Source organism: Lepidothrix coronata, unplaced genomic scaffold (genome assembly GCF_001604755.1).
Source record: "Lepidothrix coronata isolate B3197 unplaced genomic scaffold, Lepidothrix_coronata-1.0 Scaffold133, whole genome shotgun sequence".
In the NCBI taxonomy this organism is placed as follows: domain Eukaryota; kingdom Metazoa; phylum Chordata; class Aves; order Passeriformes; family Pipridae; genus Lepidothrix; species Lepidothrix coronata.
Window position 1 is genome coordinate 1039599 of NW_016690313.1, and position 72089 is coordinate 1111687.

General features: G+C 38.7%; 1 protein-coding gene across 1 annotated transcript; it reads left to right on the forward strand.

Moving 5' to 3' along the window:
- The first annotated feature begins 7467 nt into the window (after positions 1-7467).
- LOC108503200 lies at positions 7468-32785 on the forward strand. Its single transcript, XM_017826971.1, has 7 exons — positions 7468-7610; positions 16241-16375; positions 18886-18980; positions 22174-22223; positions 31560-31596; positions 31697-31758; positions 32389-32785. The coding sequence occupies exons 1-7, from the start codon at positions 7601-7603 to the stop codon at positions 32783-32785; spliced, it is 786 nt and encodes a 261-aa protein (XP_017682460.1). The 5' UTR covers positions 7468-7600.
- The last annotated feature ends 39304 nt before the right edge of the window (positions 32786-72089 follow it).

Below are 72089 nucleotides of genomic sequence, written 5' to 3' on the forward strand. Positions count from 1 at the left end.
GTCCAACTGTTGTAGGTCTATTCTCTAAACTAGAATAGTGAAATTTTCCTACCATGGGAGTTTTTTTAATTTTTTTTTTTTTTAAATTTCTTTCTTTTTTTTTTAATTATTATTTTCTTGTTGCCTGTGTGCATGGTTTTTTTTTTTTGGTTTGCATTTACATGTTTTAGCTTGGGTCATTTTCCTCAAACAATTTATTTGGTGTCCACAGCAGCACATGGATGACTTCCCACTTGATGTGACATTACTGACTAGTTACCATGCTAAAACCTTGCAAGATATTGGGAACTGAAAGGTTAAGTCATAAACAGTATCCATATTAAATTAATAAGCAGATAGTGATATTCTTTGTGCCTTGCTTTTGAGACAATAAATCATTACATTCAAGGGTGAAAAAACTGCAAATAAATGATGCAACTTTACTGATGAGCTGAAGAAAAATGTATCTTACATTTTAGCCCAAATGACATGGCCCTTCTTCACTATAGAAAAATAAGTTTTCTGAATAAAGAAATGAATAAGGATAGTCTGCATTTTGTAACATCTAAGCAAGAAAAATAATTACTAAAAGGAATTTTTAATGCTTTTAAACATCAACAGTCTCATATATTCTGAGAAAACCCATTCATATACTGATAAAAGTGGAAAACCAGAAGACTGACTTCTACTCAGCTATGGTACAAATCATAGACTCACAGAATCATAGAATGGCCTGGGTTGGAAGGGACCTTAAGCATCATCTAGTTCCAAACCCTACTATGGACAGAGATACCTTTCACTAGGCCAGGTCGTTCAGGGCTTCATCCAACCTGGTCCTGAACACTTCCAGGGATGGGGCATCCATAACTTTGCTGGGCAACCTGTGCTGCTGCCTCACCACCCTCACAGTCAAGAATTTCTTCATAATACCTAATCTTAACGTACCCTCTTTTAGTTTGAATCCATTCCCCCTTGTCCTGTCACTTCATGCCCTTGTAAAAAGTCCCTCTCCATCTTTCTTGTAGGATCCCTTCAGCTACTGGAAGGCCACAATTAGATCACTCCAAAGCCTTCTCTTCTTCAGGCTGAATAATCCCAGTTCTCTCCGTGTTTCCTCATAGGTTCTCCATCCCTCTAATCATCTTAGTGACCTCCTCTGGACTCTCTCCAATGGATCAGTGTCCTTCCTGTGCTGGGATGCAGCACTGCAGGCTGGATGCAGCACTGCAGGTGGGGTCTCACCAGAGCAGAGCAGAGGGGCAGAATCCCCTCCCTCCCCTGCTGCCCACCCTGCTTTGGATGCAGCCCAGGACAGGATTGGTTTCTGGGCTGTGAGTGCCCATGGCTGGGTCATGTCCAGCCTCTCATCCACCAGCACCCCCAAGTCCCTCTCCCCAGGGCTGTTCCCCATCTGTTCATCCCCCAACCGGGATAGATGCTGGGGGTTGCCCTGACCCAGGTGCAGCACCTTAACCTTGGTCTTATTAAACCTCATGACATTCCCATGGGCCAATTATCAAGCTTGTCCAGGTCCCTCTGGATGGGATCCTGTCCTTCAGGAGTGTCAACAGCACCACTTAGCTTGGTGTCCCCTCCTAGTTTACTGAGCGTGCACTAGATCCCTCTGTGTCATTAATGCAGATATTAAATAATTGTCCCAAAGCAGATCCCTGAGGGGCAGCACTTGTCACTGATCAGGACTCTGATGTGCTATCTTATGTTACATGTCTGCTTCTTCTTTACACTGATGGTAAAATGAGCATTTGTTTCAGAAATGTTCCTCTGCAAGTTGAAAAACAATGTTCAGACCATGGTGGAAAGCTGTGCATAGCATATAAGTCACCTTCTTTGAAACACATGTGTAACTCCCATAACATAAATAAGAGAGAAGGTAGGGATGTCAACAGAGTAGAGGCACAGCAAAAACTTGGGATGAAAGTACTTCAGAGGGTGGGTGAAACAGATACAGATTTCACAATGTACACCTAGAATAATCCTGTCATATTGCTAGAGTATCTGTGTCAGAGTCGGTCTTCAGGTCTGAGGTTTAGGATAGAGGCAAAGTAAAAAAGGTACAGTCATAACCACACCTTAAAAGTTCAGAAAGCATTCTGGAGAATATAAAGTTGGAATAAATGCTCAAAAGTATCCAAGTGCCTTCAACAAGTAAGACTCATACTGATTTTTACACGATAATACAAGTTCATTTTTGCCAAATACTATTTGTAAGTAGTCTGGAACTCCATACTAGCAGCTGTGACCCACGAATTTTAACATAAGAAGAAAAGATATATAAAATGCTTTAATGTTAGATACAAATTGGTTACAAGTTATCATGGTATTCTACAGTGGCTATACTATACACAAAAACTGGCTTTATGCTACTGAGGCCAGTCTACCTGTTGTTACTGCAGTAATTCAGAGCCCAGTGGACAAAGCACAACAGGAAGCCCATTTTTGCTGTTTGTAAATGAGCATCCATAAATTCAGCCTTTGGGAGTCAAAGCCTTGTGGACACAGTGATGAGACTGTGCTGCCTATATTTATAAACAAGGAATTTTGCTCGTGGCTTTTGGAAATGGCACGTTATGGACAAAAAGTAACGAGACCAAGCTGGCATTGCTGTTGGACTATTTGTAATTTCCATAAGTTTTTTCAAGTAGTTATAGATTAAAACTAGAGAGAGTGAAATAAGGTATGATTTGGTATTGGGAACTATCAGAAGACTGAGAAAGAACAGGAAGGGTAAGGATAAGGATGGGGAAGTTAAAGCAGGAGATGTTTATTCAGAAAATCAGAACCGAAAGAAAAGTAAGAAGTGCTTTTGAGAGAACAGGGTAAATTTGCACTGATCACAGATTTTTGCTTTCTTCTTCTAGTGAATATTAGTTTGCTCCATCTCATTCCCATCAGATTCATGTCTGTAAGAATTCAAATTCAAAGTTTCAAATGCAGATGGTTAAGTTTGAAAGACCCACAGTCTTCCTAAATGCAACCAAATTTCTTTAGCCTCCTGTACCACATACTACTTGTGTGTGACTTTTTTTGGTAAAACAAGAACACAACCTGACCTGAAAAATTAGAAATATGCAAGCTAATAGGAATAAATTAGGTGTAGGCACCATACATCTTATTTGGAGTTAAAGGATTTTTGTTTTGCATGAAATTTTTCGTTTTGTTAATGTTTTTTTGGTCACTAAAAGATTAAATTGTGACCCTAAGTATCTGTGTGGGGAAAAAAAAATAGAAGCATAAAAATATAATAGCCTTTCTTAGTATGTATTAGAAATTTAGAAGGAGACTAAGACTGTAATCTTTTCCATGTTCTTCTGTATTGCAAATTCTAAGCTATTTCCACAGCAGTCACCTCAGGCCATTGCATCAAGGTAAGTCAAGGATTTTTTGTTTCTCAGCAGCCACCCCAACTTAATCTCTAACAATTTTAGAGATCATCCTTTGTTCAACGATATAATTCCACAAATCGTTACCAAACCCTATTATTGCAAAAGAAAAGCTTTACTCTTGTTTCAACGTTTTACCACTCAAGTTCATTGAAATTAAGCTTCTCTAGTGTGAGTCCAGCTTTTTCTGAAAAACACTGGAATTCTTGTAACAGCAGAGGTGTGCAGAGGGTGATGGAAATCAGCTGAACAGGGACTGTAGAAAGCAGCTGCACTTACTGCAAGGAGCAAGAGATGGCGATATTTTCTTATGTGTTAGGAGAGTTAGATACTGTATCTCTCTCTAAAAGAATTTTAAATCATATATTGACAGTTATTGAAACCCAGCATAGAAATAGTTTTTCAGAAACTCAGCGCTTGTATCGCTTATGGATAAATGTTAGTTTTAGGAGCAGATTACACCGTAAAAAAACCCTCTTTTACACAACCAGAATTTAAATATAAAAACATCCTAAAGCCTGTCCCTGCTAAGGTCACGATCTGAGTTTAATTACTGCGTGGCCTTTCAGCCCAGAAGATGATATGATGTGAAAGAGTACGAGGGAAAAGATGCTCCCCAAGGAACATTGTTAACATAAGGGATTTTACCTGCTTAAAAAGATGCAGCACACAGGTCTGTGGAAGGTGAAGAGGCTAATTTAGCTACTTGCTGAAAAAGAGGCTTGGGCTCTAGTTTCTAGGAAAGAATATTCATGTGTTAATGTACTACTACTAGAGGGGAAAAAAACGTATACACACACACATGTACCTATAAATATATATTTAAATTAATCCTTAGATTAAGAACTGACTGCAGAACATATATTTCACCACTTTGCAAAAGATATAGTTATACCTATTCTGTTTTATCTTTTAAGCAATTCACATGCCAAGTCAAAACATAAAGCAAATCCTTGCTTTTTAATACAGAAATACTCCTGGCCAGAAAATGTTGATGAAATTGATGATAGCATGGATTCCCAAAGGACAAGAATGGAGAATCATTTGAGATTATGAACTGCTAAAAATCCTAAAACAACAAATCTTTATACTTCCTTTGAAATATTTTTCTATCTAGTTCCCCTTCCTTTGTTTTTTCAGTTTTTCTTTTTAAATACAACTTTCCTATTCCACCTCCTTGTCCACAAGTATACATTAAACCTACTTTTCTAATTTAGTTCTCATAGGAAGTTTGGGTGAAAAGTAGAAACTCTGAAGACTCATGTTTGTATGCAGCAATCAATATTTTAAGTCCACAGAACATTTTATCAGCCTGAAATTCAGCTGCTCGTTCAGACCTCAAAGCTCCCTGCAAGATTTTAAAAAAAGTGCAACCCGGTGGTTTGAGTTCAGAGAGAGCAGCACAAGCCAGGCTCTGTTTTTGGGAGTGTGGGATTCTGACCTGGATGTTACGTTAGTGGAAAAGTCACCAGGCTGTAGCAGCCACACCAGCTGTGCAAGGGGAATGACAATCCAAAGTGTTACTTTGGCTTGTGTTTTAAAGCCTCAGCATTATGAACACAAACTCTTTCTAATGTTGCTTAGAAAATTAATGTGACATTAAGGCTGTCCTTTATATTGTGTTTGGGAAAGAACTGGTTTTAATGCTTTAATAGGTCCTCAATATTCTTCTGTCATTTCCTTACTTTATTAGCCACTATTTCCTGCGAGGAATCTCACAAATGAATTCGAAGAAAGCTAATGTGCTGCTCTGATGACAGATTGCTTTCAAGACTGATCTCAATGAACTTTCTTCCCTTCTTGCAAATGAATCATCGCCATTCGATAGTGGACTGTTGGACAGATATGGGAAGTGCTCTTTGCTTTAAAGCTTTCCCAACATGAGGAATGCTCTTAGGGTCACAGTACCATCAAATAAGAGTAGCATGCTGCCACAGAGGCTAAGATTAGCATTATTATAATGAACCCAGACATTATGTCCTTCAAAAACAGAGAGAAAACATCAGCTTGTGTGCACCATTTGCCTTTAATCAGATACACACTGAACTCATTCAAAATGCCAATAGTTTTATAGATTGCTGTTCAGTTTAGTAGGTTTTTTCTCTACTTTTTTCCCTTAAGAGATGAAATCCACAGCAGCAGCGTGACAGAAGATACATTAAATTAGTCAGTGAACCCGTGAAGAGAAAAACTCCATCTTTCTGCAGTAACAAGAGAAATTCAAAGTAGTTTTTGTGAACGCAGAAAGATGTCCAACTTTAACAGCAGCATTCCCTTTGCATCTCCTGTAAATCAAAACTAATCCACAATATTGAAGATTTATATACCCAGGACTATATTTTCAAGTTCTTTTATGTATTTCTGATGCACCAACTTTTTGTTATATCTCAACTTGTTTAACCACTTTGCAAAAACTAAAATTGAAAGAAAACTTGAGTTCACCTTTTTAATGCTCATTAATTAATTAACTAAAATAATTAAAATGTTTTTACTTTCTTAAGCCCCTTTTGATTCTTATTCTCTCAAAAACATAGCCACGTGCTCTTTCTTTTCTCTTCTGTAGGATTCAACATCCTTTTTTTTTTCATATCAAATCTTTTGTTTTTCAGAGACAATGCTCTGTGGCTGTTATTACCAAAACACTTAATTTTGAGCTGGTCACAACTGTGTGTGTTGCATGAACTGTATCACTGCAGAATTGCTGCTGCAATTACACTGTGGAGACAGTTTGTGTTTAGCAAGGCAAGCTTCCATCATGTTATGGGATCATAGAATCATTTAGGCTGGAAAAGATCATCAAGTCCAACCCCTATACTCACAGTTTTTCTGGTGGCCTCTTTTTGAGAAACAGATTGCTCTTACAGGTAATGTGAGTAAAAATGTGCGTTAAAAGAAACACTGGAACATAGGAACAACATTAATAAAAATGTAAAAATGCTTTCTTGTTCCCAACAGGCAGAAGAGGATGTAATTGGCATGTTAAAAGGGTTTAAGGAATAAGAACTAAGGTGGTAAAAGTAGTCTTTCTCATGAAAGTGACTCAGGCTGTGAAAAGAACAATTGTTCAGGGGACAAGTGTGAAGGAGGAGCTAAAACCTGCGATGCTGCTGAAGGAGTGACTACAGTGGACACTGCAGGTAAAAAAGACAATCTCACAGTTTCAGTTAACTCCTTTTTTTGTGTATTTATTTATGTATTTTAATAGGCTCTTTTTGGGCCAGAATGAGTTGCATTATATAAAAATATTGTTTTGAAATGTTTGTGAAAAGGTGAAGGGAATACACTTACAAGGCCAGAATTCTACATCATCCAGAGCAATGATGTGCCTAATTTGAAAGAATGATTAAGGTAATTGTATGTACAAATTTTACTAGTTGCTGCCTAACTGACCATTACTTTTACAAATTTTTAATCTATGTACACAACTGCCATCATTGCACAGGTTAATTAAATGCCATTGAAAATCAGATTTGATGTAAAGGTTATATTAAATAAATATCAGACTACTTAAAAATTATTAATTGATCAGTATTGAATGCCAGATGATATACATTTCAGAACAGGCTTCTGAAGAATTTTTATGATATTACTGTTAATCATTTTTATTGCTTATTTGATACATCTGTGAGTATGTAAAGATTGATTGCTCCTAATGCCTTTAAAATAATTGGAATAAAAAGAAGGCTGTTGGAATCATGAATCCATTTTATATGCTAGTCAATCGAAAGAGTGAGAAAAAAGAAATAAATCTTTGAGATCAGTTAAAAGATACAACAAATATAAAAATCTAATGGAATTTCATGTTATATTCACAGTTGTATTTTTAGATCATTAATTATTAGATGGATGTCAGTCCTGCAACTCAGGACCAGAAACGAAGTTTTTCCATCGTTGCTAAATACACGACTGCTATGCACAAGAAGAACAGTTCCTTTTGGGGGCTCATCTCTTCCTCCTCATTAGTTTTGAATGTATAATGACCTGTTTTCATAGAGACTGATGATATTTCTGCCCAACTGTGCTGTAGTTTCTATTATAACAGGCTCCCGAGAGTGGCACAACAATAATCAGGCCCCTGTGACTTCGTCAGTGACTTTGAACGGTTAAATGTGAAAACAGGGGGTGAAAACCACCTACCTTGTTGTTGGAACAAAAGGAGCGTGGCTGATTTCTCCTGTGCTCCTGTTTCTCTGCTGCCTGTCCATGTAAAGCCTGCTCAGATGCACACAGGTAGGACCTGGAGATTGGATGCTGCCTCAGGACTGAGGAAAGCTGAAGGGCAAGTTACTTCTATGCACGTGTTGAAACCTAATTATACGGACTTAGGAAATAAAACATCGCCTTAAAAGATACAAACTGTATTATATCAAGGACCTGAAGAGTGAATCAGTGAGAGGGATATCACTTTCTTGTTTTATTGGTGACCTCCTTGGTTTTCAGTGCCTTCCGTCTTCAGTCCATTTTTTATGCCCCAAAACAAGTATCTTGCTGTTGTCTGTGATTTTTTTGCACACCTGAATTCCTCACGAACTTCTGAAAAATCTCCACCAAAAGTTATATTTTTAACCCTATTTCTGCTTCATAGTGATTAGATCCACACCTATCTTGTTGATACTTTCTTTCCCTTCCCTCGTTTCTTCTTCCAGTTCATAACCAATGCTCATTCCTGCTTTGTCCACCCCTAGGTGGCTGTTACCTTGCTGCAGCTGAATTCTCACCGTCCAAAAATCAACACCATTTACCTCACTCATAAAAACGCTGAAGTTCAATAGAAGGTGATAATAAAGGGGCGATTACGTGGTAGTTATCACTCTGTGGGTATAAGCAGTAACAGCAGGGATTCCTGACATATCATCCTTCCTTCAAAAACTGCCAGTGTCACTCCTTTTTTATGCTTTTGCTAGGAAAACTGAATCGATGGGCTAAGAATGTATCCACTTCAGCTGACTTTAATGAGTGGCACAAATGCTGGAGAATTAATAGATGGGGGAAAAGAAGTTAGGCAGATGTATCTCGTGCAAAGCTGTGATGTTGGAAAGAATTGCGATCCACTGTATCAAAAATAAATTCAAAGAAGAGAGAAAAGAAGAAAAGGAAAGCAAAAAAAAAAAAAGAGAAATAGAAACACTTGAAAAACTGGTGGGGAAATATATCTCTTTTTAATTTGAGAACATTGAATGGTTTGTCTGGTATTGATGTGCTATAGAAGAGGAATGTAAACCCTATTTGGGATTACTTCAAACAAACCCAGCACTGCAATTTTCAAACTCTGAATTTAACATCCTGTGTGCTCTGAGTGTTATTCTCTGTCATAATGACAGACTGATAGTGCAGATAATAGAAGCACATGTGCAGTGTATTATTCCACCCCTTTGGTAGCAGAGAAGATGTTTTTGCTTGTGTTTCAAATGCAAATTTTCTCACTCCCCCAAAGAAGTTTTGAGACTCCTTAATATTGTGCAGTATGAAATTATGAATTATAACTAATTCTAAAATTAATTGCTCAATTAGACACAAATTCCTGTATTGATGTTGTTTACAATTTCAGATTATATTCTTTGTATTAGCACTAATAGTGTGAGACTTGGTTACTTGAAGGACTGTTTTGTGTATCTTGTTGTAGAAGAAGGACTGTAAGTTCAAGATAAGGACTTGTTGACTTATCTAGGATTTTCTCTGAAAACGTCCTACCTGAGCTAACTAGGTTATGGTTTAAGAATACAAATTCCAGAATTAACCAGATCCTGGGATTTGTGTGCTAAAGAAAAGATCCAAAATTTTTCTTTTGACTGTATGTAATGCAAATTTGGATGATAATGATGGTTACATCTTAGAATCTACCAATTTGTGTAGTTAAATATTTTATATTTCCTTCATGAAAAGCATAATGATAAAAAAGCAGACTTAGGGAAAATTAATTCCGAGTCTCTCCAACGTATTTTAAATCTTCTGTTTTATTGTTTTTATAACATTATCACTACATGAATTTTTAAAGTAAAAGTATTGTGATTCAGTACGAAATATCAAAAAAGTAGTTTGGGTCAAATGACAGACAAACTACAGAAAGGTCTTGCTGCCCATGAGTGCCCAGGCTGGCCCACCAACTGCCCCTGAAAGCCAAAGGTTCCAGACTTTGTTTCCCTGGGATAAGGACTATTGTTTGATTTTTTTCAGCCCTGCACTGACACTGCCAGTCCCGCTCCCAAAATTCCATACGGACAAAGGTTCCCCCCAGACCAAAGGTGCCACACCAGAAAGCTCTTGCTGCCCGTGGAGTGCCAAGGCTGCCCCACCAACTGCCCCTCAAACCAAAAGATTCCAGACTTTCTTTCCCTGGGATAAGAGCCGTTGTTTGCTTTTTTCAGCCCTGCACTGACACTGCCAGTCTCACTCCCAAAATTCCATACGAACAAAGATTCCTCCCAGAAAGCTCTTGCTGCCCATGGAGTGCCCACTCTTCCCCAACAACTGCCTCTCAAACCAAAAGATTCCAGGCTTTGTTTCCCTGGGATAAGGGCTGTTCTTTGCTTTTCGGAACCCTTTGCTTTTTCTCTGATTTTTTTAAATTGTTATTGACAAAATAATTATGAGATATTATGAATGGTTTTTTTTTCATTTGGACATGCCATTCGGTTTCACACAGTTGTAGCCATAACTTAACTCTTTTACAGTGCTAGAAAAGTTTGTACATTTATAAGCTGCCATCTTAGTACTGCAAATAACTTACTGCTGTCACTGAAAGGGGTAGATGAGTAAATGTGGGTCTTTTAACCTCCCCTCTGATAAAGCCAAGGTTTTAAAGCAACGTTTACTTTGCATTATAATATCAAATATTCTGTTAAGAAAAATCTATTGTTAATTACTGCACAGTATGTTTCCATCTTATGTGTGTTTAACAGCATGGTAAGATGTCAGTCTTAGCAGTTTGTTGTTGCTGTTAACACCCCAAATCCCTGCATTGTGTTTGAATTAAGGTTGCTGTGTACATCACAAATGAAATTTGATCCCATTGAAATGCAAGGTACCTTCAAAACCTAAAGAACACAGAAATTAAAGGATTGGTTGCAGTACAGTTTTCCTGTGCAGTAAGACAGGCACAAATAGCCAATATGGAGCTCAAACAGGTGGCAGAATATACACTACATTCTCCCATTTCCATTTGCTGGCTCTTCTTGCCTTTGTGCTGTATATGGTATAACCAGAATAACCAAAATGGACAGACAAGAAAGTGGTTTGGGGGAGGTAAATGCATAGGTTCTCTTTATAAAAACAGTTTGGGTTCCTGTATATCAGAAAAAGATCTGATCACCCTTAAACCCTTCAGACAGGTGAAGACCAAAATGGCTGAACAGTTTTATGGAGAGTACAAAAGAAAAGGTGACATTTTCTCCTTTGTTAAAGATCCTCACTGTTGTCCCCTCTTCAGCAGCTTCCTAGGCAGGTTTACTAATTTCCGGGGTTTCCTGGTCTTACACAAAGTAATTTCTGATTCGTCAAAGGTCATCTTCATCTAGAAAACTAAGATTCATGACCTAAACAAAATCCATTTTTGAGGCTCCTCGGTTGTTTCAGAAAACATTACTGAAGGCATATATCAAAAGGCAGTCTTATGTTCTAGTCCTGATCTTAAAAAAAATAAATATTTTTTTCTAACTATAAAGTTTTTTTCTACACAAAGAATTACAGTAATTTTTTTCTTCTTTCTGTAATTAACCAAACAACTATAAAACCCTAGTGAGGAAATGAGATTTTCACTGTACTAGATAGAAACATTCACTTTTCTGGAATTTGAGTTGAATAGTTGAATTTACATGGGTTTCAGTAAAAATCTCACAAGGGTTATTTACCCAGATTTTCTTCTATAATTCTGTAAGATGTCAATGGTACACTTCCTTTATCTTACAACAGTAGTGGTTCAGACTTGACAATATTTGCATCCCCAAATACAGCTCAGTTTTAGTACAAAGGCTTTTTTTAAACATCCAGAGAGAAAGTAATTGTGCACATCCTACTGTTTTTTCATCACAGACCATTCAGCAATGTGACCTCCTACTGCTTTGGTATTACTGGTGATTATGATTATTACTTTATTATAATTATTTATTATAATTAATAATTATTATAATTTTCTTCATTGACATCTTATTCTGTGATATAACTGTCATAACCTTTTATTTACATTTAGGCAGTGGTGTACATGTTAATAAGGTGGTGTTATCTTCACTGCCTGATGGAAGTGTGTCATACTAGAAAAGTAAATGTAATACAAGTATTTAAAATAGATATTTTTTTTCTCTTTAAAATATTTTTTTAATTGATGTTATTTCTGGAACTTCTGAGGACACTTGATTATTTTTCACTTTTTGTCTTTTTTAAAAGGTATTTTCCATAATGGCTCCGGTTATACTAACTGATTAGTACAAATCCATATGAATCTTTAATGCAATCATTATATGAAATGGGAGCTATAGATGTACTGTATGAGTTTTATGACACATGGGAAAAAAGGTGAAGACATTAATTTAGAAAATAACACTTTTTTGACGGACCTAAATGCCACAAAACTCAGAAGGAGGAAGCTACAAGGTTGATGTCATTAAGCATTCTGCAGTGCACTCTTCTGAGGGTAGTTAGGAATTTCTGTTGCAAGGTTTTATGAGGTGTAAATATTTTTGCGATTCCAAATCTCTTCGCACAATTTAGCACTCGAGCACGTGTATTTTTTTACCTAGAAAAGCCTTTGTGCCATATGAAGCTCTGCCTGCACAGATTTTTGGCAAAAAGGAATCTCTTTTGAGGCATTGGAAGGATAGCATTGCCTACTTTGAAGAAACAAACTATCAGAAGGCAAGTTAAATTACATATTTTCACAAATGGGGCATGATGTTTGAGTTTTGTAAAAACAAGGGTAGAATTCATTGCAGTCCTTATAAACACATAAACATAACTCAAGGGAACTGTAAGGCACTTCAATAATGAAGTGTAGTAGATAAATCTCAGTGTGGAAAAACCCAGGAGTTCAAAAAATAGAGTTAAATAAAACTGTGTCTATTACTGCATACCTGAACAGTCATCATGAAATAGATGCTCTCCTAGGATAGTATTAGAAAACACAGGCAACATAAAGAAAATAAATTGGGGTTATTTTCAAGCAATCCCTTATCCAAAAATATGTCTTTGAATAGTGGGAAAAGGCTTGTTAAACAGAATATGGAAAGACAATGACATAGGCTGTGTTTGCTTGAACATCTAACAATTTTTTTGTACATATGAACCCTTGGACTGATTCAGATACAAGTTGGATTAGTAGATTATTTGTTCCTTTTACATGTTCTGAAGAGAATGGTATCTCAGCATTTGCTAGAGCTTTATATTCCTGAATACTTCTCTTTAGTTTTGCCTTACAAATCCCCTTTTTAGTATTTCAGGCTCAGTAACCTGAAATACATTATTTCCATCCCAGAGAGGAGAATAAAAGCCTTTAAATGAGTCACACTGGCTCACACAAGAAGCCCTATCCAGTGGTAGTGAAAGCCCATGGCAGATGGACTGAGAAACTCAGGAACAAATCAAACTCATTGCAAATATACAGAAGTATTTCAATACACATTTTACATCATTGAAGATTCACACAGTATTTTTCATGTTATTCAAGAGCTTTTCAAAGACTGATTTTTTAAAGACCCCAGTGAGGTACTGATCAGGCAAATTCAACAGCTGCTAGATTGCATTGTGAAGGCCTTAACAAGAGACTGGAATAGGTGATTTAGGTGTAAATATATTTGGACTGATCAGAATTCAGGAACTATGATCTTTACAGAGATTAAAAACCAGTCACATGGACACGTGAATGAATATTCATTCATACAGGACAGTAAAACAGGCCTGGTGCTTTCACTGCTAATAAATCCTTAGGCTGACTGTCAAAACATGAAAAGAGCAAGGAGTGAGGCACTGTTTGCTTTAGAGGCATTCAGAATTGAAAAACTGATCTTCATCCATATGGATAAGCAGTCAATATTTCAGCACCTGGTCATGCAGAGGGTATGTGATCAGATCTTAACATAGGATACATGCAGTAGAACTGGAGAGGATCTTTTCATTCTGCCTTTGGAAACATTTTCCTCAAAACTGTATTGAAATTACATGGATTATAAAAAACAAACCAACAACTGGTGCTAATAACCTTAATACCGTGTAGCTTGTTGACGTGTTATGCAGTTTGTTGATGGTGTTGACATCATGAAATAAGGCCCCACAGAAGATAACAAGTAATGCTTCAAGATCAGACTGGAGAGATTATCTAAGCATATGTTGTACAACATAAACTGTGGACAATGCATATTTTTATTCTGAACATGGAATGTACAGGAAAAACGGCAATTTTTAAATTGAGCATTAAGGCAGGAGTAGCTGTTTTCTCTGGTATAATATGTGTAAAGATCTAACCATGAAATATAAATGAAAAGTAAAATATCTTCATTTTAAGTAAGCAATATTTGGACCATCTGTTGGCCATAATCAACTCCTTTATCAACTGAATCAAATATCACTCAGGAAGTCAGCCAAAGCCTACATACCTTGGTTTTTATAAAGACACTACTGAAGCATTTAAAATGGGTTGCTTTTTTTATTTACCAAACCTAAAATCCTGAGAGAAATTTGTGATAGTTTCATGCTTTGAATTTTTTGCCACTTTGACATATTGCTCAGCCTTGCAATTCCAAAGAAATTTTTCATTATTACTTAAACTGCCATCACCCAAACAGAGATGTCTGTACGATCAACCAGGGGCAGAGGAATTGTGCTTATCTGAATGCTTACAAAGCCAACCAAGGAACTTATGCCTCAGGAAAAATAATTGCAGAGGTAGGGGTGCTAAAAAAGCCATCTGACTGCCAAAAGATGTGCACTGTATGACAGAGCACCTTGTGCAGCTCAAAGCCCACTGCAAAAAAAGACACAGAGAGGCAAGGATTGATTTCTGTATTAGATTATTTCCACAGATTCCTGTAGTGTTGTCAGGCTGTTGAGGATTTAACTGGAGTTTCTAACTGCGTTGTTTAGAAAGACCTACTCTCTAAATTGCTTATATATTATATTTATCTATTTAATTTTATATATGTTTATCATCTCATTAATGAAGAAATGGTCAGAACTGATTTTCTCATTGTCGTCTGCTTATCTTGGGTTCATCTCGTACATCTTTAATGTGCACAACCTATCAGTGACCCAAAATGAAAAATCATGTCATTTCCAGAACAACAATGAAAAAGAAATAAAAGGAAATATCTTTAGTACTGTCATGGTATGTTGTTTGGCTCTGGTAGAGTTACTTTTTCCACAGTAGCTGGTATAGGGGCTGTGTTTTGGATTTGTGCTGGAAACTGTTGATAAGTCAGGGGTGTTTTCATTACTGCTGAGCAGTGCTTACAGTAACAGTAACTGAAAAAGAATCAAGAGTGATGCACTATATATATTAAATGACACATATGTAGAGTTGTTTTGTAGTAAATGTAATAGTATTTGTTTGCTAAGAGAAATCATGCAGTCCTGTTCCCTGGAATCCAGGGTGAAGTGAACCATAAGGACTATGAGGTACAGACTATGAGGTCGAGTTTGTTTAGATAGTGTTGCAAAACTCTCTTGCCAATATAGTTTCTCAGGGTCATTCTGTCTGTGTTTCTGTGTCTAACACTACCTTGTTTATTTCTAGGTCAGTTTTAGAGCAGCCTTCAAGCTTTCTCTTCTCCCTCATCCTTTTATTAAAGTGTCTTCAGTAGAATTTCTCCTTATAGCTGAAATTCTTCCTCTTTGCAAAGATATGCTTGTCAAGTGAAGGTTTTCTATCACTTATGACATCTAATTCTATAAAGGAGCTTAATGGCTTTTTATATTTACCCTAAATGTATGCCAAGTCTTGTACCTTTCCATCCTGCTTCAGGGAGTTTTAAGTCAAGCTATATTGGTGTATTCATATTCATTTTCATTCTTTAAAACATCTTATTTTATATATTTGGTTAAATATATTATACTAGAAGTTAAAGGAGGCCCTTAAGTGGCAAGATCTTATTTTAAATAGTTAGAAAATTTTAAAATGTTGGGATTATTTTATATTAAGGGCAAGATTGATCCACATGATCCATAAAATAAGGCTTTGATAGATTGAAGTTGCCTGCTACCAGTAAATAAAAAAAAAACAAACCAGTTGCAAGTCTTTTTCCACCTGGTAGATGACATCTAGTTACAGTTCTGAAGTGTTGGTGAGTTGTGCCAGAAAGTAAGTCTGACCTGGCTGGCCAAACCTGCGAGATAAATCTGTCCTGGGCCAGCAGAACGTGCTGTGACCGATGAAGTGGAACAAGAACAAGCATTTGTAGCTCTGGGCCTCCCTTGTAAATCGAGGCAATTCAAAAATGTGTCATCTTTTCTGGTATTTTGACCACCTCTGTCTTTTACACTGCTGCGTTGGTGAACTTCTCACGTTTATTTCTTCGGAGGATTTTTGAGGGAGAATCCTCGCCCCTCTCTTCGTAGTGTGAGTGTTTCAAAATATAACAAAACTGCAGCAGCAAAGGTCGACTGCTCGTGTGTGCGTCAGAATGAAGTATCAGCTTTGATGCTGGCTGAGTTATTACTACATTTAATGCCTAGATCCAAGGCCAGGGCCATCAGGGTCACCCACGTTGTCAAGAGTCACATATATCTGCTCTGGAAATCACTGCTGTGCTCTGTTCTGTCATTATACGCCAGGATTACTTTTTTTTAGTTTATAATACTTAAGAGATTTTAAGTTAAGACTTTATTTTAAGTTGCTACAGCAATGATTAACTCCATGTGTTCTTTATTTCTTCTGCTAGATAACTGCACCTTCCAGCTCAGAATGCAACAACCTGCTAAAGCTGTTTGTGCACCGGACAGTGAAGTGCACAAGCCCTGGGATGAGACAGAGGTTGTGTTTGTTTGTTCAGGAAAACTGTTTATGAGCAGAGAAGGTAATTAATCAAATGTATCCCACAAAAATTGAACAAGTTGCCAATTCTTGCCAGATGGCCAATGCCTGTTATTGAGGAAGAATGGATGTAAATGTACACCACAGGTAAAACCCAAACCTTGTTGAAGCCAGGACTTCAGCTTAATTTAAAATATCAGTAAGAGAAATACAATTCTGTATAATACCCTTTTCTTTTAACAAACTCAGTTTTAAATGACAATTTGACTTAAGTCAATGAACTCCCTGGTTTTAATTTTAGTTTTCTATTCTCTTTTAATGCTGATTTCTGAGATTATTGACATCTGCATGATAAAATGTCCTTACTGCAAGCAATTTATCAGTTTGGCTGCTGGATTATAAACTCCTAAATTTGTGTTGTCCTCAACTGGATTGAACATCTGATTAGATTAAGATTATAGATGAGAAAAGCTGTTCACTCTATGATTCTTTAGCTTTTAAAAGGCAACACCATCATTCATCAATTTGGATATTCTTGAAGTGATCTGACTCAGTGGAGAACTAATGAGTGGGAGGAAAGGATGCGTGCTTACCTTGGAAATGTAAAATAAACAGTAGAGGAATTAAATAGTAAGGGACACAGGAATTACAAGAGATTTCATTGATGACTTTTTCCCCAGTCAAATGAACTCTGTTCCATTCAGCCAACATGCCTGTGGTAATTGGCATCACCGCTCATATTTCAAAGGGGTGCTATGAATGAGATTTACCAGGAAAGAATAGTGAATTAAATGACTGCATGTGAGGAGCACAGACAGACTTTCCCCCTCATTTATTCAAGATTGAACATAATAACCAAGGAAAACTGATATAACTAACCACTTCTGACTTCTGTAAATTGATATGGGATGGAGCTGTCATCTCCTAATCAGATTAAGTCCTTTCTTTAGGCCATTTTTAATCTGAGTTCTACCATGTGGTTTTACTTTAGGGGAAAATAAACTGCTTGGTGTTCAGCTACTAAACATTATTGATTTAATAAGATGACCAAAAGATAACATTCCACTGGTAACTAAACATTTTAGTTGTAATGTGTATACTGTGAATGCCTTTTCACTTGTCCTTTACAGTATTTTGGATACTGTAAGTAAAATGGGAGCAAATCAACTAGATTGCCTTAAACCTATATTTAATATTGTAATGTTTGTTCTTCTGAATTACTGTGATACAGGAAAACTTTCAACATAGTCACTTATGTAAAAAGACACACACATAGACACAGAGGTAATTTTTATTAGGAGCCTTGCAAGGCAGCCTCTGATTGTCTGTGCCACTGAAAGAATACTGGGAAAGGCAGGGAGTGCAGCAGCGACACTTACAAACAATTAAGAAAATAGACCAACCTTTTCTGTGGTCAGAAACTTCACTGGGTTCCACATTGTGCTCCACATTGTGCTTCAGGCCCAATTTTAAAATTTTCATGCATCCTGAATTATCAGTGAGAGTTCTCAATTATCATTTATGCTACAATGAGTTCATTTACATTCCTCATGTGTTACAGATGTCCGCATTTTTCTGGGTTTGCTGCTTCATCCTTCAGCTGGAGGCTTACAGTTTTACATCTCCTTGGGTTTTCAAACCCTATAGCTTATGGTATTACAATCCCCCTTATGCTAACTTAAATCTACCTAATATCCCAATAATGCTTGAATTCTAAAACCTGATTATCCCTTCCACTTCTGCAAGGGATGAAATGATGATCCTCTTTTGAGAGGTGATGAAGGAGCAATAATCTTAGCTTTTTTAGGATTCCACTGGAGCTTTGTGCAGTCAGAGGTCCCCAAGATTTGGGGGGGAAAAAAAAATTAAAACAAAACATGTGGAAGTGAGTTCATGCAGTCTAAACTGTTTGAACAGCAAGTTATTTGCTGTGTGGATCTTATGGTCCTTCTGTTGCAGCTGTTCTGCAGGAAGGATTAGTCTCTGGGTGGGAATGGTGTGAGTGATGGCTTAGGAAAGATGCTCCACTGAGTTGTTAGGGTGTGGCCAAAAGCAGTGAGTGCCTTCCCTCCTAAACTGGAACTACTGTCCAATGGTGTTTGGGACCAAGAGCCATGTCTCTTTTCCCTTCTTTTTCAAGCACCTTGCATGTGAGAATAAAACAACCTAGAAATTCCAAAAGCCAATCTTGTCTGGTTTTGTAATCTTCTTTTCTGCTGTGATTTATTTCCCCTTATCTATCAGCTTTTTTCCTTTTGCGTGAAGCTGTCAAAAAATGCAGAACTGTTTAATAGTAAAATGACCAATAGACACACCACCAGTCTGAAAATCTGATTTATTTCTGTAATTTCTATAGCAGCTTTTAGTCTGCAATCTGTAGGCTGAAGCCACATAGTTTATATTAATATATGTACTTGATATTTTCTTTCGTCTTGTTATATTTTTATTTATATAGTTCTGCAGGGTTTTGGACAGAATGCAAAATAAGTGCATATAATAAATGCAACTGTTTATACCTTTCTATTTATGTACTAATTTTAATTGTTATTCCAGCATCCAAAAGCAGCAAGATCCAGCTGCCACAGATACTGTTCTTTCTCCTCCAGAGGAATGTAACAGCCAGGTATATTACACACAATCTAGAAAAGGTATGTAATACTCTTTTCTTTTTTTTTTAATTAGAAACTATTTATTCCATCACTGGGGGTCATCTGTAGTAGCTTTCTACAGTTCATTTTTATACCTTCTCACTTGTGATTTATGCAAAATTTATCCCTACAAGGATTCAGAAACAGTAATTTAACATATTTCAAGCTTACACTGGGATAAACACAATAGCACTGATAATCAAAGACTTTTATTTCACTTTATTAAAAAATATGTTTTCCATTCTATAAAAGCAACAAATGCTTTAAAAACAGTACATGCATGATAACATCCATTCATTTTTTTCAACAGACTCAAGTGAATCTAAAAGTAATTCCAGTGACACTCTTTTGGAATTAAATTAATTATGCCCATGTCCTTTGTCATCTAATCTGTGGCTGTAACTTCAAGGGGCTGATGTCACCTGTAATATTTTTATTTCTATGTGGTGTAGGCTACTTTCCCTTCAGTAGAAAGTAAGCAATAAAACTGTCAAAACAAATAGAATACAAGAACCAAAGAAGTTCTCCAAATAAGTGAGTAAAGAAATGAGGTATCTAGTGTTTCAGAAACTTAAAATGCATAGGAAACTTGCTTTTAGTGCTCTAGTCCATTTAAAAACATGCAAATAAGAAGTCATATTGAGTTAGGATTAATAATCAAAACCCGACTGTTACTAGTTCTTTACTCTTCCCTCATTTTCCCCTCTCATCTGCAAGTAAATTACAGGCCTGTTGAAGGGGCCTCATTTTGCCAGAATGCTCACTTACAAATCTCATCTGCTTTCTTTCTCTAGACAGATTTTTCCATAATGGTGTTTTCCAGCGTGGGTGAACCAGACTAACATTTGGAGTGTAAATGAAACCCCCAGATTCTCTCTCGCTCCCCATGACATGAGCAGTGGTGATTCCTCCAGAATGACATCCCTTATTTCTATAGCTCTCCTTTCTGAGGTTATAAAAATCATCCCAGCTGTATGAAATAATTCTTCCCTTTCTCACAGTATGGTATAGAAGAAATCACAGCTTTCAAGGAAATTTCCCTTGGCTCTGCTCATTGAGTTCCTCCAGTTTCATTAAATTTCCTATTAATACTCTGAAACGAACAATAGAAAGTGTAGGAATGTTTGTTGTTCCACAGTAACCCCCTGGTTAAGAGTAAGGTAGATGCCTACAATTCTAGTATATCAACTACACAGAAAAACAAGTGTTATCATAGTTCAAGAATTAACCAAAAAGGTGTCTTAAATTAGGTCTGAATAATGAGATTTCCATAATGAAATAAACAAATTTCATTACAGGTTTATTTTCATATTATATATATGACATATAATATGAACCATATTATATTCATTTATAGGTTTGTCTTCACTCTCAAATGAAAAGTTGCCAAGTAAGTTACATATTTTTTTCCCTGAAAAATGCTTCAATTTCGAGGTGTGGAAATATTCCCTGTGGTTAAAGCTTGTAAGGACTCTTTGGTTAAACCTTGAGTTGTGGAGCTGGCTGTCACATACCACAGCTTTTTAACAAACCCAGTAATTTCTGAAAGGCTTTTGAAAAATTGAATGGGCCATTCGAAAGCCACAAATCAGATCCCAGTATTTTTAGATGAGTGAGAAACCGTGTTGTTATTAAACTTGAAAGGTACCAACATCTCTGAGCTTGACAGCATCCCACGGAAGATATATTTCCTGCTGCTACAGAAACATTAAGGTGTTCCAAAGGTAAATCAGCAGTGACAGGTCAGTGACCATAGTGCACACTCAGCATCCTCAGGAGAGCTGGGTTTGTCTGCATATCTCATGCTTTCCTTGTCTGGAGAGTTTTCTTATCCATAATTAACATGAGGATTTGAGAACCATAAAGCATTTATTTGCAAGGTGTTTTCAAGCAAAATAAAGAACAGCTCATGCTGTGACTGCCTCCCTTTCTGTGACTGGACAACAGGTTTGTGCAGAGTGGTACATAAATTGAAGTCTCTGACATTTTAATGTTGCTGTAGCAGCTTCAAATCAATTATAGAAGAGGCTGAGATACACACTGCAAGATTGCAAAATATGCAAATCCAGCTCAGGAGATTGTTGTTTCTCTTATCTCTATAGAATTTATATGCTTATACTTCCACTGACAGAATAACTTCATATTTATACATAGAAATACATATTATACATTATGGATGGCCTTATGCCATGGCCTTCTTTCTTTGGATTGTATTATAAAGAATATGTGATTACTTACGCAGGAACAGAGGCTGTTTAGTTTCCTTAATAGATCACGAGTGTTTTGGGATGGTTTTCTAATAATAAAATGTTGATGTATGCTGAAATAAGTTAGGAAAACAATGTTGTTCCAAACTGCTGATTTTTAATTTTAACAATGTCTAATTTAAGAATTTTAAAAAAATAATATTAGGACACAGCTATGATTTTTGTAATTTTCTATTAATGCCCAAACTCCTGGTTTACTTGTAACTCCTACTAGCAGTGCCCGTCTCTGCTTGAAGAAGGTAAGCAGGAGGTGTGGCTGCTGCTTTGTGACAGATTGCTCAATATGTCATTAGGCAAGCAATCAATAGCTTTCTGAGTCTGTGCATGAAGTCTTCAGGAATTTTACCAAGCTTAGTATCAGGTTTGAAACAATATTTCTTAGAAAAGTTTGGACAGAGGCAGAAATGGTGTGATTATCACATATTTAACATCTGTGACTGTCCACAGCATGTAAGAGATGGCAACATGAAAGATGTTCCTCGAGGACTTGGTTCTCATAAAATTGTTAAAAAAGGACTTTCTCTGTAACCATCAAGCAAGTTCAAACTTGAGGAGAATGGATTTGCTCAGTGCTGAGTGCCTTATCTGGCAAAATTATGTATCTACTGTGCACCACAGCGAAGTTAAGCTTGGCTAAACTGAAGTCTAAGCACCTGAGGAAGAAAAAAAAAAGCATGGCAGAAAGAATGGCATTTATAATGGACATTTTTACACCCGGGAAAAAAAGAAGATACTAAAATCAGTACTGTTAAGTAGCTGTAGGAAAAAAAAAAAGAGGTTCATCTATAGTTTACAGAACAGATCTTTGGAGAAATACTTTGCTGTCCTCAGAACTGCTCATGATTCTACAAGATTTCCTCAGAAAATGTCTTGCATTGAGGGACATGTAAGTGTTTAACCATCTTTTTTTCCCTGTCAATGAGCAGGTACCTGTACATTATCACAGGATGAAAACGCCACGGCACAAGAAAAACTGGTAAGCAATGTGAATGCCACACAAATGCAGAATCCCTTGCAATTTCTGAGGAAATATTCTGTCTTTTCTAGCTAAAACCAATCATCATGCTCAGGGTCAAAGCATGATGCAACAGAACCATTATGAACATCTTTAGCCAGCTTGAAATGTCTTCATCGGGATTCTTTTCTGCTTAAAATTAAGGAAATCTTTAAGTCTTGAAGAATAAAAAACTAATCTTAGCTGCTTTATGTGATTTTTCAGTACTAGGATGGTTTAGCAGTTCAGAGTTGTTAATGTTGTTAGCAGTTGCCCCAAGACAGATTGCTGACTACACGTGCCTTGATAATTCAGTTAGAAACTCACCTTATCACAATGAGATTCTGCCTGTCAGTGGTAGATTATTATGTTAAAAACTCAGTCCCCACTGGGACATTTCCAGACTCTTGGAAAGGTACATTTTTATGGAGCAGTATGCTGCTCATTATTGTATTGTCTTGTGAAAGTAGCTTCCCAGTAGCTACTACCTTTTCTACCAGAATACAAGAGATACAAACCAGTGTGAAGGACTCCCAGTACACCGTGCTTTTGGGGGAGAGAGCACATTGTAGGAATCTTTCCAAAACACTGAGTTTCACCTGATGTGTGTGGTCATTCCATGCAGCTGTTCCTGACACAGCAGCCTAAGGAAATGGTTATCTCTGGGCACAGATCATTAGAGGGGATGGTAGGTGTGCTAGAAGGTTGCTGAGGCAGAGCCTTGCAGGCACTGGGGCCTGTGAATGTAGGGCACAAGTTAAGCCAGACAGAGCTCAACCCACATTTTCACCAGCTGCAAGAATATTGCAGAAGAATCCAGGGCAGACGTTACCCCTGATAAAGCAGTTCTGCAGTGACAGGAGTTCTTCAGGTCTTCTCCCTCCTCCTCTTACTTCTCGGAGTCTCCAAATCCCTGTGTAACAGACCTGAGATGACATGGGGTGTATTCCAAGAAGGGTGAGGTTTGAATATGTCCAGGTGACACACTGTGAATGAGGGGGAAAAGCTAAAACATATATGCACCAACTGTGGCAATGAACATGTGAACTAATTATCCTTAAGAATTATTGTTATTTGTAACATCCCTTTCCAAGGGACACAGCTGTAGAAAATCATCAAAAATGCTATTTATTTTCATCCCAACAGTAGTATTGGAGCACAATTACTTTGAGAGTCACATTTAATTAGAATTCCAAACCCTACCAATGTAGTCTTTTGTAAAGGAAACATTGATTCCAAGGTACATTCTATTTTCAAAAGTCAGCAAGAAAAAAAGAAAACTTGACATTATTCCCCTTATAGAGTAATTTTGCTTTTATTCATTATTATTAGATCCTGAAAAAAAGAGTAGAGATACTACATTAGGTGACTTTAAAGGACCTAAAATACATCAGTAGCTTCTTCTTCAAAGTTGAGATTGAAAAAGTTACCCTGATCATACCCATAAGAAAAAATGGTTATAACACTAAAAAGTTACCCGTTAAAATTTTTACTTGTCTTTCTTCCTTTGATGTAAAAAAAAAAAAAAAAAAATCTTTTGAGAGATGAATATAGACTTAAAAACAGCAAAATTACTTCAAAAATATAGTGGAAGACTTAACCTTTTGACTTCTGCCGACTGTCTCAAAACCTACTCAAAATGTTCAAGGTGATTCAGTGAAATGAGTTCAAAGCAGCAGCGTCTTATCTGCAACTAAGAGCTGAGACAGCCCTTTTATTTGAAAAGCTTTCTCTGGGCATTTCCATATTCCTCCTCTTCCATTCTGTGACGTTCCATTCTTTCTCTTAAGCTCGGTTAGTTCTCCCATCTCTCCCACCTTTCAGCGTTGCAATTCCTGATGGCCCTGATAGATCACTTGTTTCCTTCGGAGCTGAGTCAATCCTTTCTCAGCTGCAGGAGAGAAATCCTGCTTGTGGAAATGCCGTGTCAGCAGAGCCTACTTTTAGAGGCTTGGAAATTATGCAGGAAAATATGAAAAAAGATGAAAGCAAATCGCTGTCAACACCACACAAAAAAATGGTTTGTACCAGTTGTGGCTACCGATGTGCATATTAAATATCGAAACTGAAAATGCAACATTGAGAAGTTCTTTGAAGATTTTTGGAAGCAATTGTTGATTAGGAGTTTAACATTTGAAAAAAAATGCAAGCAGCTCTACTGAATATTAGATTTTATATTTGCATAAAGGCAGTAAACATATTTAGGCTATCACAATTACAAGTGGTAATATAAAAATCTGCTCAAAACCTCAAATAATATTATAGAGGGAAATAAAACTGTCATCTGTTTTCATTCTAGTTATTAAAGTCTCACAGTTAATGAACTGAGAGCAGTGTTCTGTGATGATGTTTCAGCTAAAATTGGAACTCTCTGGTGTTAGTTACTACATGTCTGGGGTTTTTTTTGCTTTTAGGAAAAAAAAAATCCTGCTTTCTGAAGTTTGCAGTACATACAGGGCATAAGAGCTTTTTACACTGAAACAGTAGCTGGAATATGCTGAGAAAACAGAGCTCAAAAAAGCAATTCTATACGCTGGTCTACATAACTACTGAACTTATGAACATTTAGTGAGGAAACCACAGATTAACAAAGAGGTTATTTAACAGTAATGAAATACTAACAATGGTGCTGATGATATTTATTTCTTATAGACTCAGCTACAACTGCATTGAATCAGTTATCAAAAGCTCTAAAATATACAAGTAGATTCAAATATAATTGCTTAAGTTACCATTAATACAGCTTTCATTTTAAGGTGCTTCAAGCTGGTCACCTCCACATAAAAGCTTTCCAGCATATAAAACATAAAAGCTTTCCAGCATTTCCCTCTGGCCTTTGCTGGCATGTACAGAATAGACTTCAACTGTCAGCGAAATAATGAAATAAAAACACCTGAAGGAAAAAATATTTTGGAGCATACAGAAAAATGAAAGTCGAGGCTTCTCATGAGAGAAGAATAAACCAGCTTCGTGGTTCAGGTGGATCCAGACCTGTTCTTTATTCCCCCTCATCTATGGAACACGTCACATAATCCCCTTCCAGACAGTACGTTGGTAACATCTGCAGAGAACTTGGGCATTCCTGGAAAAACAGCCAGGAATTGGCTGTTTTTCTTTGCTGTGCACTGACTGCAGAGAGTTTCCAATTAGAATTACAGCTCATCAAGGCAGTGCCAGCAGGCTTCTGAGTGGTTAAGCCTCCAATTTTAATTGAACTGCCTTTAGCTGGTGATAAAATCTGTCTTTTTAAACAGGCGAACTGCATAGTTCCCCTAGCAAGTTAAATTCAAGTTGAGTTTGCATTCAGGATAATTACATGGAGTTGGATCTAATTGATTTAGTTGAAATGTGTATTTTGTTCACCAAAGTGCTACAAAATGTAATTCTGTTTTTTCCATTTCCTTTTTCTCCCCTCCTCTATTTTTTTTTTTGCCATTGTGTTGTTCTTTGCAGAATAATTAATAAGTAAGGAATAAGATGTGAAAAGAGCTTTCTGGTTGAAAATCGAGGTTCTTCAGATTTTCCATACATATGGAAAATTAGTTTAAAGACTAAACTTAATTCACATTATCCACTTTGTACTGCCAAAACCATTCAACACTGTGCGAAATTTAGAGAAATATATTGCAGTCATTTATAAGACAGTAATACCAGTGATCACTGGAGTTTTTCCAGCTTCCTACGCAATAAAAGGGGGAACAAGACCAAGTATATTTTTCTAAGCCATTCACTAACTAAAACATGTTTTTAAAACAAGTCCTCTCCAAGAACATTATGACAAGCTTTAAGGGTATGAAATAATTTCACTCTAATACACAGTCATGTATAAATAGAAGTATAAAATAATCTGAAGGGGGGGAGTGAAAATGGAATGTAGGCATTCTTGAAATCTCACCACATTAATGAAATTGTAAGTATTAATGCAATAACATTCTTAATTAAAGAGGCAGAATAAGGATACCTTTTAACTGTTACAGGCTATTTTTAATATTCACATGGCGTGACTGGGACAGTGTGGAAATGGCCACACCTGTATGTTGGGTAGTTAAGCATGAAGATACCAGCCTACCCCTAACCAGCAAAACAGGTAAACACAACCATTGCTCTGAGTGCTCCAGTATTATCCTCATTTATGTTATTTATCTGCCTAAGGACCAACAGTGCTTTGCTTTCCATCTGCATCGCTGTGCAGACATCTCTGACAGCAAAATCACCTGCCTGTTCCATCCTGGCTCACTTGTCCAAGGGGTGCCATTTAGCTGGAAGGCCTAATTTGCTGCTGATCAAACACGTGGACATGTCATTATTTTTCAATGATGGTGAGAAAGCAATTATTGATCTTCAGCTGCTATAGCAATATTCAGAGTGAAACAAGGATTTTTGAGACATTCAGCAACAAAGGTTAACAAATGAAGCAAAAATTATCCTCTAACATGTACGTTATTAAAAACATTTTCAAAATCAGATTTGTCTACCCACAATAATCAGCAGTTGAAAGTATGACTAATTATCCATCTTCCAGCAGGGTATTGTAATCTTTTCAGGACAGAGGTGTTCAGGGGAGGTACCCAGGCATCACTGTGAGCGCTCACGCCCAGAATACTGCACGTGTCTGTTTTCTTAGAACCACAGTATCCTTTCCAAGTTTGTATTAAAGGCTATATCAGATCTTCCACTCGGGATTATCCCTCCATAAGGATGGTCAGTGTGCTTTTGCAACCCCTTTTGTGCTGCTGGAGGAAGCCCAGAGTTGTGTTGTCTGTTGTAATGAGTAAGAAATGAGCACAGCAAAACACATTGCAAAGTTGGAAAGCAATACAATCAATTATTAAAAGGCTTTTTCTTGACTATTTCCCTCACTTTGTTTTATGTTTGCCTTTTCTTTTGCTAGCAGTCAAGTTAGATGTTAATGGAAAACCCATTAAGAAAAGCTACTAGCCTATGAATTAAAAAATGAGTGCAGTCCAGTGGAAAAGGAAAACTTAGCAATGAATTTCCAGGGAAAACTTCTTACCTGACACTTAGCAAGAAAGGAATGCAATTTTATTACTTGGCCAGATAGTTCAGATTTCTGTTCACTCTTAGTAAAAACCTTTTTTATAACATTTATAAAACTTTATTACAGAGTTATGAGAATAATATTAGATTTCATAACTCACATGAGATCTGCAGGGACCAGCATCTGTAAGCTTTAAAATCATTATTAAACTTAATGCATCTATTCTGATAAAATGTGGTTTTCTTCTAATTTCTCTGAGAACTCTAACCATATTATTTCTTTCCTTGGACAGGTGGGATTGTCTTTGGCAATAATTTAAGAAGTTATTTTATTTTTTAAAAAATCCTATAATTATACTTAGTTGATGTTATAAGTTAGTTGGAATTTACAGGCATATTCTTTTGAGAGACTTAAAACTTAAGGTAAATTACTGTCTAGTTGATGCCACCTAAACTTCCCTAGGCAATGAGCATGTTTTAGGAAGCTAATTATTGTTCTAGTGAACATGTACAGAGTAACTGCAAACAAGTATTTGCACAGTCTGTCTCAATAAATAGTTGTGAATTGTATATTTTCTAAATTACATGTACTTAATTAATACTGTTTAATTTTGACATCTCTAGAATTAAGTGACAGGAACATTAGGCAGGAAGTATTCCCAGTACTGCAGGAGATGTATCTGCCTGAGGTACAATTAACAGAGGTTCCTCCAGAGGAATATTCAGAGTTTGGAGCCTGATCCAGACTCTCCAAACCAGCCCCTGGAGGATCCTGCTGCTATTTATTGTACACACAACTGGAAGGGATCAGCTGCAAAAGTTAGATTTTTCAAGGATGTACCTAAACCTAAGTGGTACAAATATCTCCTCACAAGGAATTTTTGGAGAGTCTTCTTGCAAATCCTGTCTCCCTTGTTTTGAAGAGAGTATAAAGATTTAAATTTTATTTTCCAAAACGTGTCTTCTTCTGAAAAGGGCAAGTCTTAGTGTAGTTCTAGATTTGAAAAGTGCAGGTAAATTAGCATGAATGATGTCATTCACCTGATATTAAAAAAACTTTACTTGTTAACACAGAATCCTTTGGAAAATTAAAAAATGTTATATCATCATCTGCATAATAGCCAAAATTGTTTTTAAATTAGATACTTGGCAAGATCCTCACCAGAGGTAAATTAGAAATATTCCAGTTAAGTCAACCAAACTATGACTTTAAACCTTGTAATTGAAAACAAATCTGTTTCTTTTTTGGGCTGTTTTTCTGAACTTCTGTATTATACAGATGCCAGGATCCATTAACCACATTATTCTGAAAATTCCTCTCTCTGCAGTTCATCTCTGAGTTCTGTTAAGTAAGGCTGCACAAAAGTGGTTATCCAGAGGGGAATATACATATATTTATCTCCAGAATCCATAGCTGAAATAACTTGTTCTCCTATTTTACCCAGAAATTTAATATTCAGAGTCATGGCTATGCCAGGCTCATCCATCACAAGTTTCCAGAAGCAATATGCAGAAACAGCAAAAAATCTTGGGTAGGGATTATTCAGATTGAAAAAAACAACAAAAAAAAATCCCCAAACCAACCAACCAACAAAAAAAAAAAAAAAAAAAAAGAAAGAAAAAGGAAGTGCAATTTTAAAAGGGAGAAATAAGGAATAAGGGAGAAAATTCTCTAACCCTTTTCCCTACTGTGTGAAAGTAAGGAGAACATATCCAAAGGTAAGACTGAGCATTAGAATTTGGAAAACCAAGACTCACATTCCTCATAGTTGTGGATGTCTGGGTACAGCTGCCTATAATTGGTTTCAGATCACAGCCTGTTTCCAAGATGAAGTTCAGCTGTCTTTATTTATTAATTGATTTTAGCAGAATTAGCTACTCTTGTGTTCCCTTCTTCGATTATGAGTTTTCTCAAAATCGTGTGTTTTCATGGGAAAACAGTTTTTGACGTGTGACATTGAAGACTGAAGTGCTAGGACATACTTAGGTTGCAAAATTCACTACTGTGGTGTAACATACATAGAGATCCAAACCACACCTGAAATGGCATAATTGGTCATACACATTAGGGATAAAATTTTAATGCAGTTTAATGCAATTTTTAACATAGCCTTGATAAAGTTTTTCCGAATGCACAAAAGCCTTGGCTGGAAGCTATTGTTCTTCAGCTTGTATTATTTAGTATGGTTTAAGGAGACATAACTCAATAGTCTAGACATGTATTTTCATTTAAATAATTTTGATCTCATTATTCTAGGTTTTGGTTAAAGTTTTTATGGTATATTAGGAAAAAAAATTTAATCACAAAAGGAACAAATAGGAAATTCTTGAAAGTCACTTTGATTCTATGTTAGATCTCATTATTAAAAGTATTAAAGAGAAATCATTTTCTACAGGAAAAAAAAAGCTAGATTTGATGCCCACAGTGTTCTATTACATAGATAGCAGCAAGTGGACAATGATAAGTCTCTGATCTTCATATTATTATAAGATAATTGAAGTTGATGGGGTTATTCTAATGTAACTGAGAGGAGAGTGAGGCCTAGCCTTTTGAAATGCCTATTTAAAAAATCATTACAGTAGTTTTAATAAGAGAAGTTTCTGTAATGACACATAATTTTGATTATTCCAGAAGGCTGGACCCCCTGACAGATAGGAGATTTACTGAAATTTCCCAGACATAAAACTGGAAACATTATATAGGCATGACAGGGGGAAATGTGGCTTCTCCTTTTGGAAAACTGGTAGTCTTAAAATTATTTTAAAACGTGATTTCAAGGCAGTTAGGATGTGGAGATTCATACTCATTACATAGCTTTTTTGGCCATAAACATTTATTCCAAGCTGATATAAAAGAACACCACGGATTTCTCTACAGAAAATAGGAGTAACCAATAGATATCAAACAGTCTCCAAGTAAAAGTATATGTAACTTTTTACATCCAGTCACTGTCTACCCTGAGGTGTGGGCAGTGAAGACCCTGGTACACTCATAGAGGCACTCAAGGGTATTCTCCATGTATTTTATTTACATCAGTCAACTAGAAGTTAATGAGAATGACTCCCCCAGAAAGAAAATGTAAGTGTATGACTTGTTGTCAGTGGAGTTGAACTACAAAGCTGCTTAAAAGCTTTCCTGAATCATGATCTTATAACTTTAATTTTCATGTGGTGTATTAATTGAAGAATATCATTGTTTAGTCTTTTTTCCCAAATAACCATAAATAATAGCGCTTTCAGTGACAAAAGACAGTGAGATCTATCCTTTGAAAATTTTTTTCACATAGTTTACTTTTCTTTATAGAAGTACCTGTATTTAAACGAGGAGAAGCAGGTGCTTTCTCCTATGAGCAAGGCTTTCAAGAATAAAACAATTATCAATTACAACATGACTTTTATATTGGGAAATAATTTTAATATCTTGATATCCATCATTTATGTGTGTTTGCAATATGCCACCTAGAGTTACTGCAGGATCTATACACAGTAATTTCTAGCTTTTTGAAAGTGTTAAACAAGAAAAGACTAAATGTGGTTGGTTTCTTTGGCAAAAAAATCAATTCTCTGTATGTTATGTCTTGATTACATGGTTATTAACCCCAGTGATAACTAAATTTAGCATGGATGTATCATGTATTTCTGTACTATTGTTGCTATGTATTTATTCTTTACTGTTTAAACTTTCTTTTCCTTTGGAGATGGAGCTTTATAAAGCTTAGCTTATAAGGCTTATAAAGTGTTAGAAATTATTTGTATACAAACCTTACAATATTTGCAAAGTAAAACTAAAAAGATGTGATAGAGTGATAGAAAGTGATAGTGTCACGGGCTCAACAGCCCAGTCACAGCCACACTGGTGACATCAGCCTGAGCCTTGCCTGGGTTTGTTCCAGCTTCAAGGTGTTTGGAGGATCTCCAGGGAATTTGTATTTGTAGCACTTGACTCCTTTGGATACACTAAATTCATGCAAAATCTCAAATGCAAAGAGACAACACGTGCTGTAAGATGCCACGGCTTTTTCACTTACTTAAATCATAAAAATAGTTGATTTATCAAGTTCAAGGAGAAACCAAACCTTTCTTCAGAGTTTCAGCTACTCTGATTTAGTGCCTGATCCCACACTTCTTTAAAGAAATACAAAACCTTAACATATTGTCATGTTTAGTGCATCTCTATGTAACAGAGATTCTTACTGTTATTTGGTTCATACTGTAGCTTTTATTATACTAAAGCTTTTATTGGTTTCATTAAATTAGAGCTATTGCTTTAAAGCTGATATTAAAACTTGTTCCTGATAATAAATGTAGCTTTCTCTGCAGGAAGAAGAACGTGCTCTTGGTCCTGGTCCTACTAGAAGTAAGTGAATTGTACCAATTCCTTTTTGTTACTTCTTTTGAGGTAATGATCCTTGAATAAACAGACATTATTTCCTTTTCTTTTCCATTGCAATCTTCAGAGGTTCTGTCATCCAGCAACTTGCAGGAGTGGGCTCAAGAGGAAGACCCCAAAATATGAAAGGTTAAGAAATTCTTTTTCCTTTAAAAAAAAAAGGACTAATAGGATTCAAGCTGGTTTTATATTGATCTTATTACTTGTAAGATTCTCTATAGTATATTAAAAGCTGCAACTGTTATTAGGAAGACAGCAAATGCACCATTGCATTTCTGAAACACATACATCAAGGGGAAGTACAACACAATACAAGCATATTATATGTACGTATTTTAAAATATAAGTGTCAGGAAATAGTATTTGCTACTCTAATATTTCATTTCTGTAACAGCACACACAAAACACCAAGAATGTTTAGAGCCCCTGAGCCCAACAATGTGGCAGCAGTTTTTTGTTCGGAGTCCTTAAAATACAGAATAATGGTCATTTATAGATTTTTGCCTTATCCTGACATCTCAAACTCAAGCCACCAGAGTGGCCTATAATGATAGTAGAGAGAAAGCAAACTTATAAAACTAAAAAGAAGATACTATTAGGAGCCAAAACATATCTTTTTGTTTGGTTTGGTTTTTTTTTTGACGGCCATGTGGTGAATAGGGAGGCTGTGCCATGTATGACTCCATCCTGGCACAGGGCTGATGCAGCACTGAAAAAGCCCTTCAGACTTAATTAGTCATTTTTTTATTATTATAACAGGGGCGTGTTCCAGCTGATACCACAGCCCAGGAGCACCGAGTGCTGGAAACATGTGAAACATCCAGCTCTGCAGAGCAGCTCCTTGGAGTCCAGGAGTTTGGTACGTGCTGTAACTCTGCTGAAGTTACAGATTATTTTGTACAGATCAGATTATTGTGTGTCCTGGTCTGTGCTCACTGCGCTCCCTTTGCTCTTTCCTCCTCATCCCTCAGACCTCCCCCTCGTTTCACAGCTGGATCCTCTCACTCTCCGCACCTTCATGTATCTATTACTTTTGGTGTCTGCAAACAGCCAGGGATGTGGGCCAGGGAGCAAGGGCACTGTTACCGAAATGACACCCTCTCACTCCCCCAAATCCTCTGCTCTCGCCCAGCGCTGTGTTGGACTGTCGGGCTGACGGGGAGACCCGGCAATTCGGGGGATGACGCGACAATTTCAGAGGATGACTCAGTAATTTCAGAGAGGCGGCCCCTCCCGGCCTTTCCCCTTCCCTCCGGAGAGGTGAGGGAGCGCGTTCCATCCGGGGGGAACATTTCCCCGTTCCCTCACGGTGTGTTTATTTTACACCACAGGGCAGCGCTTCCCCCGCATGAGGGACGCGCCGCCCGGGCCGGGCCCGCCCCGCCGCCGCCGCCAGGTGGCGCCTGAGCGCCGGGCCCTGAGGGGCCCTTGTTGGCTCCTTGGCTCTGGCTTTGAAGACTCTGCCAGGATTTATCCCGGTTGTTCCCAAACGCGTAAATACAGCTCGTCTGTTATTTGTTCGTTTGTTTGTTTGTTCGTTCTCTGGTCCAGCGAGCTGTTTCGTTCCCTTGGGAGCTGAAGGAGCACTTCCGCGGGCTGTGAAAGTGTAGGCTGGTTAGTAAAGGTTTTGTGGTTTAGCGTCTCCCGTGCCGAAATCTTCTTGGACAGAGGAAAATATACTTGTATCTTAATATATATACGGTTGCGCTGAAGCTTCACTGACTCACGTTTATTTCAAGTGTGAGCCCATGAGCCCCTTTGCACACAGGGAAATACACGGGAATTGTGTTTATTTCCCAGGTGTTGCTTTGGGAGTAGCAAGGCTGGAGGGCACGGGTGGGCATTGGAGGTGGGTGGGCACATTGTCCTGGTTCTGGTCCAGATCAGCCAGAGGGGGCATGGCCAACACCCTGATGTTATTCGATACCATCTTACATCATTGCCAGGGGAAAGGGGATTCCTTGGCTTGGAAAAGAAAGGATGTTCCTCTCTGGTCGTGGATGCAGGGTCTGTCCACCATCGTTTTTAATCCTCCAAGGCTTGGTGAGCATTTTGCATATAAATCACCCTCTCTTTGTACACTTCTGTTATTGATATTGTTGCTGTTACAGTTTGTTTTCTTATGTTATTGCTGTGTCCAGTAAATTGTTCTTTTCCCAACCAGTGATATTTGCCTTTTGTGCTTCCATCTGGAGGGGTAGGGGAAGCGAGTGTTGGTGTAGTTTGGATGGGAGCACTAAATTGGGAATACCATTCCTCAACCATGACACATCAAATATCACTGAAATACTACAGAAGAAGTGACCTCCTTCCAAGTGACCGTGCCTTTTGGTGTGATGCTTTTTTTTTTTTTTTTTGGAAAAGAACCTCACCTGCTTTTGATGTGAACCTTCCCTTAAAATGATGCATTTTGGGGTAGGACGTGGCTCTACCACTGTCAGCAAACACAGAACAAATCTGCTCATTTGGGGCTGAAGGACTGATTACAAGGCAGGGAGCTGGGGCAGACATTCTCTATTTACATCATATTCTGGCACTGCATTTTCTTAATATGTTTTCTCTTTTCTCTGCCTGCTATAGGCAATTTATGTTCTGTGAGTGCTCTCCATTGAGTCAAGCATGATCTGGGCTTCTACTTACAATTTCTAGGGAAGTGAACATACGTGAATATATATGTGGCTAAATCATTTTGCATTGCTAAAGCTGACAGTAGGTATCATTCTCAAATTGCTCTTTATTCTGTGTGATGAGACCTTTCTTCTCTCTCTTTGCCCCTTGGGCACACCAAAGTTATTAACCGTGGGGAAATCATATCACCACCACGTGATTTCTTTAAAAATCATCCAGCCAAGGAAGTCACTCTTCTTATGGTAATAAGAAACAAGTCCATCACCTGATGTTCTTTTCATAACCCTAATTTAACTGCTTGAGGGGAGACAGTCTGATTTAAGAACAACTATTTTAATTAGCTTGTGCCATTAAATTGTTTGAATTTAAGCATTTTTTCTTTTTAGGGGGAAGCTTCAGTGGTAATGAGATAAATTTGAGATTGACTGTATGAACATATCTTGCATTTGTTTAAGCTTTACATTTCTCATGTGTGTAGTCAGTTTTCATGTACATAAACTGTGGAAAAGATCAGCTACTGAAATGGAGCATAACTGTGCTGACAGCAAAATAGCTGCACTTACTTGTACCAGCTGAACATGTGTCCCCTCTATGGCCAAAATTTAGATGTGATTTATCTTTAAGTAGAGGACAGCATGGCTTCCTGGTCAGATACAGGAAAATTGTCAGGAAATGACAATTTCTGCCCTGGTCCCGACTTCTTGTGTAACCTGGAGCAAACACATAGTTCCCTTGCACTTTGTCTATTGATTGAAGATAATTCTTTCCTCTCTCACCTAGGTATTATTAAGTTTAATTCAGTGATGCATAAAATGGGATAAATACTTAGATTAGTTGGTATGCACTGTCAGTCAGAGTATGAAAATAGATACATTTTAAAGCTGTGGGCCAGCTCTTCAGCCAGGTTAAGTTGAAATGGTTTCCTTAAAAGCCTGAAGGTATGTAGGTTCATAGGAGCTGAAGGTCTGATCCATATGCATTTCTTAAGAGGCCTTCTGTAGTTCAGCCTTTACAAGAATATCAGGGTTTGCATATTGGAGATGCTGTAAAGGCTGGAAGGAATCTGTAAATGTTACTTATAAATGGCCTCTATTAATAGAAGGAAAAAAGCTTGTGTTAAATTTTTCAGATTGGCAATGCATTTAAAGCTGAAGTAAATTTGATTCTGCTGGCTGCACAGAAGTGAAATAGGTCACCATCACTACTGTGGTGGGCTTTTTTCCTCCTTTGCTTTGACAACACTTTGCAAAGCTTGAGGAGAAAAATTACACACAGCTGCAGTATACTTACTTTAATTAAAAAAAAAACAAAACAAAACAAAAACTATGTCTGTGTAATCTAAAGGAAGGAAATAATAAAACTGAGGGAAAACCAAAGTATCTGCAGGCTACTTGGCTTTGGTAAAATGACTTTGTGTTCAAAATATATACTGTACTCGCCCAGTAGAATGTAAAATATTTATTTACTCTGTGGTGCTGGGTGACCCACTTATTTCTGTCCCATATTAAATGGTGAGGGGCACGAACACTATCTCCAGGTGAATATTTTGCTGTTCTTCAAGGCTTTTTGTCCGTGTCAAATATCCCACAGCTTCTGCATATGGCTGAGCTATTTTCACTAGACGTGGTTAGGTGAGAAAATTAGTTTTGGGCCGTGCCATGTAGACTTCTAAAAGAAAAGGCCTGAGGGGGAGATTTTATTTCATAACCCTTCACACCCCTGCTTAGCAATCAAGTGCTTCAGTGCAGCCAGAAATGGCTTTGTGCAGCTGTGAAAGGTGTTGGTTGGTGTGCAAAGGACAGTTCAGCTCAGGAGCTGGCCAACAGCAGCACATCCCTCTAGTCCTGGACTGGCAGAACTGGGTGGAGAGTCTACACAACACTTCTGCTCTGGAGCCGTGCTGTGTCTTTACAGTCCTTTGGGGTTTTGCCTGTCACACTTTTACAGTCCTTTGGGGTTTTGCCTGTCACGCTTTTATCCAACTCGGGACAACAAGCTGCTGTTTCATAATCCATACAAAAATGGATGGTTGTAGAGCAGGGATGTCACTCAGCATTTCATGTTCAGCTTCAAGTTCTGTACATACACAGAGCACCCGTCTTCTACTTCTCAGTTTACTTACACCCTCTGCTAATTCTTTATATTTGATCAATCCATTTCTTTTCAGTCCCTGTGACCAACAAAGGGTATCTGGGTGACAGAGTAACAGAGATCATTTGTTCCACAGAAATGTGTTGTCTATTGTTAGTACAGGCTAGTGATACTGCAAACATCAGGATATTAAGAGTGAATAATGAAAGAGGTTGAATGCACTCCATTTACATATAGACTGGTGGATTGTGCTGGCATTAGCTCTAGGATATCAGTGTTGGAATATATGTAGGAAGATGTTGTCTCCAGACACCTTGTCTATAGGCAGATACCCACCCACATCAAATGAGGAAAGAGCAGGAGGGAGAATACGGTGGAAACTGCAAGTCTGTGCCAGGCAATAATAGAAAAAACTATGCTGATTGATACTTGTAAAGAATCAAATTTATTTTTTCCCCTCTCATACTGAAGGTAATGACAAACTGTGAGCCTGGTTCTGTTCCCCTGCCCCAAGGGTTTATATAAATATATCCACACAGCTTGACTCTGAGGGCAAGCTTACTTTCCCTACTTTGTTCTTTACATTTAGGCTATTTGCAACTCTTTCTGACATTTCACTAGGACTTCTACAGCTTCTCTTTCATCAGTATATATTTTTAATTACAGTATTCTCCTTTTCCTCCCCTACATCCTCCAGACACATATTTGCACTTTGCTAAGCCTTTTGCTATATGTTGGTTTCCTTCTGTTATAGAAGGATGTTGGGTGAAAACTACTGCTTTGTCTTTGTGCCTTCTCCTATATTGGGTCATTTTGTTCTGCTAGACAAACTATCTTTGATTTAGTGGGGTTGAAGTATGAGTGCATAATGGATTATCTGTCACTGGACCAAATCAATCATGGTTAACAGTGTATTGACAGAGCATACAGCAACTATCCTTGACCTGAGGTTGAAAGTACCTGTTGTCAACATCATGTGGTTCTTGCTTTTGCTTGGCATGAACTTTGAGGCAGAATACTCTTTATCAGCTCTTTTATTCTAATATATGTACTAGTTTTCTCTCTGAGCTTTATTTTTTTAACTGATACAGGCCTCCCTTTTCATTTGTGGAGTGCAGAAGAACCCGCCCAGGCACGTCTCAGAGTTTTAAAGGTAAAAGAGAAACTCTTGTGCTTTAAATAAAAACCAGCCATTTAACACTGAAATTACAGTGAGATTTTCACTGTAGTTAGGCTGCCATTTAATTACCCAGGCCGGGGTGTTTTACATATTCACTTGTGATATCTGATACTGTATGTTGTAGGAGGGAAAGTATGGAACTGGTTTTGTCCATTATGAAAATTCCTTTGCTCCTTTATTCATTTCAAGGATTTATGCTCGAGCATTTCTTTCACACAGCCCCAGGCACTTCTAATAGCATTTTTTTTAATGTTGTAGCAAAATGTTTCTGCTGTTTGCTGTATAACATCAGTGCTGTAGTAGTTTCTCTTGGAGAAGTGTCTTTTTCTTCCTCAATGAGGGTATTCTGGTATTTGCCCTGTGCTTCTGGTGATGGGGTCAGACCAAACAATTCCTCTTGGTTGTGATGAACAGGTGAGGCACATGCTCTTGTTCTCAGTGATGCTGCTGTTTGTGTAGGAGCTTATTTTGGGTCTGCATGCATCTTTACAAAGGTGAAATAGTGATGTGGAGTAAGTAAAGTAATTACTACCAAGTGAGAAATAAAAGACTTGGAGGAATATTATTGATGTACTTTGCTACTTCAGGAAAAATGTCTTTGGTCAGCTTCCAGGCAAGCAGTGTCTTTGCTCTCATTTGGCTTGTGGTTTATGGAGAAATGAAGATATATTCTGCCTATGAACAATGTGACTAAATCTTCTTTTTCTTGTTTATCAGAACATAAATATATTCATACAAGAATGAAACCAACCTCTACCAGAATGGATTTTTTCTCACTGTTACCTATTTTGTTTTATGAAGATGGGGGGTGTTTAGCCTGAAGAAGAGGAGGCTGAGGGGAGACCTTGTCATTCTCTACAACTACCTGAAAGGAGGTTGTAGTGAGGTGGGGGTTGGTCTCTCCTCACAGGTAAAAAGTGACAGGACGAGAGGAAATGGCCTCAAGTTGCACCAGAGGAGGTTTATTTTGGATATTAGGAAAACTTTCTTCACAGAAAGGGATGTAGAACTCTGGAACAGACTTCCCAGGGAAGTGGTGGAGTCACCATCCCTGAAGATGTCCAAAAATCAGGTGGATATGCCACTTGAGGACATGATTTAGTGGTAAGCATGGTGGTGGTGCTGGGTTGATGGTTAGACTTGATGGTCTTAAAGGTCTTTTCCAACCTTAATGATTCTGTGATTCTATCCAAGTGCTTTCTTGCACTGTCTCCTAGTCCAGGCACCTGAATGCATAATCAATGATATATTTAATATCTTTGCTTCTCATCTCCCAAACAAGGAGTTTTTTGAAGGAGAAGGTGAAATGTTTTCCTCCATGGACCAACTTGTAAATACATGTTGTTGGCAAGGACAAGGTTATAGCTTGCCTTCTATTTGGGTCAGAAATGAGGAGGTTTATGGTGACTCTTAGCTCCTACTCTTCTGTATTTGTTTCTTTTTCTTGTTTGATCTGTGCAAGAAGCTCTTGGTTCAAAGTGGGATCATGGTGCTATTGGTCCATTGGAGGCTGACTTGGAGAAAACTCTGTCCCCAGATTGCTAATCCGTTTAATCCTCTCCACAAAGGAGCAGCCAGGTGCTGGAAGGTTGATCTCCACTCACTTATCCCACTCCTGTTGACAGGTCATGTTCCTGCTCCATTCACTCCCAGAACTGCCACCATGCCCAGTTATCTGTGTCCAAGGGGGAAGTTGAGCTGGGGGTGGTGGAATGCCTGTCTGTTGAGTAAGGAGATGATGTTTTGCATCTGGAGCCCCACATAACGACTCAGACAACCAGGGCCCAGCCTCCTACTGCTGTGAGAACAGGTGGGAACCCTGAGCTTTTCTCGCTGCTTGAAAATGTGGAGATGTGAAATATGTTTTGTACCCACATGTATTGCTAATCTACTGATTATTTTGTGAGAATTCCTGCATGCATGCGAGAGGGTAATTATGGGAACCATATTCCTAGAAAAGTTTCAGACATAATTCTTAGGTGAAACAATATCAGGCACTAGCAGCTGATTTGTATGTGGACATCTGAACAATAGATCATGCTTTAAGAGCATCATGTATTGCAAAACTGCAGGGTTCCAGCAGATTTATTCCTTGGGACAAAGCTGTGGAATTAGGTAGTTCTGTGTCCTCCTGTGTTTTTCATTATATAAGTGCTGAGCTTCAGCAAGTAGATAAAACTTTAAGGAACTTTGAGCATTATCACACAAAGACTTCAGACTTTCCTTTTTCCAAAAACTCCTAGTGAATGAATGAATTCAAAACAAAATATCATTTATCATGATAACCTGTAGTCAAGCACAGAGTAATTGAACTGAAAACACAGGCAGAGGAACTGCATTTTACATACTTTATATTCTTCTCATGGTGAGAATTTGAAGATACCCATCTGTTTGATTTTTTTTTTTTTCCCTTAGCTAGATTTGTGGTATCCATATATTCCTCATGTCCAGACAGGCAGAACTGAAATATAGACCTGGCTCTGTGTGAGAGCTGTGATGGATTTTATAACTCTGTTGCAAAGTTTCACATTTCTAGATGCCAGACCAGGGAACTACATCTCCATTTCAGAAAAAAATGAGCTCACAGCATGCCTACTGTGTGATTTGTGTGCCAGTCACACCTTTCGTCACTGTGCTCAGCACACATGCAATTCACTGCTGTATTTTGCTTGGCTCAGGTCTGAGGGAAGCCAGGCTATAAGAAAGCATTTAAAGTTTTTTACTAATGCATTTATTATAGTGTAGTATTGGATTATCACCTGCAGGAGCCCAAATGTGAAAATAGTTTTGTGCCATCCAAGTAGTACAGCACTGGTTTCACAATAAGAGAGGAATGAGCTCAAGTGGAGAACCCTGGTCATTGTTTATAGTGAATATGAAATAAATAAGCAGCTATTGGAGGACAAACAGGTGGTATTGTAAAGAATGATACTGATCTTTGTTTTGTTTTGGACAAAATAAAGAAATCTCTATTTCTTTACATCTGTATAAGGCAAAGACAGAATTGGTATAAAATATATTCCAATTCTGACCTCACTGCTTACTCGGAACGATATAACCTGATACTTTTTATCATCTCTTTAGCTGAAATGGCCACGGTATTGATACAAGTGAGGTAGATGCAGGATGTTTTAAATTTTGCACAGAAAAAGACTTTTTAATGTAGCAGCCAAACAGCTGCTTCTTCTCCCTGCTGTAAAGATAAATCAAAGCTTGGTGGAGGTTTCAGGAGAGAGAGAAAGAAGTGGATGTTTTGTATCAGTAATGCCATTATCTGGGATTGGGACCAAGGTGATGTGTGTGCCTACAAAGTTACAGAAGGGCATAAGCTGAAGACAAAAAGCAAGTGTTTCTGGAAATCACAGCTTTCTGTTATGGGATTTTTTTTTTAGATGCTGTCTGGAGTTTTGGCACCAGTTGCTGTTGTAAAGAGGATGGTCTGTTAGGTCACAGATTTAACCCAGAATTTATCTATTTGTTTTAATATTGGAGATATACAAGAATTGGGGCCTCTGGTGGTCTAGTGGTTAGGGTGCAGGACTCTCACCGCTGCGACCCGGGTTCGATTCCCGGCCCCCTGGGCAGATGGAGCTCGTTAGCCCTGTAAGGCAATCCATCTAAGAGAAGGTCACTCTAAACAAACCTACGTCCTGGGGACCTCACTGCCACTGTCCAAGTTTGCTTGGCCCCGGCAGATGAACCTCAGGATTAAAGGGTGGGCTCAGTTCAGCGCACGCTGTGTCTCACCTAAAAAATCCACTGCGCAGGCTCGAAGGGTTAATGACCTTTCCCAAATCTTCGCTTGCGAAGACTGGCCATTATATATACAAGAACTGAGATGTGGGCGGGTTTTTTCAGCTGTTACTTGCTTTTCCACATATCCTCTTCAAGTGTCACTGATGACCTATTCTGCTGTTGATTCCCTTGTTGTCCATTCACTAATCATCTCACAGGTGGCATTATGAAGAACTCAACCATTTTTCTTAGTGAATTCCATGATTGCTGAACTTTGTCTATGCATGAGGCACTAATGCATCTCCTTCCCTTCACTCCAACTCTTCTGGCATCTGCTTGTTCCTTTAATGTCATTCATTGTCATACCACCCCTTACAGCCACCACTATTTCTCCTTTCAAGAGTTCAGAGTCCTGTCACCAGTTCATTCCTCAGGACTCGGTCACTTTGTGTTATTCCAAATGTTTGATAATGGTATGATTGCCATTTCTGAAAGAAAATGTTTAGCAGGATCAAAACTGGTCTAACCTTGGTCTCACCGATTGAAATGCTTGTTGAGCACAAAATACTCATAACATTCCAAAGAAGTGAGATTGCCAAAGACATGAGCAAATGCTGATCCTCCTCAGACTTAACAAAAGTTAAGTTAAGTTAGCACTGAAGTGTTGCTCCTTTGTCATCCTTGGGGGTTTGGGGGGAGAGGTTTGGATTGTTGGAGATTTTGTGGTTTGGCTAGGGTTTGGTGGTACAGTGACAGTCTACTGGTCCTGAAGGAGCAATCAACTAATGCTCCCAGATTTTCTTCTTGGTTTCTGACCTAGAAAGATGGCTACTTTATTGAGTAGATGTGCATGGGACAGGGAGAACTGCAACAAATATGGTGAGCAAAAGGAACCAAAGCACAGTAATTGAAGAGACAGAGGAACCAAGCTAAGAGGACCTCACTGTACTTCTGTGAATGGATGGCCACTTTGCCTGTTAAAACACTGCCTCAAAGTCCAGGGAAGCTCATGTGAGATCAGCATTGCCCTCTACACAGCCAGCTGCTTAACTTGTCCCATTGTTTCAAGCATCTGTGGTGGGCTTGGAGGCTTTATTTTGTGTTGTTCAGTGCTGCTGTTCTGTTATGTCTGAGTATTCTTCATGATTAACACCTGCTGAAGTTTTCAAAGCATGGTGGTGGAAAACCAGCTGCTTACATGGAAGCAATCTGGGCTGCTGCACTTCCTGGCATAAGGTCTACTGGAGAGAGGAGAGAAGATGAGAGAAGGCTTTGGGGTCTTTTTCTGTGGTGGTTAAATACCAAGGCATTCAACAACTTCAGTTTTAGCTGGGTCATTGGGATTCTGAACTATGTACTTCAGCATAGCTTATGGATTTTAAACCTGTCACATTGTACTTTTATTATAGATATGGTCTTGCACTTGCAAGCTGTTTTCTTGATCTTTTGCCAGCAAGGCTTTTTTAGCAGTCCTTGAAAGATATACTGTAGCAGTTCCCTTTTATAATATCTATCATTAACACCTCTTTGGCATCTTGAAGAATTTTTTCTTTGCTGGAGATTGGAGCAGTTGATTAAGCAGCCTTTTGCTGTCTGCAGGCAATTTCTCAGATTTCCACCTTGTTTCAAATCTTCCTTTCTAGCAAAGGTCCTGGAAAAAGGTTGTGGCAGGGCAACTGCAGCCCTTACCTTCATGGTAATAATAAACTCTTTGAAAAATTTCAATCAGGCCAAAGCAGAGAGACAGCTTTAATGAGGATTTGTAGTGACCTTCTGTTTCATAGTAGGTGGATTCTGGCACATTGTCAATTTTAATTCTGACTGATCTTCCTGTGGCTTTTGATACCAGAGATCATAGGTTTCTCTTAAAATACCTGTAGAAGATCCTGAGCCCGGTGGGCTCTGTTCTGACATTGCTTCATTAGTATTTGCCTCAGTGGTGCCAGTTTGTCACTGTAAATATCTCATCTTCTGATATTGCCCCTGTGAACCGCCAAGTTCCCCAGGGCTATGAATTGGGCGGGTCCCGGGGATTCCTCTATGTATATGTGAGCCACAGCTTGCATTCTCCCAACTTATACACATTATAATGACATGCAGAAAGTGCTTGGACATAGTTATTTCTTACAGGTATTTCTGTCTACGTGACAGCAGTTACTTGCCTGCCAAAGTTCAGACTGTAACGTGTTACAAAAGTAAATGCAAGCAGAAGTGGGGTTACGGCTGTCAACTGTCTCATTTGGATTGTTTTGGTCTTGATTTGTTATCTTAAATTACAGAAGTTTTCGAGGTGTGGGGGAGAAATTCAGTCCGTTTCCAGTGAGTCATGTAATGCTGGAGAAGTATTTCTGGATGCCAGTAGGCCTGACTGCTGTTACTGTTGGAGGTAGTAATAATAGTATGACTTGCTGATGGAAAACCATCACCTTGCTACTAAATCGTCAACTTTTCCTGTCAGGCAGAACTTTACCTATGGACTGTTTGTTAGAGGCTTCTGCCCAATCCTTTAGAAAACTAAAACATCCAAGATGTGGCACCTTTATTTTATGTATAAAAGCAACTTTTTTTCATAGTTAATCTGATGTTCTTATTCTTTTTTTTCTTGACACCTAGTTATTCTTCTAGTGACTTGAGGTAGAGTTAATCTTGTATTGAAGGCATCAGTAGTTAGATAGAGACCACTGGGCTAGATATCTTGGCTGTGGAGTTTTGTCCGTGGAAAGACAGAATATGCCTGTGACATTATTAATTTCATCCATAAGAAGGCTTCTACAGGTTTAAATCCTTGGCCTCAGCCGAGGAACTGAACCGTCATAGTTTGGAGGGTGGGTGTATACAGAAGGTCATGGTCTGAAGAGACGTGGGCTCAGGAAGCAAAAACACAACAAGGAAAAATGTCAAGGAACCCCCAACGAGTGTGTGCAACGCTGGCATGTCACAGGCTTTTTGGCAGTGTTACTTGTGGTGATCTTGCCCAGCCAGAGAGTGCAGCACGTCTGCTGGAGGCCTGGTTTAATGAAGTGGTTGGGCTCACTTCATTTAGGGAGATACTTTTGAGGGTGAGGGAAGAGACGTGGGGAGAATTAGTTCTCTGAGGGGCTGCTGTGTTGTAATGCAGAGGTCAGGACAAAGTGTCCAGAATATGAAAGGAGAATATGGGCTTCATTTTGCCTCTGCCCCTCAGGCAGTGGTTTCATAACAAGGTGTGTCTGAGCTCCTGGTTCATGGCATCCATTCCATTAAACTGTCTCTGTCCATCTTAGAAGAAGAGCTAGTTGATAATTTACCTCGTGACTCAGTGCATATATCCTCAAACTGTACTTGCCTATTTGGATCATATTTCACTTTGAAATGATTTCTAAGGTCTTGTATTCACAACCACTGTGGATTTAGCTGTGGCAGCTGAATCTGACAGGGATTATGAATTGGAGCCCTCCACCACCACAGTTCATAGTCCAGGGTATTAAAATGAACTGAAATCAATAGTGGTTTACATTATAATGTGCCTGGCTCTGAACTGGAAACTGAAGAATGGACACATTACCTGGATTTGCTACTGCAGCTTTCAGCAGAGGGTAAGGTGGCAAACACCAAGAAAGTACTTGAACTCTGCTTAATAGGACTTGGAAGAGCTCACAAGGAAATGCTTTTCTTTGATAGTTTGCTTTCTGTGTTGCCTGTTTGCTTCTTCTCTCTGTGATTTGATTTATATTTGCCACGTATTAACTTTGAAGAAACTAGGTAAATTAGAAATACTTGCAAAGTTTGTAATCTCATGCATTTATGCCATTTATCTCAAGTTGCTATCCGGTGTAAATATCAAGAGTATGTTTTTTCACACTGTTTTCCTAATTACAAATGAAAATGCTAACTAAAAGCAAGATAACAACCCTCCTATTCCACATGAGACAATTTCTGTATGTAATAGCCTGCTTCAAGTCAGTTATTGTACAGCTCTTATCTGTGTAATTCACTGCTCTGTCTCCACCAGTGGTCATCAGTAGAAAGGACAAGGCAGCAGCTTGCTTAAATACACGTCTAGAAATTGTTGAATGATTTCAAGTTATTTTGACTGTTTCTAGTTTTATCTCGCTGGCTTTTAATTCCTTATTGTCTAATTAAATGCAAAAAGAATGGTAGTATCAGATGCTTCACTTAAAAAAGGAAAGTTACATTTGCTAGTAGAACGTTATCTGATTAAAAGAATAGATTGGTAATTTTGCTGTGTTTGAAACAGTCTCTGTAAAACAACAGTATTCAGTAGGGGCTGTTCTGCCTCTTCTCTGAGTTCTTTTAAAGCTTGAAAATCCATAAATGTTGTTCCTACATAACAACACGTTCATAATAGGAATCATTAGGAGCACACCTGTCTTTCTAGTTCTGCCAAACTATTCTGTGGGGTTTGTTTTGTTTTGGTTTTTTTTGTTATTATTTAGTTCCTCAGCCAGCTGGCCACGACTTTTCAAAAATCCGTCAGTGCCGTGGTAAGTGCAGTGAATTCCCTCTCAGCTCTGTGATGTTGGCCTGACCCCTCAGGAACGCCTATGCCTTGTTTTCCAGGGCTGCCTTACCGCTCTGTTCCGTAGTTGTTTTTGAGGAATCCGAGGCGCTGTGACCATCAGATAGCATTGTTGAGCTGTGGTGTTAAGGTCCTGCTTATTTCCACGAAGCAGAAAGACAGCATCAAACCTTATCACCCGAACTAAGTATTCACAGCACAGCTCCCCTCCTCCAGGGGCAGCGCTGGCTTTGTGTTAAATAGCATATTGATTACAAGATTACAGCATTTTGTATATAAAAAGTGAACGGTCATGGGCTTTTACATTTCAATTGCCTGTTTATCTCTGTGGAAAATTGTGCATCTTCACAAAGGAACTGCTTGGGGTGATTCAGCACCATGTGGGGGGGAAATGAGTTGGGACAAAAAAGCAGATACTTGCTTTTCTGGGGACTCTGTTCTTCAAGAGTCCTCTTACCTTTATGTATGAACATCAGCTGCAGCAGAAGAGGTGTCAAGGCTTTGTCTGTGTTATCACTGATGCACAACATTGTGTCTCTTCTGTCCCTCCCCTCCTGTCCCAACCACTAAGAATGATGTGTAAAACACGAAGGATTTCCTAATCCAGAATGCAATATGTGCAGTTGTGAAGGATTTCTACTGTCTTAGCTTGGGAAAGTGGCATTATCTTTCCAGTGGCTACGCCCACTTTTATATGAGGAATCAAGTGGTGGGTTAGTTACCTCTAGAGCAGCATGTTTTATGAATGACTGAGTAAAGCAATTTCCTTTGCAGCTTGGGAATGCCCAGGACACAGAGCAGCTTGTGTGCACTGTGTACAGGTGTGCATACACAGTGTGTTGGCATAATTTGCAATAGACCACCATCACCTGAATTTTGTAGTTGCAACCCAGTCTGTTTGGCTGCTCAGTTTATGGGTGAGTTAAGTATGGCTGCTTCCCACGTGGTGTAATATTTCACACTGGGGTGAATTGACCTAAAATACTGTTGCACGTGTGGGCCTGTCTGTGGAAAGCATTGCCCTGTTTTGGTCACTCAAGCTATTGTAGCACTTTCTAAGAAGAAAACAACTCTATTCATCATTCCTGCTGTCAAACGAGAAAGGGTGTTCCCATGAGAACTTGCTGCTGCACTTGTTAGATGAAGGCAAGGCCAAACAAGTGACATAATCACTGGTACCAAGTGAGAGCTGCCCACAGGCTCCTCTGTTCCAGTTAGGGCTAAGTTTACCTAAAGTTTGCCCAGAGGATATGCACAGGACATCACATCAGAGGCCTGAAGGCCAGGCTGTGCAGGCAGCACAGCACAGACCCCAGAGTGCACAGGTTAACTTGGTAGGTGGGTCACTAACTCTTCAGGTGTGGTGAGCCTCTGGTCAGGGTTGCTGCAGACACCACTTCCCTTTTTTTGCTTACAATTCAAAACTGTAGCATCAAAATAGGAAAGACAAATTGCTGGTCAGATGGTATCCAGCATTGCTCACCTTTTGAAAGCCCCAGTGTTAGTCCCTTTGAATGAAATTTGGGATCCCAACTATGTGTGTAACTAGTCTGCAAAATTGATTTTGATATCCCAGTATCAACACCAGGGATTATTAAAAACCAATTGCTGGTCTTAGATGCAGCTCTGGGGTTTTATATGCATTATGGCAGCAATACCTCTCTAAAGAAAGTCAAGAAAGTCACTAGCTATTGATATACTGGAAAGAAAAGCTTCTCTAATGTATTTGATGAGTGGGAGGAATTCAAAGAATGTCCCAATATGATCAATCTCACCATTACTGTGTTGCCACAGCTAGAAATATGGAGAATGTAGAATTAATTGAGTCTGAACTAAGTCTTTGGGCAAAGCCACAAAGAGAATTGTGCACATTAAAATCCTGATGCTGACCTTACTCAGGAACTCCACCTGCTCAGTCCACGCTGCCTGAGCTCCTTCATTATGCAAAATTTCCTTTAATTCATACATGGTGATTTGATAAATCAAAACAGTGAAAAGTACATCTCCTAGTTATGCTCAAAATACAAAAATCTATTTAAATTATTTTGAAATATCTGAAATTTATAACACTGCATCTCTCCAGACATCATCTCCTGACTTACAGAGCAGCTACTGAGCAGTATTAGTAGCATAATATTTTTAAATATTTCGGACTACCAATTCCAGTCAGACTAAATGTAAAATAGCTAATTTACATGATTATACCAGGAGTCAGCTGTGAAGTTATGAAAGTAGGGGAGCTTGAATTTCCTTGACAAATACTGTACTAAAATTTGGATTGTATTTCATACAACTAATGTAAAAAAAAAAAGACTGATTAAGAAGAAAAAACAGCTGAAGACAAATATTATTGTGGTTTTGCATGGGTAATTCATATCATCAGGTAGCTTGTGCAAAAATCAGGGCAGAGGCAAAGGAGATATTGGAAAATTTAAAGCCTGGGACCACTGGAGGAAGTCTCTTGATTAAAATTCTGCATAACCCACTCTGATGCTTGTTATGAGCTCCGGTGACGAAGCGTTTGGTTTCGCCACTTCGAATAACCTGCAGGTCGCACGTGTGAAAACGTAAGAACTGTTGACTGGATGTCCTTCAGCTGTAAAGGTCGTGCATCCCTTTGCACGCCCAGATTTGCCCCTCGCAGCCCTCGGGGTCGCACGGTCGGGCGGGGGTTGGGGCCGCGCCTGTCGCCGGGTTTTGCGGTGCCTCTCCCGCCGTCAGGCTCCGCTGGCCGCTGGAACATCAAACGCGGGGTGCCCCGGAGCCCCTAAATACCAGCGTGTAATTAGTGCTTTAAGGATCCAGTCTTTTGTGCCCTGAGCTGCGGCGGGTCTCAGATTGGCAGGTAGAACAAACAGGCTGAACCGTAAAGGGAAAAAGAGCTGTTGTCCCTCTGGTCGCACTAAATTACCTGGGTTGCAGAACTTACAGATTTGGGTGTTTTTAAGTACGGTACGTGAAAACAGACGGAATCCTTTTTCCCGCTTCAAGGTGGTTGAGGATATTTTGGAAGGACTCCACAGAGTAATTATTACCCAGTTCTTTAACTGTTGGAGAATGTAGGAAACTCAGAGAAAATAATAATTAAAAATTTGAGTGTGTGGGTTTGGGGAGGGTTATTTTTTCTTGCCTCCAAGAAAATTCAGTTGTTTGAATGCCTGCTAATTAGAGTAGGGATAGTCTATATTAAATTACCTTCTCTCCTCCCCCTTTCTGATGTATTGGAGAGTATGTTTCAAATTATTTACAGTCTTGAATTGGTGAGATATTCCCAAATGTTTCACTGAATTTTTTTTTTTCCTGCTGTTGCCTTAGATTTAATATAATTAGCTCTCATTTTCATTAGATCACTCGGGCTGATGTACATCCTGAATGAAATCTTCTTATTTCATATTTAATTATTAGTTAACCCAATAGGATCTGATATTTATTTTGCTGTTTTAAATCCCCATCTTAAGCATTTCAAAAGCACGGGGTTAAATTTGTAACGATATCCTAATTATTGGTTTTTATCTTTAGCAAATACATTGCTTGGTGGCATTATACAGCCTTTTTTTATCCTTTTTAACTGTCGTTGGGGCTTTTTTTGCCACCTGGATCATATTGTTTTTAACTTACTCTGAACGTACACCCAAGCGTGGCATAGCACTGTTGAATCAGTTGTTTTCATGAGATGTATGAAGCCTTCATTCCTGATTTGTTTGTTTGTTTGGGTTTTTTGGTGAGGATTCCTTTTCCTCCTCCCTTCTTTGCCGGTCTGGTCCCTTTCCCACCTTGTGGGGAGGAGGAAATAATCCTACCACTAAGATGCAGTTCTACAATCTGTTTTTCTCCTGCCGTGATCGCAGCGGTCTCCCTTCAGTAGCTAAATGTTTTGTCCTGTTGACTCTTTTGCAGATCGGGTTATTAAGAAGTAGAATATTGATTATTTAGGATGAGATTTCCAAAGCTTGCCTAGAGGGTTGGGGTGTCCAATTAGAAATTAATGACTCAGAGGCAGCTTTGAAAATCCCACCTGTAGAGCTGAAGCTTTTAAATGAGTCTGAAGTTAAGAGCCATAATGAGTGCACAAATGGTGTGATATTTTCCTGTGACTGGAAGAAATGTTAAATAGCAGATCTCTATCTTCATGTCAAATAATTAAGGAAGTTAACAGAAGTAGACTTCGGATGAGTAAACCGATCCTATTTTCTTTGGAACAGGCTAACAAGCAGTTATTTAAAAATGTTAAGGCACCTGGTAATGACAAGTTTTGTCTAGGAAGTCGTGTTGTATCTGTTTGCTAAGGTAGTTAATAGAAACTTTGAAATAGCCCTAGAGCAAGAATAAAAGCAGGAAATGTAGATGTAGTTTTTTTTTTCCAATGGAGAAAGTGAAAAAACGATCTTAAGTTATTTTTAAAGCGTAAAAGTAATAGTATGTGAGCCATAAGAATAAAACTAAGGCACAGCTCTGTGTGCCAGAGATTTTTTTTCTTTTTTTTTTTTTTTAATGATTCCAAGGGTATGGCAGGTGAATCCATTTAGCAAGTCTAATGACTGGAAAGTGGAATGTTTTTCAAATAGCATGGATGAAACGATCTGTAGCCCATCAGCGTACAGCTGGAATGATGTCATACACGGTTATGCTTTAATTCTTCCTGCATTGCTAAAGGGGGAATGGGGTCTGTAATATCCTCTGACTTCCTTGTTGAATGCAAATCCTCGAGCTGGAAATGGAGAGCCTTCTCTTTCTCCACATGACTAATGTTAATTTCTTTAACAGAAAAAAAATTTAATAAGTCTCCCTAATGGTAAATTACCATTTATTGTAAATGTGCCACATAAAGGAAGTAATAAGTCATTATTATTGACCTATTACTGTTCTTTCTGTTTTACCTCTAATTAAATAAAAATGTGCACTTTGAGTTAATATGCTTTTTGTCTGAATATTCTTTTATTAGTCCAGAACTGGTGCTGATACTCCAACACATTGTAGTAATCACAACTTCTTAGACTTTGCCTAAGCTGGGGATGAAGTTTTCTCTTTAGTTGCTCTCCCTTAATTGGATTCCCCTACCCCATTTCTCTCTTTTGGAGACTTCCAGTCCCAGTACTGTAATGTTAGGTGACTCTTCTAGTCACTTGTTTGCTTCTCAAGCACAAATGTGGGAGTTTTCCTGTGGGTAGATAGTGCCCTACTGAGCTTCAAACTTGAAACCGATAACTTCAAATACATTAGTGCTTAAAAGAGTGGATCAGAATATACAACAATAAGAGTAGTTATAAAGGAAAGCCAGAAATTTGCAGGGCATGAGTGATGTTACAGTGCAGCTGGTGGAACAGCTGAATGACTGAGGTTGAGGTGTGGTGTGTGTGCCACACACTTCTAGAAAAGAGCCTCAGTTCTCTCTTCTTGGGACAGCTATGCATGTACAGGTGACTGCTGGTAAGGTAGAAGCTATCCCAAAATAGGCTCAGGAGCTGAGATCATCATCTGAGAACCTAGAGGCAAAGTACCCTGTCTTTAAAACCAGCTGTGCTCATTCCTTCTCATGTTTGGGTTATTTTTTTCCCCCCTCAGGTTAGTATTTCTTTCTGCATAATAGCACAAGGCTAACAGGAAAGAATCACAGGAACTGCTTTGTTGTTTAATGCATACCCTGGAGGAAAAGGTTTCCTTGGAGCTGGAAAACATGGACTTGAACTTTGTTAGGTAAGGATGGCATTGAACATGACCTCTTTACACCCTAAGCAAAGGTGTGAATGCTGTGATAGTGTATTCACCACCAGATCAGTCATATTTAGGAAACCCTGATCAGATCACATAAAGAATAGAAGCACGAGCCTGCCCTCAGAAGAAGGTCCAGTACTCTGTGTGCTAGCACTTGTCTGCAACTCAGAATAAATGTTTTCACTCTGGCATTTAAGGTGCTCTGTGTGCTCAGATTTTTCTCTGGACCTTAAGTGCTCCAGTTGTTTTGAATCCCACTCTGAAATGCCGAGTTCCTCCACGCATCGCGGACATCAGACCCTGAAATCTGAATTCCCTCCTTGGGAGCAGAAACCTAGAAGTTAAATGTCATTGCTTGTTCTTTATAGAGCCCTGTGTCTTTTATTGGACAGCTCTAATCCCAAACTGTAGTCAGAGTGCAAAGGCAACATGTTTCCTCGTGTCTCTTTAGTGATCCTGCTGCAGTAATTGTCACTGGGGTACTCTAGGGTCGCCCTTGTTCAACTCAATGTTGGCAGCAATACTGCAACAATAGTGGGGCCAAAGCTTTGCTTTGTAGCTCTGTTAACTCTGATTTAAATATGCTGATGTGAAAGTAACAGTGCACCAAAATTATCATAGTGTGATAGAAATGTAACCACTGAAAATTGATCTGCAGCTAACAATAATCAATGTGTTATTAAAGGTTGGTACTTTCTAAGTGAAAGGTTAAAACAGAGGACAGTTCTTCATTGTACAAGACCAATCCCACTAAATTTGACTGAATAGTAGCTCTTTAGCTCATTGGTACTTCTTAAGAATAGATATCACGTTTGGGAAGTCAAAAAATGCTGCTGTTTCTTGAAAGAGAGATGCTAAAGGGCATTGCTGACTGAGGCCCTCATAGGCTGATGAGACTGTCAGGAAGTATGGCAGGCTGGGGATGTTGCTGAGGGAGTAAGAAAACCTGTTGAACTGCCTGTCATTAGGGATTTCTCCTGGCATGTAGGTATTTTTCTGAACTAAGAAGTCTTCTGAAGTGCTGAATTTGTTTAAATTTTGTTTCCTGGTAGCCATAATTCCCTTTCTTACCTTTTGCCAAATGTTTCTGCAGCCTTTTTGTTGCTTCCCCAGTCTTCCAATACATACTCTGCTCCTTCCTTTGCCTCTGAAACACACCTCTGACCTTGATCTCTTTTTCCAGAGTTCAACCTCTTCTTTCTACCAGTCTAATGGTACCCTTCACTCTGTGATTCTGTCCTTCCCTCCCTTCATGATGCCTTCACTTACCTGAACTCCATGTGAGGAGCACAGGTAACAGAGGCCAGACAGTCATGGAAAAATGGAATTTAGATAATTGCCTCTATCCAAGAAAAAAACCCAAACCCCTATCCTTTCTGGCAGAAGTGGCATTGCCCCATAGCAGGAACTCTTGCAAAAGAAGAAAAATTTCCTAGAATTCCTAAAGGCCTGATCTATTTAGCTCAAACTTTTCAATCCCTGGTGACTGTATCGCTAGTCTTCAACAATGGTCCTTAATAGGATGGATTAAAAATAGGAAGTCTAATTTCTCTTTTAATGCTCTTTGTATAAGAGTTCCGATGTAAAAAATCAATACAAAAAGGAAAGCTATTGAAACAAATAATATTACTGGTTGGCAGGCTCAGCAGGCTCTTTGCTTTGATTACATTCTTGCTGACGGCACTGCACTGGTGTTTAGAAAATCCAAAAAAACAACTTTAAGTGCTTATGCTATGAAACAATTTAAGCAATTTAGTGTTTGGGATATAATTGAAATAAACCTCAAGGGCAGATGAAAACACGCTCTTATGTGTGCTAAAAAAATTTAGTATTAGTGAGCAAATAGATTCCGTGTGTCAACTCAATGACAGCTGCAGTGCCACAAACCCTTGATTTTGGTTGTTTGTGTTTGGGGTTTCTTTTAAAGTTTGTACTTTATTGAATTCATAAGTTAAAAATATAATACCTGGGATTTTTTTAAGTTACCTTTTAGCCCATACTTAATCACAGGCATTTTCCTTGTTATATCTGGAACACAGATTACTCAATGGTCTTTCTTTGTCTGTGCCAGCTCATATAATTCACATTTTTATTACCCTGATCAATTGAAACATTTTATTAAAGGTCAAAAGAAAAGAAAAATTGTAAAATTAGAAATGGAAATGGATTTGATTAATGATTGAAAGGAAATATGGAAGCAAATGATCCAATTTATTACCTTTTTCTGTTTGATAAGTATCTTTGATTCTAGTTCTCTGTTTTACTCCAGTTGCTCTGACTACACAACTATCTGCTCCTTTTCTCTCCAGCCGTTTAAAAACGTGGGAGAAATTTGCATTAACCTATGAAGGGGTAAAATGGCTGGTAACAACAACAGTGCACTACATGCTCACTTAAATGTGCTAAGCATTCCTTTTTTTTTTATTTGCAAATTCAATACAGTACTTAAACTCTGTGTGTGTGAGATTTTTTTTTCCGGGAGACTTAAATTGTAATGCCTTCACTGTGACAGGGGCTGAGAGAGGTGTCTCTTCACAGATCTTCAAATGTCTAGAAGAAAAGTGGGTGAGTATTATTGTGCTCATTGTGTAAATAAGGCAGCAGTACATAAATATCATGTAAAGAAAGTGCAGATAAACAGTTCCTGGACTCTTAATTACAGAAAACAAATTGATAGGTATAGGGAAACTAATCTTAGCTGAAGACCAAAACAGTCTTGAGTCTTTTACCAATGATCCAAGCGACGACTGTATTCAAAAGAGAAGGAAACTGAGGGTACTTTGTTTTCTGGAGGAGTAGCAGTGGTTTTTTGTTGTTCTTTAAGAAACATGGTACACCATTTTAAACACTATAAACTGATGACCTTTACAGGTTGTACATATATATTTGTACATGGTACTTTATCTTCTAGTGCAAAGCATTTATCTTGGTTCCTACTGCTTTTACCTCACCCTGAATTAGCAACTCTCTCATGAGCTTTTCAGTGATGATTGCAGCTACATTATCCAACAGAGCCCTGCTTCCAGCAGTGCTCTGGCTCCAGTGGTCCTCCTCAGCTGCAGTAATGGTGCTGTTTATGCTTCCCAGCCTCAGTGACCTCTGCTCTTTCCAGCTGGTCAGGTGTTGATGGGAGAGGCAAGGTGGGGAGCACAGGAGAATGTTCAGTGGGAGAGTAAAGCTGATGGAAGCTGGAGGCGAGGAGAACAGGTACACAGTGCTTACAAGGGCTGTTCCAGAAGAGCTGGAAACCACCATTTTTGGATACTGAATGTAAGATGCCTGGGACATCCACTTTGGAAGACTTGGTGCCAACAAGCACCTCATATATTGAAAGCTCATCTTGCATCGAGGTCACTTTCACACTTCTGTAAATCAAACCCGATGCCTGAAGTCAAGACTGACAAAAGGAAAAAAGAGGAACTAGTGACCATCTGAGGGCAAAAAAGTGATTCAAGTGATTTATATAGTTTCACACAGCATCCATGGCAGGCAAAGAGGTTGTATACACTTTCCAGGTCCACTTATCCAGTGACATATCTTTCATGTTGTATCATCCTGGTCTCTTTCAAAACATAATATTTTTTTTTCTCCAACAACCACAGTGAGTATTCCTCTAGTTACAGCTCAGTTCCTTCCCCCAACAAACTCTACCATATACAATGAACAAGGTAAGAGACTTGTTAAAGTATCATTACAGTTTATTTTGTACATGTTGCATCATTACACACCAAGGAGTGAATGGAATTGTATGAGCTGCCCTAGCTGGATATTTCTCAGGTTTAGAATTCTGGATTTTTGAAAACTCCACTGTAACAGATCATATTGTTGTAGCACAAGGCAGGGTTTTTGTTTGGGGTTTTTTTGTGTCCAATTATACAATACTCCAAATATGTTAATATGCAGTGGTAGAGAAGATTGATGGATTCTAAATATATCAGCAGGGAATTATTGAGGGTATCTCAAGGGGTTATTTTAGAGACAAACAAGACAGCTATTTTGAGCAACAGTCATATAATTCTTTTACATGGACAACTCTTCAAGAGATGTCTGATTCACTGATAATTAAAATTATAAATGAGTCTTGTTTGGCCTGAGTGATTATGTTCATGCTCCGGTGGCCATGGCCTCTAAGTACTAAGGAATATAATTAGACCCTTCTTTGACCTTTCAATATCATGTTGACCATATCTAGGCTCTAACAGATCCATAGCCTAGATAGTTGTTTAGGGCCAGATGGTGTTTTCATGCAAAATTAGCACAAGAGTTTGCTTCAAAGCTCCTTGTTCCATGCACAGCAGAAGAATAGATTATTGAAACGAGGGCTCTGGTATGATATGATAAACTGTAATTGAACTTAGGGTGGGCAGTTTTTGTGTGTCATCTTCCCTCCTTGTCCAGCATTCTCCATGTCATTCTAGGTGCTTTAACTTGTAATTTTTTAAACTCTTTTCTTTCAATTGAGATGTAGTTTTTATTCTGACTGTAGGAATAACACATATATTTTACCAGTAGCAAACTTTAGTGTATTTAGCTAAATATTTCTACTTTTAGAATAGCATTACAAGGTACATAATTTGCATGAAGCAGCTGTGTACTTCAGACATCCAAACTATTCATTGCCTTCCCAAACTACAGGAAGAAAAGGAGTTTTTCATTCAAATGCAATTCTATAATGTGGGAGATGTTCATATATAAAAGCCAATTATTAGTTCCTTTTCCTGAAATTTTAGTTTGGCTGTTTCCACTTCAAATATTTTAAATGTTGACAATTTTTGTAGGATGAAGGGTCACACTTGGGAAAATGACAAAACACAGGACACTGAGATGTCTGTCAATCACTGATGGGAATTTCCTCAAGTTAGAAGAAGATAGTCAAGAGAAACATTCCCCTGAAATATCCTGACAAGGCTAAACTTTCAGAAAGTAGTTAATGATCAGCATATGAATGCAGCACTTCTTTCAGGTACCCACAAATACAAATAATCATTATGTGAGTTGCAATAGTTATAAGTAAGTTATATAATCATAATGGAAATAAAATGAATAAATAGAATCTAGGGGAAAGTACCTATCAGCTCCGCATTTTGACTGCAGCTGTTACTTAACCTTACCTAGCTAGGAATTCATCAAGAAATAATTAAACAATATCTAATATTCCATGCAATTTTTAAATCTGTGCATTGGAAGGTGTGAGACACACAAGTTTTATGCATTCATTGATTTCATGCTAACAAGTTGACAAGATATTGGACTAAACTGTGCCCTAGTGTAGCTTTAGTACTGCTTTACAGAGAATTGATATTGCCTGGGGTTTTCCAAAGTCAGCTATGAGAATTTCTCTGCAGTTTCCCTTTAATGCACTCAGGCAGGCTTTGGAAATGAGGTCCAGCAGTAACTTTTTCTGGCAGTGCCTCCATTTTCCACGTGTTCATTTAAATGATTTACATCATCTTCCACCCTGAGCTCAGGCAAAGTCTGCATTCTGCACCTACTGCTGCAGGTAATAGGCCCAAGATGTATTTAGAAGCCCAGATGGGGGGGTTATTGAATTTACATACTTTGTGTATGAGGCACGCAAAAGTCATATAAAATAATCTTGACTGATGTTGACAATATAAAGGAGTATAATACTTTTCTATTACCGATTTTAAACTAGTCTTTTGGAAAACACATCTTTGCTTCTGATGTTTCTGGCTTTTAATTGTGAAAGAAATGGATGTGGATTTTAGTTTAGGTTTTTTTTCTTTTTTTTTTTTTTTTGTCCTGATGTGTTTAAACTGGGCTGCTGGGCTACTGTCTCTACAGTGGCAGGTCAGGGTTTTCTCTGTCCTTTTGTTGGTTTCACGTGTAAGTCAGGAGTAAGCCACTAACTTAAGAGATTTGTAGCAGCTTTGTGTAGTTGTAAAATAGGTGAAGATTTGGGCCGTGTGTTAAGTATCATTCAGTTTTGTTGAGTGTAATTTCCTTCATAAGCATGTATTATGAAATCTGACTTGCTCGAAGTGATGTGCCTGTTCGTGGCGTGGAATTGTTTCATGAGCCCCGTTCCTCACATACTGTGAAAATGATTGCTCTGCCAGAAAAGTACTCGAAGGCTAAGGTTGTGCTAAAAAGGGTTGAATAAACCGTAATTGTTCATTTATGGGACTTAAGGTACTGGAAAATATGATCTGATTGTGAATCTTGTTTTAATTACTAAGAAAGATTGTTCCCTGTTGTTGTTTAATGCCCTCTCTTTCTAGACCACTGGCAGGTTGTGTCATCCACTGCTGAAAGGGATTTAATGCTTGTATTTAAACCACGTTAGCAGCAAGAAAAGGGAGTTGGTACTAGAGCAGTTGAGATCTGTATACCTGGATCTTCCTTTTTGGAGATCACCTTTCTTAGGAAAGAGGTGATAGGAAAAGGATGGATGCGTAGACAGATGGGGAAGGGCTTCCTATCACCCTTTTGGAAATCAGTGTGTGTTATTTGTGTGTGCCTGGGAGCCATGGCATCCTGGGAGCTTTTGGAGTTGCAAGTCCAGGGAGCAGGGTTTGAGAGAGTCTGGGGCCAGAGTGGCTCTGGAAAACACTGAACCTCAGGCAGTGAGCACCTGGAAAGTCATTCAGGGTTTGGGGTCTGCCCCTGTCCTGTAAAGGACGGATTTAATCCTCATACAGGTCTTGTTCCCTTTCTGTCATCTCTCACGACTCCTGTCAACTCCCCTGACTTTTACTTTGAAAGGGACAGCTCCCATTCATTCTTCTGCTGCACAGGGGAGAGATGTGTTTTGACTCAGTAGCCCAGGAAATTTTGAAGCTCCTCTAAGAAAAATCTAATATAGGAGTCCCTAAGAAACCTGAGTAAGGCGACTTAAGATATCATTTTCTGAGATTTTTTCTACCATTTAAGAATGTGCTTTAATTACCATGTAGTTTATTTTATTCTATTTCATCCAGTTGTACTGTCATACAATTTTTCCAATTGTAAATATTCCCTTTTTATTAAAAAAAGATGTTTATAAAAAGATGCTGTGCAAGTAGAGAGTGCACACCTGCTGTGTTAAGGCCTTGCCCTCTTTGTGGTTACTTGGGAGAATACTGTCCTAAAATAAACTCTCTTCTAAGGCAAGCAAATCAAGAGCATGTCCTTTCAATTGCTTTGTATTTTAACTATTAACGATGAAATCCTGATTTAAATATGAATTGATCAATCTTTTTTTTTTCCTGAAGTTAATTTTTTCTATTTGATTTTGGGTCTTCGCTTGCGTGTTCTCATTTTGTAAGGCAGCTGTTCAGGCTTATGCAACACTAGATAATGCTGCCTGAACCTCCTGTGTTTGTTTGCATTATGCTTTTGTTTCGCTCTGCAGCTCCAAACGAGAGGTTGCAGCAAGTATTCAATTTCCTGATGAGGCTTAAAAGAACTTTGGCTTTCCAGTGCATCAGCACACGACTCCTGTTCTACCATGATAAGAAAGTATTTGCCTTTAGGGAAAAGGAAAATGATTGAATGCGTGTGTTTTACATTATTTGAACCATGATCATTTTACTGAAACAGGCCAAGACATTAACAAGGGTTTGGCCGTGAGGGAATTAAGAGTCAGTCGTGTATCTTATATCGCAGTCAGATGCGCTTTATTTTAGCAAAATGAATTCAGAGAAGAAAATACCATTTTAGCATTTACATTGTGGTCAGAAGTAACGAAGAATGAGATGTGGTTATACCAAGTTCAGCGCTGTTATTCATAGAGATTTGAATTTAAATTAAGGGCATGTAAAATTTTTATGTAAAACTCCGTTCTTTATTATACATTTATTGTATTATAATTCATGGGTAATAATTTTAGCCTCTGTTTAGACTTTGTGTCATTTTCAGACCTTAGATTCAGTCTTCTTCAGGAATTGTTTGGCCACAGCCTTCCTTATTTAAAAAACTTGGATTTTTATCTTTGAGGTCTCCCCTGAGCTGTGTCCATTGCTTATTTGTCTTTGGAAATCCGTGTGTAACTGCTTCCTGAAAGGTTGGGAAGCCATTGGCTGGTAGTTCAGATGTTAATCTAGATGTTGTATCGTGATCCTCTAAGCTACATCAGTGAGATGTTCATCCATCCACTTTCAAACAGTAGCTGCATTGGTGTCCTCTTGTTCAGTGTGATATGGGGCTGAAGTATTTGCTGATATTTTGTAAGAATTGATTCTGTGAGAAGGTGAGAATTGTTTGCAGCAGTACTTCATCACCAAACTGCTTCCATAGACTAAACTGTGCCAATGAATAGAGCATGGAAAAAAAATGCTGAAATCTTCCTCCAGTGAAGAGAATGGCCCAATTTACAACAACTTATCAGTTCAAGCAACAACAGGATAATAATGAATATCCATTTGATGCAATCCAGTCTTTCTCCTGAGGCTGGTAGGGCACTAATGTTTATCATAGGGTCATCTGTGTTCCAGAAGACCCTTAAGATTGTCAAGTCCAGCCATTAACCCAGCACTGCCAAGTCCACTGTTAATTGGGAAAGGTCACCTCATTGTTTAGAGAATGACCCTGCAAACTCTTGGAGGTACTGGGTTGCTGGTCCCCTGGGAAGCACCATACAGAAGATGACCACTGAAGCTTGAGCCAGCTCTGTATTCCTTGGCTCAAGCACTTGGCCAAGCCCTGTTGCCTCCTGCATCCTGGTGAAACACTTGGGGACAACGTGTTTTAAAAACTGAGATGGTTGCAGCCTGGATGTTTACCTTCATTAACTGAGTGGACCAGAGCCTTTGGCTGTTTGTGTCAGTCTGTGCAGATACATGTGTCTATGTGTGCATCTATTTATTTCTTTCCTGTATATTTTGGGCAGTTCTAATGGCAGACCTTATGAGATCACAGCTCTTGGGATGTTTTCGCTTATTTGTCCAGAGTTTCACTCTTGTCTGAAAGAGAAACAGTTTAGAGTCCAGCCAGGCTTTCTGGTGGTAGATTTTTGGTAGTTTCAAAGGCCTGTCATTTCCCCTGTGCTGTCAGGGTTTCCTGAGGGGACACAGGAACTTAAACCTCATGGAACATGCAGCATTAACCTGTGAAATCAAGATTTTCGCTGCAACATAAGCTGTCACCCAGGAAAGCAGTGTACAATGCATTTGTGAAATGTATGAAAAGAAGTTCAGGAATTCAGTTAATTAACCACATCAGTTTCTTAACGTGATCAATTTTAATTAAACTGAATTTTAATAGAGATCTGTGTAGTCTGTAGAGAGCAATTGCTAATTCTACAAAGCATGTGCTGCTTTTCACTTCAGATTTGCTCCCATCTAATTAATATGGATAGGGCATTAAGCCTTTTTGGACTCTGGTGGTTTTCATTTCATGACTATTAATGATTTTAATGAACTAGACTAATTCAGTAGTTTTCATCCTAGTGTTTCAGAGCTTTGTTCATCACAAATTTCAGGTTTATAATTGGTTTCCAGGTCTTAACAGTGGTCATTGATCAGCTTCAGCAGTTTCTTTTACAACCCACTAGGAACATAAGAAAAGTTTTTAACCCCTTATTAGCCCAAGGGCACATCAAAACTGCCTCAGTATCCAGAGAAAGAAGATGGGATCCGGGAGTTCACTGAACATGCCAAATTGTCTGAATGCAATGTTTCCACTTAAAATCTAAACCAAATCTGAATATATCATTATGGCACAGTTTACAGGATGGACAACCCAACTCTGCACTGTTCCTTGTGGTAGATTTTATACCAATACAGAACTACCTTAAAGCATTGCTATTCTAAGTGTGTGTTACCTTTCTTTTATATATACATGTATATGGTTGTGAAAAGTGTGGAAACTGCTTGTTCATTCAAAATCTAGTCTATAGACCTTTTAAACTTCTTCTGTGTCTTTAAGCTTTCTCTGTGTCTTATGTATTTAGTTTAGAAACCTTTCATAGGTTCATCTCTCTGACTGGCACAGTGTCCTTCTCTCAGTAAATGTCTTTAGTATGCTATATTTTATTACTAATAGCAAACACCTTCTTTCAGTAGGACTTAACTCCACTGTTGAAATAAGTAAAGCTGCATATATATTATTTTTTCATTTAAAAAATTATATTTTCCATAGAGTTTGAGCAAGAAATCTTGTACTAGTAAGACAAGGTTTACTGATTCCTACACAGAACATTAATGCTGGAAGACCTCTTTCAACAAACAAAGCCCCTGTTTTTTATTCATTCTTGTGGATACCTGCACTGCCTTTGTGGACTGAGAGGATTTTAGGGCAACAGGTTCCAAGGAAGCAAATGATATCAGTGTTCAGTTTTAAGTTAGTTGGTCAACTTAGACTTGGGAAAATTAAAAAATTAAAAATTCACAAATTTTTTTTAGCTGTAAATACTTAATTTCCAGGAGTTGAGCTGCCTGTGGGCATTGCCTTCCTCTCAAATGAGTCAGGCAGAAGCTGTGCTCCACAAGCCTATTGTTCATTTGTGTGCCAACAGTTTTATTTCTCCTTCTCCACACACATTTGGAGTCAGTGAAGGTGCAGCATTTTAGACCAGCAATATCCTAATGTTTATATACATTTCTAGTCTTCAGTTACTTGATTTCTAAGTGTTAATGACACCTCAAAATGAAAAAAAAGGGAAAGGCAGCGTGGAAAAAAAGGGCACATCTTTTCTAGAGGCAGATCAAAGACCCCAAATGTGAATCTTCAGTAAAGCCTCCATCAGGAGGCCATGAATTAAGGCTGATAAATAATGTGGGGTGGGGTGTTTTTTTTTCAATTTTGATTTGAATTCTGCCAGAAGAAATAATAGCAGCTTTGATACAACACTAGAGATGTATTTTGTAGGTTTTGTGCTGAATGGAACTAGATTTGTGCTGCTTCACCAGCATTGGTTGGTACCATTTGCCCATCATCTACCACTGCACACTGGATAATTGTGTTCAAGGTCTGAATGGATAAGAGCAAGTTACAAGAGTGAAAGGCTTATTATATTCAGAAGATTAAACAATGATCATAACTATTCCTACTGGTCCTATAATCTCTGCAGGCATTAGCATAGGGTTCCCATCCCTTCAGAAAGGCACGTTGCTCTCTGACAGAGGGATCTCTCTCCCACTGCTGCCAGCTCTAATCTCTGTGCTTGTACCTCAGATGAGAAGGTTCTTATCCCGCTGCGCCCTGGTTTGGAAATGTGTGTTTCAGCACTGATGTGTGCCACTCTATCAGCTGCACTAAAGATCCATTGTGCTTTCCAGCTGTTAACCCCGCTGCAGCCTTTGACAGGGTTTGGTTTTTAGCTGCCCTCAGACTGTGTCACTCCTTAAAAATATGCCAAGAATATAACGTATGGATGCGTAAGACCAAAATCGTTGGATTGTTAAGCAATAGCAGCGAAAAAGATGACAATTACTTTTATTATTCTCTGAAGCAATGCTTTTTTTTTTTACTTGTTTTATTCATTCTCCCAGCACTTTTAGCACTTTTAACATTTCTAAAACAGTGCTGCCTGAGTTAGAGCTAAGAAACATGCAAGGAGTAGGATCTAGTGAGTAGGGTAATGAAAGATGGTGAATGGCATTTGACATTTAATGGCTCAGTATTTTCACTGAAAGGTAAATAGAAGCTCTTATTTTATTTACTCGCTGTTTGTGGGGTTTGAGCTTGTCTGTAGCCCAGCAAGGTTCTGTTACAAAGCACTGTGATGAATTCTTGGAGTGAAGGCGAGGGGGAGTTTTGACCACAGGCTTATTAAATTTCAAGAAAGAGGAGCTATCCTTGGGTTTCTCCTGAGTGGATTTTAAGACCACTGGAAAAATCCTTCTGGATAAAATCAACAAAGTAGAACGCTTCCCACTCTTGGTCCTTTCCCTGTTTCTCTCCATTTGCCCTCCAGGACAGACTCCTGAGAGGTGAGAAGTATTTTGACTTTATGATGACCTGCAGCAAGGTTTGCACGACACTATCTGTGTGTGTGTGTGTGTGTGTGTGTGTGCCTCAGGCAGATTTTTTCATTTCATGTGATTTTCAATATGCTGCAATGATTCTGTGAAGTCAGGAAACATTCCAAAGGGAAGGATTAAGAGCTAGGTTTACAGCTGTAAGGAATACAGACACGTAACCGTGTTTTATAAGCTATTAATTCCCTTTCAGTGTTGAGTGTGTATGTTAATGTGCTGACATAAAATGCATTGACAGTAAGACACCACTGTTAAAGATATTTTTATAAGTAAATTCTTGATCTTATAGTGTGGTCCACAAGAACTGACAGAAGGGTATTTCAGGGACAGTGTATACAAGAAAGGCTATAGTCTTATTAGAAAGAGTTTGCAAACCAGATTTTAACCATTATGATTGGTTGGCTGTTGTCAGGTCAGTAGACCAAAAATGTGTTAAAAAATCAGATGCTAATTTTTTCAATTAAGTCAGAAGTGGCTCTTTTAGTTTACAGGTTCTCTTTTTGATATAACGGAAGTGCTACTGAAGACAGTAGAACAAAAGGATAATAAATGATGGGGAAATAAACTATATTATTCAAATACAATGTGCTGCAATTTGCTTTATTTAAGGACTTGGCTTTGGGGTCAAAGGGGAGGAAAAATGTTAAAAATGGTACCAGAAAGGGAGAGAACTATGTTACATCTAATATATATCTGATATATAACTAATACAGTTCTGAACATAGTGTTGCTGCAACACAAAAAGCAGCTGTGATTTAGAAAATGGTCACGTTTGAAATGTCTAGATCCCAGTTTTCCTTTTTCTTTTATCATTGCAGTCAGCATAGTCACAAAAAATAGCTCTCATGATGTCATAAACTTTACTGAAGAAAGCAACGTCTTTCTTGAATTATTTATTTTACATAAAACATTTATAAAGTGCTACCAGACAACATGGAAGAGCCGTATAGTAAAATCAATAAGCATTAAAATCAGAATGAATTTGGGCACCTCATACCTTCTGTGGGATTATTGTTCAACTGTGCCCTATATGTGGTTACAGAACACCTTTGCTGCCATCCTTGGTCCTGTGGCCGCTCTGGGGAGGCTTTCATTATTTGAATGATGTCGCTGGCCTGTCCTCAGCCAGCTCCCAGCTGTTGCCAAGGGGCTGTTTGCCATCTGGGAGTTGCATGTCATGATTTGTTCTGGCTTCCCCATGCTATTGAGCACCAGTATTCCCACACTGGGAAGCTGGAAGTGTAGCACAGAGTTGGCTGACTTGGCCCAGGGAGCACTGTCCCTGTGGTTGGGGATCCTCCCATAGCTGCTGCTATAGCAGAGCTTTAGGTCCCATAAACTCCCCTGGAACAGCAGAACAAGGACCAATGAAATGGTCTATTGCATTGAACAGTGATGGTTGAATCTCCAGCTTGGAAAGATGATAAAATTCTCGATGTAGGAAATAAAGAGCAGCTAAGGAGTTCAAGTAATATGGAAATGAGGTAAGATAGCTTTTGTTCTTACTGGATAAATCAAATACATTTACATCTGAACTAAGAACTTCACACAAATATGGAATTTCTATTAAATGACAGGGTTACATGGTGCCTATAATGCACATAAATGACACCACTGTTTAAAAGCTGAGCCTGTACCTGTGTACAAGACACAGGCCCTGGATGTTGAATACACAGTTTGGCAAGTGAACTGAGATCATTGTGTTACACACACAAAAGCTCTGCAGTGTGCGCTCTGGTGTCGTAATTCTGTCACAAAAATTGTTTTTTAAATTGTTGGGTGACAGTTTTTCTGTGAGCTGTTGCTGGTGCAGCCAAATACCTCTTTGAGTGTTGCTTTGTGCCTTCATATAATTCTTGGCTGCATTCATATAATTCTTGAGCTCATTCTCTGGTGAGATTAATGCCCTGGTGAGGTTATCATGCTACCAGCCCTTGCTATGTTCAGTATTTCTCATCTGCTCTCTCTGTTTGTCTCAGAGTGATCTCTCTGGGTTTCCTGACCAAGTACAGCACAGCTCCCCTGAGGCAGGATTGGTATTGCCTGCTCATAAGCTGTCAATAGGTTTCCCAATAATAACCCATCCCAAATAATAAGCTTTCCCAATAATAACCTGTCAGATGCTGTGTGCTCTGGTGTGATTTCCTGGCATGTAATTTGTTGGTGGGATTTAATAGTTCCCATCTAGTTTCTAGACTATCAGCCAACAGATGGACCTCATGCTTGTGTCTCTTCTTCTTGGTAATCCTGTTGGTTCCAGATTGCAATCACAATTAAGCATCTGAAAGTAATTGATTTTTTTTTTTATTAGAGTCTTCAGGTTGGCTAGTGAGGGGAAAAAAATTCCAGTAAAATCTCACCTTGATTTGGAGCAAATCCTAACTACTTATTGTCTCATCTAAATGGAAGGGGAAAAAACTGAACAAATACATGATCATAAAAAGAAGACTGCTGCTTCACTACTTCTCTGGCATGAATTTGAACTTGCACATCTCAGAAAATTGACTGAAACACTAGGCAGTAGATTAATTTGCTTTCAGATGGTGGGCGTTTGGTTTGGTTTGGTTCTGTCTTACTAAATATTTATACATTTTGTACTAATTGAAGGAGTATCAACAGCAGACACTGAGAGCACATAGGCAAAGGCTGTGTGTGGTTTTGGCTTGTGGAGTGAGAAATGAAGGTTCAGATTTCCCTAAGCAGAGAAGTACGTTGAGTCTGGCCTTGCACTGCTGTTGGTGGACAATGCTGCTGACAACTGACAAGTAAGCAAATTGATATTCAAAAATGGGGTTTCCCTCTCCAGGCTGTTTTGATGGGTTTCTTACAAATTTCCTTTTAGTTTTGGCCATGAAGTCTTGGATGGCCCAAACTGATGTTTGGTAAATCACTTAGATAATAATTTCAATTTTGCATGTGTGTACTTGCTTGGGTTTTGTTGGTATGATTTTTTTTTTTAAAGAGCGCTGTCTGCACTACAGTCCTCTTCAGCAACAGGCAAAAATATGGGGTTAAAGTGATGTTTTGCCAAATTTTGCCCTTTATGAGTGTATGGAAGACTCAACAGCCAAAAATTTTTAATTGTACGGAAGGTATTTTGCTTTCAGGATTGCAACAGCCACTGGTGCTGGTGAACATGCTTTGTGCATTATAATAAAAAACCAAATCTGATAATTTTTCCATAATGTGTTTTGCTGGGATAATCACAGTGTACTGGTCTCGTGACTGAACTGCTAAAGTACCTCAAAAAATCTCTGACTTCACAGAACCTCTCTGTGTATGACTGTTGCATGTTTTTGCACGTGGTCTCACCAAATCGTGTTTTTTAGTGTTACAACCTAATTGTATCTTTAGCAAACCAGGCAAAAGATCTGTTTGCTCTCACTAGGATTTGTAACACAGCAAAGTCCTTTGCATGCCTACTGATCTCAGGTAAGACCTAAAAACGTTGGACTGGTAGAATTCTACTCAGAATCAGTTTTGTCCATGTAAGTACTTGCCAGCAGTCAGCTAAGACTCTAAACTGAGGCTGTTCTTCCTTTCTTTGCACAGAGAAGACTCCTTCTGGGAGGCAGGAAGAGTCCTGCATAAATGAGGGAGGTTGTAGTGTTTTAGAAGGGCAGTGTTTTTGCCAGAGCTGCTCCACATATTTGCTCTCTGCCTGCAGCCCATCCTCAGTACACACACCCCTCTAGATATCAATAGGCACCACCAGCCAAAACCCCTCAGGGTTTTGAGGGCTCCTGTCTTGTATTCTGATTGCTGTGATATTTCTAGGCACGCTAGCCTGTCTTTTAAGGGTGAAAAGTGGGATTAATTCTTAGGGCTAGCTGGACAGCTATTTGTCATTTTGGAATATTTGCTCTAAATAATGTCCTGTTATTTTTAGAAATCTCTTCTTTTTCCAGGTTCTCTGGTTCAGTTGTAGCCTGCTGGCTGGTTGCAAGGCAAATACTTTGAAATTAACTGAAATAATAGCTAGAATATTAAAAACAATTTCTGGAATCTGCAGAATTTATTGCCTGGATTTGGTTTGAGTTTTGTTGATTTATGGTTTTTTATTGTTATTTTTAAAATAAGCGTGTCTGTTCCCTGAAATGAATACAGTGTATGGCATTATTATCCAATTCAAAGAATCATCTGGCTGAATGTTAAATATAGATGAAGTGCTGGTTAACCAATGGAAGGGGTGTTCTCCTGAAAGCCCAAATGTGTTTCATAAACTACTCTCTGCCACGTATTGTTCCCTTTGGCTCGCAGTGCCCAGATCAACAGGCAGGGATGGCTTTTCTCTAGGCAGTAGCACTGCTGTAAATCCAGGAGCTCAGCCCGTGTGTGCCTCCACATTGCTATTTGTTCTTCTTGCTACTGCTGAGCAAAGCGTGGGAGTGCAAAATGGGATGACAAGGCAGCGTTGCTGAGCAAGGTCACCTGGAGCTCACATCTCACTGCTGAGCAGGTTACTGCTCTCCACTAAATTCCTGATGAGTTCACTCCTCAAAGAGTAGGTGGTCATGGCAAAGACAAGATTTGCTTGCTTACCTTTGGTAGCAGGATAAAGGTGATGCTTTGTGCCTGAAAAGACACAGGAGCACTGAATTCTGTCTTGGAAAGCCTTTTATGCTTCTTTTTAAGGTGGCAAAATTCATTTTTGCGTGTGCTGTGTGAAACGAAGCATATGATGATGATACTTTAGATTTAATTTTAGGGAGTTATGAGGAATGTGAGGGGGATAACTTTGAAAGAAACTATCACAAGTGATTCAGTTTAAAGTACATGGAAGGAAGTACATAATCATCAAAGTAAGGTCGGAAGGGAAGAATTTAAGAAATGTATCAGTTGAGGATGGACCAAATAAATGAAGCGCACTGAAGAACTGAGGGGAAAAAGGTGCTCTGCAACCTCAGTTTAAACAAATTCCAGCAAAATTTGCAATCAAAGACCTAATTACAGAGCATCAGATAGAGTTACAACAGAGATAATTTAGGGCCAAAATTGAGGGATGCAACCCATAAACACTCATGTTCATTGCGCACCCTGAAACTGTAATTAAGCTAATGCAGATCTGGTGGGAGAACAAACGTGTGTCATTTTGTGTTGAATAAAGTCAGGTTGCAAACCAGCTATTGAGAATCTGGCACTGCTCTCAAAAAAGCATCAGGAGACAGAAGACCTAACTGGAGTTAGAGTGGAGCCCAGTGTTTCTGTTTAAAAGTCTTGCCTAAAAAGAGGGTGTAAGCTGAGGGTGGGAACCAGAAAAGAAACCATAAACTGCCTCTGGTATTTTTCTGCACAATGCTGTATTGTGCAGTGCAGGTTTGCCCTCAAAATGTGTTTGCTACAAACCTGCTGTACTTTCTCAAGACTCCCACTGACTATATTTAGGCTTTGGATTATGTCCCAAAGCAGCAAGTGGGGTTTAATTTGGATGGCTTCTAGTACCTCAGCTGAAGGTATTGTCCCTTTCTTGCGTGGTAAAGCCTAAGAGAAAGAAAATTCTGGTTGCAAATATTTTATCATATCAGCTGCAGCTGATATTTTTTAAAAAGAAGGAAAGAAAAGAGGCATAAAAACACGATGTGAAAAACAATAACAAACTTGACTTGACAGCTGGGTCCAGGTGAAGGCTGTATGTGAGTGTGGGAGTGACAGAGAAAGGGGGCCTGAGCTCCTGTCTTCCCTGGTGCTTTACTTGATTCCCCTTCAAAGTTCAAGAAATCCTACACCTCTGACTTTCGTAACACTTCTCTGAGAACTTACAGTAAATGAACAGTAATTTAAAGGTGTGCAGGTTATTTTGTGTGAAAACAAGGTAAGTCTGGAAGTGTGTAGTGATATGTTGGGGGTTTTTTTATTCCAAAAGCTGTCTAACGCTAAGCAAGTACTGCCATTGTAATAAGCAGGATTAGTCATTGGCTTAAATGAAATAATTTGTTTAGTTGATACAGAGAAATACCCAGAGTCACAGTGCTTAGGAAATCAATGTAATAGATCCAACACACCTCTGTTTTATATTTTGGGAACCTGGTGGTTATATATTTTTCAAACAGATTTGAAATCAAATCTAAGAAACAATATTAGCAAAGCTACTATAAAGGATATAAAACTTAGAAGAGGAAGAATATTTGAAACTACTGAATTATTATCTACCATAGTATCCAAAATATTTTAGCTAGGTATATGAGAACTTTGGAATTTGTTTTAAGGACTGTATGGTCAGACATTTTTCAAATGTACTGCTTAATTTTTCCTCACATTGTAATTCATTGTTGGCCTTTTCTGCAATGAATTGTTGGGATTAACTAATAAATCAGCAGAAAAGACATGCCAATTTCCTCAACAGTTGACAAATTACAGTGTGGGCAAAGTACTGTATGTTTTATTTATTTATTTTTAACTTATTTCATGAGGAGGGCTAACATTCAGATGCCCCAAAACCATGTTGTTTTTATTTGGTAATATTGCATTTAATTATGTTCCACAGTTTCTCGAATAGCATTTGTGAATGTGACATTAATAGTCATCATCAATATTAAAGTAACATTTTCCTTGAGTTGTGAACATTTACTTAGAAAAAATAGTATTATTTAAGAATAGAAGATTTGTAATTATAAGGTTTTTCTTTCTAGAGCTTCATTTTAATAGAAGATCTTTGTACTGGGTGTATTTTTTCAGAATAAAGAAAGCAAAGCTTTGGGTTTGAATACTGAAGTTCTGAATTATTTAAATACTTGCATTCCGGTTTCCACACATTCATTATTTCCCAGTGCTTTGGGATTGTAGCTGTGCAGTCAAACTAGGCAGCCTATCTGCTATGAACAAATCCTGTATCTGTATTTACAAATGGGTATTTAGCAGGCCATTTGTAAGTAGCACTTGATACGTGTGAGAAATGGTGATAAATAATCACACAAATTAGCCCCTTAATTGTGCATTACCTTGGATTTATCAATCCTTAACTATCACTGCCTGCAAAGGTTAAAACAACAAATACCATTGCTCATCAGGAACGTGGGAATGTTTTGTCTTTATCATAACAAACCCATTGTTTAAGACGAGCTTTTGTTAAGTGCTTAGAAAGTGGGAGTGGAAAAAAAAACGTGCCTGACCTTGGCCATGTACTACACCTCCTGAAATCGTATTAGCTTTTATGCTGCATGATGTATGAGCAGCCTTTGGAGATCGAGGAGTCTGGAGTACGATGCTGAAAAAATAACCATTCACGCGGCCCGTTCTTTATTGGAGGGCAGGCACATCAAAAACACGGCAACGTTGGAGTGCGTTGCAACATTTTGGGGCTTCTCACAGCTCCAAAGCCGCAGCCTGTGCCTGAGGAGCCTCTCTGGGGCTCGGGAAGTTCCTGCACGGCAGCTGCCTTTTAGATGCCGCGGAGACTTCTCCTTCCCTAGGAGCTGGAAGATGCCCAAACCGGGGAGGGAGAACCGTGGTGTGCCAGAAGATGCCCAAACCGGGGAGGGAGAACCGTGGTGTGCCAGGCCTGTGGAAATGAGGCAAAGCTGAGAAAATGCCCCGTAGCCACAGCGCTGATCTCGTTGTGCACGGCCCGACGCTGCTCCCTTGGCAGGCACAGCTATGAGAGTGGAAATCAGATCCTGTTGTGGAAGAGATGAAAAGCCCCAGGGCCAGGGATGCTGCAGTGACTAAAAACCAAATGGTAACTGTAGACCACCCGTGACTTAGTAAGATCAGTGACTCAAATGGAGTTTGTGCTGCCTGATGACTCCTGTGGGGAAGAGGGAGACGCTCCCAGTGACTGTGTTTCCACCTCCCTCTTGGTTTGCACAGTGAGGCTGACCCTGCTCCCATCTCTGCTTGTCAGTCAGCAGATATTTTGCCTGTGTGGGGAGGGCATCACAACTTTCCAAGGCTCTGTGGGAATTGAGGGAGCTCACCTTTTTCAGGGGCAGGGGGCTGGGCCCACCCTGCCATCAGGGCACCGAGCAGCCCCCACATCCCCGTCACTCCTCGCTGGCTTAGCACACCTGAGGGGGGACGAGGGAAGAACTTTGCTTTTTTTAGATGCCATTTGTTAAAACTTATTTGAATTTCAAGTCTGATCTCTGTCAGAAATGGCGTCGTTTCTCTGTGGTGGTGTGTTAAAGTCGTTAGCATTCTTCTGGACAGGGAATGTCCTGGGAAGGGCAAAGACCCTGTAGGGCCCCAAATGGAGATGGGAGCCATGGGGAAGTACTTTAGTCTTTTTCATGCTAAAACTTAATTTCTGTTTACCTGTTAGAAAATATGGCTAGGTATATATTATTTTAGAAACTATACGTTGTTTACTTAGCTGTGACAAACATGCTCTGGATTTGAAAAACAAACTGCACTTCCTCCTACAGAGGGGGGGTATTTTTACTTGGTGCCTAAAAAAGGAGGCTCCAAGTAAAAATACCCCCCTATGTAGGAGGAAGTGTAGCTGCTGGAAAGGATCGTTGGTGTTGGAGTGTGTTTGTGGGACAGGGACTGGTTTGCTTCTGAAGCTACAGGGCTTGGCAGCAAGATGCTCATGTGGATACAAAGCAAGTTCCTGGGGTATGAAGATATCTGCCAATCTGGCATTAGTTAAAGTATAGTTAGGATAGTATAGTGTGAATTAACAGCACTTTTGCTTTACATCCAAACTTTAAATGATCAGCCAAAGTCTCTGTTGTAA

Coding starts and splice junctions, on each gene's coding strand:
- LOC108503200 (XM_017826971.1), top strand. Junction 22,224..31,559: donor CCACGGCACAAGAAAAACTG/GTAAGCAATGTG, acceptor CTTTCTCTGCAG/GAAGAAGAACGTGCTCTTGG. Junction 31,597..31,696: donor TGGTCCTGGTCCTACTAGAA/GTAAGTGAATTG, acceptor TGCAATCTTCAG/AGGTTCTGTCATCCAGCAAC.